This window comes from Lepisosteus platostomus, chromosome 5 (genome assembly GCF_059453375.1).
Source record: "Lepisosteus platostomus isolate fLepPlt1 chromosome 5, fLepPlt1.hap1, whole genome shotgun sequence".
NCBI classification, from domain to species: Eukaryota; Metazoa; Chordata; class Actinopteri; order Semionotiformes; family Lepisosteidae; genus Lepisosteus; species Lepisosteus platostomus.
The window spans coordinates 24,753,475-24,814,422 of record NC_142615.1 but is presented as its reverse complement, the minus strand read 5'-3'; the positions used below and the strand labels follow the sequence as shown (position 1 = coordinate 24,814,422).

Sequence of the window (60,948 nt, the reverse complement as noted above, 5' to 3'; positions counted from 1 at the left end):
TTATGGATAGTATACTCAGGGTTAGCCGTTGAAAAGGAAGTGAATGAAGATACTTCCACAGTAATAAAACAAATTTACTTGAGTGGGTTAAAACCTGATGTTGCCAAGAATGTACAACTATGCTTTCCTGATATTACGGACAGCGGAGACAGATTTGATTTAATAACTCGCGAAGCATGCATGCAGAAGTGCGAGCACTGCAAATGGGAGGTAAAAAGACACCCAAGGAGGAGAAAAGGGAGCCGCCAGTTTTTAGAAATTATTGTGTGACTTTAATGTTATACCGAGATATAAAACCTCAAAGACAAAACTACTAATAAGCTGGTGTGCAGTTACTAAAAAAAAATGTGTTTTTTGGAGAAATTGGAAGAAAGAGGCTTGATTTCACAATTAAAGACCATGTCAGAAGCTGAAACGAGAGCCGTGTGTGAACTAACAGTTTTAATCTAGTAAACACCTCTGTAGCCTTCCTAAATTTATCTCAGGATTGAAATAATCTTACAGTGTGCAGTAACTGGGGGACACAGGAGCACAGCTGTCCTGTTTTTAGACTAAAACAGCATAAAGATGTGATATAAAGTTTTCTAACGGGTAACAGGAGGCTACAGGAGAAGGGGTGCAAGGGTTGTGTTTAAAGCAAATATAAGCTGTCACAGTCTGCTTGGGAAAATATGTACAGTTTCAACTACTGATGTGGGTGGGGGACACCCCAGACCTATTTTAGGCCCAGACTGCAGCATTTTATAAGGAATTACTGCATGAAATAGCATTTATGTAAACTAACTCAATAGAGTTATGTGATATTGTGATTGTTTTACCTAATGAGGGAATCCATAAGGCCGGGCTACTCCAAGTATTGGATCTTGAGAGGAAGAAAAAGGAGTATAAAACCAACTACATGATAAAGCCAGGGTGAATGCCTTCTCAGAACGAGCTTGTCTAGTGACGTATTGGTTTAAGGGGGGTAGTGCAGTCTAAAGACAAAATTGCCTTGACCCCTGCAGCAGAAACCGTTTTTGATGTTTTGAAACAAGCTTTCTTGCAGGCACTGGCCCTGGACTGGATTCCCTCAGACTGATCATCTGTATGTAATCTGTATGTAAGTGAAAGAAATGGGTTGTGAGCCGTTGTGCTGGTGCAGGAGCATGGAGATAGGCATCGTCTAGTGGGTTATTATTATTCAGGACCCCTTGATGCGGTGGCCAAGGGGCCGTGTTTATGTGTTGTGCAGGCTACCTGCCTGGCTGTATAAACTGTGAATAATCTGGTGTAGAACTAGCAGACCGAATGAAAAGATTTAATTGAAACTTGTAAATATGCTAAATGGAAAACTGTAGCAATTTATATAGACTGTATATATACATTTGGTGTATGCCACAATTTTGGATGGCAGTGAAGGAATAGGGATTTCCCCAACATGGCAGGGACTCCAGTTAAGAATGCTGGGTTTGTCTCTGAACTGTTAGAAGCTTTGCAGCTGCTGACTGAAGTAGCTGTGGTAAAGTGTAAATCACATAATAAAGAAATGTTTCCAGTAACTCGAGGGAACAACTTTGCAGATGTAGCTGTCAGGTGCGCAGTCCTGGTAGAACAGGAGTCTGAGACCCCTGTGAGACCTCTGTTGGTGAAAAGGGGACAGCTACAGGATATTCAGGCTGAGGCCTCTAAAGCAGAGAAAAGGACATGGTTAGAAAAGTGTGTGGTGCTGCCAGCACACTGGACGCCCTGCATGCCCTCACAGCCTAATGCCCTTTGTAGCTCGACAAATGCACTCAGTTGGACACCTGGGTGCGAGTCAAATGGTGTGCTGGTTACCCAAACCTGGGTGGGGACCGTGTTTGAAGCAGTAGCCACTTATGTGGTATCTCAATGTGATGCTTATCAAAGGAACTTAACTACAGTTCAGGTGCAGGTGCTACAGCTCAAACGGCCTGCTCCTGAGAAACCTTTCATGCAGTAGCAAATGTTTACAATTTACATTTGTAAAGGGAAACCTTGGCTCTTATAATCTGTTTTCCCAGTGGGTTGCTGTCACTGCCTCTGTGTCTACCAAACACTTGATGATGGAGATAAGCCCTCGGTGGGCACTGACCTACCGCTTGTATTATGATCAAGGGACAGGCTGTGGCTGGATTATTCGGGGTGAGATGGACTGAGATCACCCTCAGTCTGCTGGAACAGTGGAATGAAGGAACAGAACTCTAAAAGATCGACTAGACATCAGACTGAAGGAGCGCCATGGGATGCGGGCTGGATCAAACAGAACTGTGTAATAGAGCCTGTTTGATATCATCACAGGCCAATCAACGAAACTTCCTGGAGGGATGAATTTGGCTAATGGATTGTTGAATTTGCTAATTCTCTATTGTAGTATTGTAGGTTGTTAATTGAAGTGGTGCACGGGGCTGGTGAACAGGTGCTGGACACTTGGAGACCTCCAGTAGAGGGAAGACACGACCTGATACCTGGCGAGTGGGTGTGGTGAGGGAGATATACCCTGCCAGATGTTGCAACCCTGCTGGGAAGGACCATATCAAGTGCAACTGACTACCGACTCTGCCATCTGAGTGACAGGATGAGATCGCTGGATCTACGCATTGCGCCGACACCGATTCACTGCACCAGAGACTGAGTGAACATTAATTATTATATTGTCACTGTTTCTGTGTTTGTTGAGCTTCCTGAGGGGGGGCGACAGTGTACCTGTTAAGTGTAAGGAGCTTTACTTTACATAAAATGGGGATATGGAATCAATACTTTATCAGTCAGCCACAAATAATAACCAGAGCTCATGTTGGGATTGTAATGCTATAAAAGATGCTCATGGGAGTAATCCCCTTTGATAGAGGTGATTATTTAGGTTTATTGGCATGGGTAAATAGCCCTGCTTTCAGTCTGAGTGTAACTCAGATGTATTAGAATGGAAATAACTGTATGCTCCTCGCTATAATCACAGTTTTAGGCCATTCTCTATTAGGGTGATAGACAGCTGTTTAGGTGACCCAGCTGTTGACCAATCTTGTAAAAAAACCCTAAGAAAAATGCTGGGCTCCAGCCCACAGGGATTTACCTGTGCTGTAGGAACTAATGCATGAATAAGGAGACTGGATTCTGGTGAAAGACAGGAAAAAGAGGTGGTGTTCGCTCAGGTGGAGGGGGTGCCAGGTGTCCTGAATTCATGCTTCCCACTGTAAAAAGGTCACAAACGAACTGAGCAAAGAGCAGGAGTGATGTCTCCACAGGGCTCCCAATATTGCAATATTGAAATAAAGACCTTACTCAGGTGAGAACTCTCTTTTGTGTCTTCCTTGATAGTTATATTTCCATGACAGAACACACAGCTTCATTACCGAATACATATGCAGGACAACTAGAGAAGACGTTTTACAGAGGAAGGATTTTTAGAAACATCCCATCAGTGACATCACTGAAGTCAACTCCTAGGTACTGTAACTGTCGTGTGGATAGTTTCACAAGAATCAGACAAAGGTTTAAGCATAGCTTGTTCTAGATAAAACTGCAAAAAAAAAACAACAACCCATAATGTACTTCTTTGCGGCTCTGTTTGCCCAAATCATATATTCACAACGTGAAATTTAGAAAATCATATTACGTAACCAAAATCCGCAATATGGAAACAGAACCTGTGTAATTGTTGATAGATGATGTACTCGTAACATTTTTTCAAGACGAACTACAACATTTAAAAAATTACTTGTATGTACTTGATATCTCTAATCAATCCACGGCGACATTGTTAAAGCAGAGTTCCAGTAAAAATAAACTAAAACGCCCTGGGCATACCGTTTCGCGCTTCTTATTAGTTTCTCAAAAGTAATTTGACCGTATGAAATGCATAATATAAACCTAGAAACATACGTGAGCAGTATTTACGTACTGTAGAATCGGTGTTAAGACATACCTCTCAAATACTGTAAATCAAGTTAAAAATATCTCAAGACCGATTCTGGTCATAATGAAACCATCTTTCGTGTATGTTTTCTTTAAAGTACCGAGACCAGCCATATACTGTATGTTTATGTTCCAAAATTAATATCGTTTATGGCCTTCACACGCGTTGCAGTATGCTCCTATTCTTTTTATGCTCAGCTACTAAGATTTCCCTTCAGTGGTAAAATTAGATATGAATATTCAATACTTAAACGGGCACAGTTAAGACATTAAATATACATATACATACTGTATACAGTACAGTTTTCATACAGTAATATGTTTATGTTCCTAAATCAATCTCTTTTATGAGCATGTGAAAGGCATGGTGAATCGATTCTCAAAAATTACTGTACTTTGCATGATTGGAAACAAATGCGTGATTGCGAAATGCTGTGGTGTTACTTTTACAAAGACGGTCAATGAAAAAAAGAATGTTGACCAGGGCAATACTTTGAGTTTACACTTACAGCTTGTCCAAGGTCATTCATTATTAATACTTTTAGTAATACCTTCGTTAAAGACTTTGATGGCCACAGCTCAAACATGAGAGGTTGAGTTTATTAGCTCCACCTTGCCGAAATTCCGGATACTATTATTTTGCTTGTCATATTATAGGAGAATTTACGGTAACTAGCGGTATTTACCAGTAACTCGCGGTATTTAATGGTAACTTGCGGTAGACTGCGTACAGCGTACCGGAAAATAATGCGGTATCGCCCACGCATTTTGAATGGCTGCATCTGTATGTCCCCCAGCTCTGAGCCCATTGGGCCTGCTGGTGTAACCAGAGCTGCAGCGTCGCCATGCTGGTGGGGGTCAGTTCGGCTTTCCTGTTGGAATGAACAGGGGGGTTACATGATGGTGCTGTCTGTGGTATGGCTGTCCTGCTGGTCTGGATGAGGGGTGCGTAGTGTGGTGCAGGTACTTGTCCCATCCTGCTCTTGGTCCAGGTTGGAGGGTTGCACCGATTCTGAGTCTTGTTAGCTGGTATGGATGGGTTTTGGAGTGTTGATACCAGAGTGGTCCGGGGGGGGTGCAGGTGTCTCGGGGGCATTCTTGTTTTTCTGTGAGTTCAGGTTGATTCTGTTGGTTTTGCCACGAATCTCCCTCACGCAGGCAAGCGCTCCCGCATTCCCTCGAGCTCTCTCCGTACCAAACGTCCATGCGTCAATCAGTCCTCTACTTAAACCCTCATCTGTCCCCCGGTCATTGCTCACGATTGAGATTCTCTCCCGGAGCTTATGTACTAACTACACCTTTGACTTACTACGACTTCTCCCCTGGACCTCGACCCCGCTTTTCCGACTACCGCTTTAGACACTCGATTTTGTACCTTCGCCTGTTTTACGCTTTCTCAGATCCTGACCCAAGCCTGTCTCTTCGTTTACACCTCTGTCTACCAACGCAACTTCTACGCCTTCCCGGACTCCGACCCCTGCCAGTACCTCGACTACGCCTTCGCCTGTCGATTCTGTGCCTATGCCTGTACTACGCCTTCCCGGACTCGGACCCCTGCCTGTTTACTCCGATTATGCCTGTGTCTCACGCCAACCCTACCAAGGGCACCGCATTGGATCCCTATCCTCAGCAGTCAGCCCCTGCGTGACAGGTTCTGAGTGTCTTGGTTACATCCATTTGTGTGTATAGATGAAAAAGCTATTGAAGAGCACCCCAACACCCCCCACCCATCTCGGTGGAAGTTGCCATGTTCAAAAAATCCTAAAAAGATAATTAAAGTTGCACACAACAAAGCATGACTGTGAAAGGTCAGGAGGCCTGACTAGTGAGCACAACACTTGATTACAGTAAAAAAAAATAAAGAAATGTTCTACAACTCAAAGCGAGGTTGTATAAGGTTAGGTGAAATGTCTGGTGTAAAACACCTGGTTGCAGCACTGTGGCTGTTGTGCTTGAAGAGCTATTGACTCGTGAATAGCACCCCCCTATCCCCATGTACCGCTTGTCTAATGGTGCCATATTGAAAACTTCATAAAAAAATAAAGAAAGGGGCCACAGCCACAGCAAGGTTGCATAAGGTTAGGGGGCCTGTGTGGTGTGTAAAACACTTAGTTTCAGCAGTGTGGCTGTTGTATTTCAAATTCTATTGAGCCATGAAGACGACCCACCTGTCCCAGTGTATTACCTGTAGTGTTATCTTCAAAAAATCATAAAAAAATAAAGAAAGGTGCCACAGCCACAGCAAGGTTGTATAAGGTTAGGGGGCTAGACTGGTGTGTAAAACACTTGGTTTCAGCAGTGTGGCTGTTGTATTTGAAATGCTATTGAGCCATGAAGACGACCCCCCTATCCCAGTGTCTTACCTGTACTGTTATCTTAAAAAAACCAAAACAAAGCTGGGAAAAGTCAGAGGACCTGCTTAGTGTGCAAAACACTTACTTGCAGCATTGTGGGTGCTGTGGTTTAAATGCTATTGGTTTATAATAATAATAATAATAAACTTTATTTTATATAGCGCCTTTAAAGGTGGCTTCTCAAAGCGCTTTACAGGATGACAATAACAATAAATAAGAAGACTACAACAATAAATAAGAAAATTTCACAAGACAGGACACAATTATAATTACAACAATACAACAATAACAATAGAGGAGACCGTGGAAGATGGTATTAAGAAGAGCAGAGGGGTGAAGAATGGAACCAGTTAAGTAAAGGCTTTTCTGAAAAGGAGGGTTTTGAGTCTGGATTTGAAGGAGTTTAGAGAAGGTGACTCTCTAATATCCTTGGGCAAGGAGTTCCAGAGCTTGGGGGCATAGCAGGAGAAGGCCCTGTCGCCCATACAATGTAGACGGGCTTGGGGGACAGTAAGGAGGGCAGAATTTGAAGAGCGGAGGTTGCGAGGTGGGGAGTAGGGCGATAAAAGTTCAGACAGGTATTGAGGTGCCAAGCCATGTAAAGCCTTGTAGGTGAGCATGAGGATTTTAAAGTCTACGCGGAATTTGACCGGAAGCCAGTGCAAGGACTCCAGGATAGGAGTAATGTGAACACTTGCACTAGATCTGGTCAGGATTCTGGCTGCTGAATTTTGGACATACTGCAGCTTGTTCAGAGTAGATTTAGATACCCCAGGGAGCAGAGCATTGCAGTAGTTTGTTTGTTTGTTAACAAAATACCCCTATACCAGTGCATTGTGCCACATTAAATAAAAGCACGAGAAAAAAAGATTCAGAACACAAAGCTGTGTCAGTGTTCTGTGTAAAAAGTCGGTTTGAACATCATGGGAGCTGTTTTTAATAAGCTGCTGAGAAAAGAATATTTTAAACTTCCTGCTGTCAGTAGTATTGTCAATATAGTTGAACCACACCTGAATGAAAATAGAACGTAAAGGAAGGGTTTCAGAAATCAAACAAAGCTTTATTCCCGTGCTTACAGTCTGGCTAATTGGAGACTGCGCTGTTCTGCTTCCTATGGTCATATATGGGTTTTTCGCACAAAGCCGTATTGAACAGTATTTCTCGCGTTGTGAACGTGTGCACACAGCAGTCCCCGGGTTCCAGTTAGTGTGTAATTACGCATCGATGAAAAACTGGAGGTTTTAAAAAAGATGATTAGCTCACTGATAGTTTGGTGTAGAGGCTGTTGAAATATCCACAAGTTGTGGTCTTTAAAATGCATTTGGTTTGAAGCCGTTCTGTGCTTCTATTGCAAAGATATGGACAAGAGAAAATGTGAGCATGGTCAAAAAAATGTCATAAAAATGACAAAGTGAAGGCTGAGAAAGCATTCACAATGTATTTTATACACAAAGCATGTGTTTTTGTAACTCTAAGAGATTTCGCGAAAGCGCTACAGGCATGCCAAAATCGTTTTCGAACTTCAAGCTAACTTTACCCCGGTACAGGCGTACTGGTCTCTGGAGAGAGAGCACGGTCCATCAGCGCACTCCAATAAAGGCAATGGAAGCAGCTGAATCGCATTGGCGAAGCTCAGCACTGGGCCGCTGGGCATGGTTTACAACCGTTTCCGTAGTGTAGTGGTTATCACGTTCGCCTCACATGCGAATGGTCCCCAGTTCGAGACCTGGCGGAAACAGCTGCTTCTTGCAAGCTCCTGTACTTCACAGAGGTCTTGAGCGACCGGTCATTTGTTCCCAATGTATTTCCGGTGCCTTCATGCACTCTTGTACCAAATGCATGTTCCTTCTGTATGCGGAGCTGATCATTTGCAATTGGGCTGTGCCGACAGACCAGGACGAGCTCTGTCGGCTCAAAAGCAGCGCAGGACCTGCAAGAACAACAGAAAGAATAGCATCCAAAGGGGGCCTCTTAGTGAGCCCAAGATCTCATCAAGAATCGGCTCCAGCAACAGGGCTGGGCGCATTGTTCCATTCTCCACCCACTCTCAGTGTAAACAAGTCCCTCCTGGTCTCTGCTTGAAATGCACTTGCGTTTGCTTTGGTGTAACTGGCTTCCCCTGCATGGGCGAATGTGAAGAAGATCATTAGTAAGTCATTGAAGAAAACCAAGAAGGGGTCGGAGTGGCCTCTGTCGCTCATCAACGATCCAGTCAGGCAGTACTCCTCTGTAAAGCGCCGTTCGTTCACATCGATTGGCTTTTTTTTGCCTTCATTCGTGCAAGTAGTAAAAGCAGACGCCCCTATTCTGCCGTGACCTGGATTCGAACCGGGGTTGTTGCGGCCACAACGCAAAGTACTGACCACTATACGATCACGGGGAGTTACCGATACACGCATGGCAGGGTGGAAAAGGCTGTGCTCTCTTCGTGTGACATAATTTGGAAAAGTCCTGACGTTGCATTTCAACTGACCCCCAGTATACATCGACCCTTCGACACTCTGAGTGACAACTCTCTTGCGTGTTTTCTCATATTTACGTAGTTTGCTCCGATGATGCCGGGAACAGCATGGCTGTTCGCTGCCATATGGTCTAGCGGTTAGGGTTCCTGGTTTTTACCCAGGCGGCCCGGGTTCGACTCGGTTTTGCCTCCTGCTTTCCAAAAGATCAGCACCGTGTACGAAAGAGCCGCATTAAAACTACTCGAACGTGCAAAACGTGCGAGAAGAGGGGGCGCTTGTTTCCAACCGAAACTTCTCGCGTGTGAGACGAGCTGATCATCGCTGTGGGAGCGTTACTCTGGTAGACAGGGCTGACCTTCGGCAATAGGATTTATAGTCTCCAAGATGATATTTGCACTTTCTGGAGAGGCGATTTTCTCCACTTCAGTAGCCCGATTTCATCGATTGCGTGGAGAGGGCTGTAGAATGTGGCGCCGCCTTACCTGCTCCGTCCATGACAGGCGTGCTGGTCTCTGGAGAGAGAGCACGGTCCATCAGCGCACTCCAATAAAGGCACTGGAAGCAGCTGAATCACATTGGCGAAGCTCAGTGCTGGGCCGCTGCACCACAGAGATGAACAGAGATGGGGCCTCATTTGGGAAGGCTCAGAACACTTAATTCTTTCTTATTAATAAGCCTCGCTGCTACAACAGATATGCAGTTTGAGCACACATAAGACGATAACCAAGTACCACAAACTACCAGGCATCTAGTATCATTAGCAGTTCAGTTGGGGAGCTGCATCACCATGTGTAGGCTGCAAAGGAACAAGTAATAGGTCTATTCCATGCTTAAAAGAAAAGAAAGAAAATACAACATTTCAGCCGTGGAGCCCTCACACCTGAAGAAGCCTCCACGGCTGAAACGTTGTGTTTTCTTTTATCTCTTTTCATCTAGTGTCATTAGCCTTTTAACAGTTCCTGTCAAAATAAAATCGAAATGGATAACATTCTAGAGAGAGTTTGAAATACCAAGGTACAATTTAAAACATATCTTTTCCACTACAACCACAATATTTTGGAGAGATCGTTGAACCTCACTGTTCTGACATGTCCGTTAGCCTTCGTCCTGCTTCAGCAATGAATGTGGCGGGGCACATTCTGAGGGAGATGAGGTCAATCAGGTGGCAGGAAAACCAAGCTAAGCTTTTTTTTGAGATCCTGAAAACGAAAGAAGGGCCATGTATATGTGTGCAGCTGGATATGTAATTGCAGGTGGCGTAGCAAATTCTGCTGAAGCCCCACTGCCTGGTGTGGACGGTAGCTTAGCATGTTGCAGCACGTGAGATCAAGGGGGCATGTCATGTGTTTCAGCACTTCACTCCATTCAGTAGCACATGATTCCCTGAGTTCTTTGGATGACCTGTGGACCGATCTTTCACGATGAAGAATTCCTTAAGAAGAATAGATCTCGGCCCACCATCCCAATGCCTCCGTCTCAAAACAGCAACCTCCAACTGCCCTTAGTCTGCAAGGCAGTCCTTTCAAATGCGATGACAACGCCGGGACCTTCGTTGCCTATTGTACGAGCTGAACTTTTGTGCTCATCAATTCAACGCTCTTTCCATCAACTCATCTTGTCTTTTGACGCTTCGTGTTTTGCGCTCCTTTGACTATCGGCATATCGGGTGACTGCAAACACTGAAGTTCTTGCTTACGGAGTGTGGAACATTGTTTTCAAGTGATCGCTGTTCTGTCATGTTGACGCCGAGTGAATCTTTCTTTGGCAACATGGGCAGGCTGACAGCAGTGCGAGCGAAAGTAATGGCAAATTTCTTGACTTATTTCTGAATGTGAATGTTCTTTAGAAAAGGGATGCGGCGTTGCTTCTCGCCCGTGTAAAGGTCACGCATTCCAGACGTGGTTATGAGCGAACAGTAGCCGCAAGTGTTTGAAAAGAGCAAGAGAGGAAGCAGCCCTGCCCCGTGTGAGGATCAAACTCAGGCCTTTCAGATGACGAGACTGACGCACTACCAATTACGCCAACAAGCCCAGCTGCAGTACACACACCGGAAAGTTTCAGTCGCCCGTTCCCTAATCTTTAGACGCCCTCTGCTGAATGTTGCATTTGCCTTTTGATCTCACCGATACATTTTTGGTCTGTTTCTGTTGCGAGTCCGTCTTTCAGATCTCACCTAGCACAAGTCTCTGTAGCTGAAGTGGCCTCTCTGCTTCAGCATCGTGCCCTCACTCAGCCATTAAAAATGTCACTCGGACTTCTGACATGCTGACATGAAATGTCAAGAGAGAGGGGCGGAGTGACGCTTAAGCCAGAGAGAAGATGAAAAGGGGGCGTGGCTGCGAAACGCTTGACAGCTGCACGATGCTCTCCATGTAAGGCGGGACCACAGGCTAAAGGACACCTTTCGGCACATCAAGCTCTAAGCACACACCTGGAGGATGCAGGAATTGATCCTGCTATCTCCCACATGCAAAGCAAGCGCTGTACCATACAAGCCAACCCCCCTCGCTGGGACTTATGCCTCGGCGTCACCTAGTGCCGCTTGTTCCCCTCTTACCGGGCACAGTTCACTGCCCTTCGTCTGCAAGGCAGTCGTGTAATTGCAGCTTTCTTGACTTATTGATGAAGGTCTGACTGGACGAGCGAATGGCGCCTCTCCCCATCCTCAAGCTCGCTGACAGATTGAAATGGAAAGTGCTGCTGTGGCTCGTTGGTCTAGTGGTATGATTCTCGCTTAGGGTGTGAGAGGTCCCGGGTTCAACTCCCGGACGAGCCCTCATGTGCTCTTTTCCTCCTCTTCCACAAGACTGGGAACTGATATCCACATCACTTCGCAGCGTCTGCTTATGGCAAACGATGGAATGTGACTAATGACTGAACGAGCCTGGTGAATTCTCATCACGTGGCACAATGAGAGCGTGCAGTCAGCTGTCCAAGGCTGCAACCTCATTGCTCGTTCAAAAGAACACGTACTGAAAACTCATCACCACTGTGTCGTAGATGAGCACCGCGATCGCTTGTTGTCATGCGTCCTTACTTGGGAAATGCAGAAGCAAAAACTGCCCTCTCTCAGCCACCGAAACGTGTGCGGCTCGCCTTGCGCTCTCTGCGCCTCACATATTTGTCGAGCTGTCTGCTCTTCTTTCTGTTGAAGTAATCAAGTTACGGGGCGTCCTGCAGCCTATGATGTTCTCACTGAGAGCTTTCAAGATTTGAAGGAAAACTACGAGCTTGATTGCTCAAGTCGAACGAATGTGATTGTTAAGCAATCGATGATCAAAAGCACGTCTTCTAACAATTCGTGAGAGTATTATCAGCACTGTTTTCACTCGGATATACTTTTCACTTGCTAAGCTGACAAATTGGACGAGAAAATGCCGGAGACGCACTCAGTGCAGACTGAGGTTGGGAAGGAGGTGTGGCCCTTCAACGCTTGACAACTGAAGGACATTCTCTCCGCAACGGAGGAGCACCTGTCAGAAGTCGCAGAAGCCAAACAAGAGCACCGGGCTTCCGGAGATCCAAACTCAGACCTGGAGGATGCGGGCATCGATCCCGCTACCTCTCGCATGCTAAGCGAGCGCTCTACCATTTGAGCTAATCCCCCTTGCTTCAGGCTTCTCGGCATCATGTCTTACCGCCTCTGCCCCTCTTACCGGGTACCGCCCACTGCCCTTGGTCTGCAAGGCAGTCCTTTCAAGTGCGATGACGACGCTGAGACCTTCGTTGCCTATTGTACGAGCTGAACTTTTGTGCTCATCAATTCAACGCTCTTTCCATCAACTCATCTTGTCTTTTGACGCTTCGTGTTTTGCGCTCCTTTGACTATCGGCATATCGGGTGACTGCAAACACTGAAGTTCTTGCTTACGGAGTGTGGAACATTGTTTTCAAGTGATCGCTGTTCTGTCATGTTGACGCCGAGTGAATCTTTCTTTGGCAACATGGGCAGGCTGACAGCAGTGCGAGCGAAAGTAATGGCAAATTTCTTGACTTATTTCTGAATGTGAATGTTCTTTAGAAAAGGGATGCGGCGTTGCTTCTCGCCCGTGTAAAGGTCACGCATTCCAGACGTGGTTATGAGTGAACAGTTGCCGCAAGTGTTTGAAAAGAGCAAGAGAGGAAGCAGCCCTGCCCCGTGTGAGGATCAAACTCAGGCCCTTCAGATGACGAGACTGACGCACTACCAATTACGCCAACAAGCCCAGCTGCAGTACACACACCGGAAAGTTTGCCTCACATGGATTTCAGTCGCCCGTTCCCTAATCTTTAGACGCCCTCTGCTGAATGTTGCATTTGCCTTTTGATCTCACCGATACATTTTTGGTCTGTTTCTGTTGCGAGTCCGTCTTTAAGATCTCACCTAGCACAAGTCTCTGTGGCTGAAGTGGCCTCTCTGCTTCAGCATCGTGCCCTCACTCAGCCATTAAAAATGTCACTCGGACTTCTGACATGCTGACATGAAATGTCAAGAGAGAGGGGCGGAGTGACGCTTAAGCCAGAGAGAAGATGAAAAGGGGGCGTGGCTGCGAAACGCTTGACAGCTGCACGATGCTCTCCATGTAAGGCGGGACCACAGGCTAAAGGACACCTTTCGGCACATCAAGCTCTAAGCACACACCTGGAGGATGCGGGAATTGATCCTGCTATCTCATACATGCAAAGCAAGCGCTGTACCATACAAGCCAACCCCCCTCGCTGGGACTTATGCCTCGGCGTCACCTAGTGCCGCTTGTTCCCCTCTTACCGGGCACAGTTCACTGCCCTTCGTCTGCAAGGCAGTCGTGTAATTGCAGCTTTCTTGACTTATTGATGAAGGTCTGACTGGACGAGCGAATGGCGCCTCTCCCCATCCTCAAGCTCGCTGACAGATTGAAATGGAAAGTGCTGCTGTGGCTCGTTGGTCTAGTGGTATGATTCTCGCTTAGGGTGCGAGAGGTCCCGGGTTCAACTCCCGGACGAGCCCTCGTGTGCTCTTTTCCTCCTCTTCCACAAGACTGGGAACTGATATCCACATCACTTCGCAGCGTCTGCTTATGGCAAACGATGGAATGTGACTAATGACTGAACGAGCCTGGTGAATTCTCATCACGTGGCACAATGAGAGCGTGCAGTCAGCTGTCCAAGGCGGCAACCTCATTGCTCGTTCAAAAGAACACGTACTGAAAACTCATCACCACTGTCGTAGATGAGCACCGCGATCGCTTGTTGTCATGCGTCCTTACTTGGGAAATGCAGAAGCAAAAACTGCCCTCTCTCAGCCACCGAAACGTGTGCGGCTCGCCTTGCGCTCTCTGCGCCTCACATATTTGTCGAGCTGTCTGCTCTTCTTTCTGTTGAAGTAATCAAGTTACGGGGCGTCCTGCAGGCTATGATGTTCTCACTGAGAGCTTTCAAGATTTGAAGGAAAACTACGAGCTTGATGGCTCAAGTCGAACGAATGTGATTGTTAAGCAATCGATGATCAAAAGCACGTCTTCTAACAATTCGTGAGAGTATTATCAGCACTGTTTTCACTCGGATATACTTTTCACTTGCTAAGCTGACAAATTGGACGAGAAAATGCCGGAGACGCACTCAGTGCAGACTGAGGTTGGGAAGGAGGTGTGGCCCTTCAACGCTTGACAACTGAAGGACATTCTCTCCGCAACGGAGGAGCACCTGTCAGAAGTCGCAGAAGCTAAACAAGAGCACCGGGCTTCTGGAGATCCAAACTCAGACCTGGAGGATGTGGGCATCGATCCCGCTACCTCTTGCATGCTAAGCGAGCGCTCTACCATTTGAGCTAATCCCCCTCGGTTCATGCGTCTCGGCATCATGTCTTACCGCCTCTGCCCCTCTTACCGGGCACCGCCCACTGCCCTTGGTCTGCAAGGCAGTCCTTTCAAGTGCGATGACGACGCTGAAACCTTCGTTGCCTATTGTACGAGCTGAACTTTTGTGCTCATCAATTCAACGCTCTTTCCATCAACTCATCTTGTCTTTTGACGCTTCGTGTTTTGCGCTCCTTTGACTATCGGCATATCGGGTGACTGCAAACACTGAAGTTCTTGCTTACGGAGTGTGGAACATTGTTTTCAAGTGATCGCTGTTCTGTCATGTTGACGCCGAGTGAATCTTTCTTTGGCAACATGGGCAGGCTGACAGCAGTGCGAGCGAAAGTAATGGCAAATTTCTTGACTTATTTCTGAATGTGAATGTTCTTTAGAAAAGGGATGCGGCGTTGCTTCTCGCCCGTGTAAAGGTCACGCATTCCAGACGTGGTTATGAGCGAACAGTTGCCGCAAGTGTTTGAAAAGAGCAAGAGAGGAAGCAGCCCTGCCCCGTGTGAGGATCAAACTCAGGCCCTTCAGATGACGAGACTGACGCACTACCAATTACGCCAACAAGCCCAGCTGCAGTACACACACCGGAAAGTTTGCCTCACATGGATTTCAGTCGCCCGTTCCCTAATCTTTAGACGCCCTCTGCTGAATGTTGCATTTGCCTTTTGATCTCACCGATACATTTTTGGTCTGTTTCTGTTGCGAGTCCGTCTTTCAGATCTCACCTAGCACAAGTCTCTGTGGCTGAAGTGGCCTCTCTGCTTCAGCATCGTGCCCTCACTCAGCCATTAAAAATGTCACTCGGACTTCTGACATTCTGACATGAAATGTCAAGAGAGAGGGGCGGAGTGACGCTTAAGCCAGAGAGAAGATGAAAAGGGGGCGTGGCTGCGAAACGCTTGACAGCTGCACGATGCTCTCCATGTAAGGCGGGACCACAGGCTAAAGGTCACCTTTCGGCACATCAAGCTCTAAGCACACACCTGGAGGATGCGGGAATTGATCCTGCTATCTCCCACATCCAAAGCAAGCGCTGTACCATACAAGCCAACCCCCCTCGCTGGGACTTATGCCTCGGCGTCACCTAGTGCCGCTTGTTCCCCTCTTACCGGGCACAGTTCACTGCCCTTCGTCTGCAAGGCAGTCGTGTAATTGCAGCTTTCTTGACTTATTGATGAAGTTCTGACTGGACGAGCGAATGGCGCCTCTCCCCATCCTCAAGCTCGCTGACAGATTGAAATGGAAAGTGCTGCTGTGGCTCGTTGGTCTAGTGGTATGATTCTCGCTTAGGGTGCGAGAGGTCCCGGGTTCAACTCCCGGATGAGCCCTCGTGTGCTCTTTTCCTCCTCTTCCACAAGACTGGGAACTGATATCCACATCACTTCGCAGCGTCTGCTTATGGCAAACGATGGAATGTGACTAATGACTGAACGAGCCTGGTGAATTCTCATCACATGGCACAATGAGAGCGTGCAGTCAGCTGTCCAAGGCGGCAACCTCATTGCTCGTTCAAAAGAACACGTACTGAAAACTCATCACCACTGTGTCGTAGATGAGCACCGCGATCGCTTGTTGTCATGCGTCCTTACTTGGGAAATGCAGAAGCAAAAACTGCCCTCTCTCAGCCACCGAAACGTGTGCGGCACCTCTTACCGGGCACAGTTCACTGCCCTTCGTCTGCAAGGCAGTCGTGTAATTGCAGCTTTCTTGACTTATTGATGAAGGTCTGACTGGACAAGCGAATGGCGCCTCTCCCCATCCTCAAGCTCGCTGACAGATTGAAATGGAAAGTCCTGCTGTGGCTCGTTGGTCTAGTGGTATGATTCTCGCTTAGGGTGCGAGAGGTCCCGGGTTCAACTCCCGGATGAGCCCTCGTGTGCTCTTTTCCTCCTCTTCCACAAGACTGGGAACTGATATCCACATCACTTCGCAGCGTCTGCTTATGGCAAACGATGGAATGTGACTAATGACTGAACGAGCCTGGTGAATTCTCATCACGTGGCACAATGAGAGCGTGCAGTCAGCTGTCCAAGGCGGCAACCTCATTGCTCGTTCAAAAGAACACGTACTGAAAACTCATCACCACTGTGTCGTAGATGAGCACCGCGATCGCTTGTTGTCATGCGTCCTTACTTGGGAAATGCAGAAGCAAAAACTGCCCTCTCTCAGCCACCGAAACGTGTGCGGCACCTCTTACCGGGCACAGTTCACTGCCCTTCGTCTGCAAGGCAGTCGTGTAATTGCAGCTTTCTTGACTTATTGATGAAGGTCTGACTGGACAAGCGAATGGCGCCTCTCCCCATCCTCAAGCTCGCTGACAGATTGAAATGGAAAGTGCTGCTGTGGCTCGTTGGTCTAGTGGTATGATTCTCGCTTAGGGTGCGAGAGGTCCCGGGTTCAACTCCCGGATGAGCCCTCGTGTGCTCTTTTCCTCCTCTTCCACAAGACTGGGAACTGATATCCACATCACTTCGCAGCGTCTGCTTATGGCAAACGATGGAATGTGACTAATGACTGAACGAGCCTGGTGAATTCTCATCACGTGGCACAATGAGAGCGTGCAGTCAGCTGTCCAAGGCGGCAACCTCATTGCTCGTTCAAAAGAACACGTACTGAAAACTCATCACCACTGTGTCGTAGATGAGCACCGCGATCGCTTGTTGTCATGCGTCCTTACTTGGGAAATGCAGAAGCAAAAACTGCCCTCTCTCAGCCACCGAAACGTGTGCGGCTTGCCTTGCTCTCTCTGCGCCTCACATATTTGTCGAGCTGTCTGCTCTTCTTTCTGTTGAAGTAATCAAGTTACGGGGCGTCCTGCAGCCTATGATGTTCTCACTGAGAGCTTTCAAGATTTGAAGGAAAACTACGAGCTTGATGGCTCAAGTCGAACGAATGTGATTGTTAAGCAATCGATGATCAAAAGCACGTCTTCTAACAATTCGTGAGAGTATTATCAGCACTGTTTTCACTCGGATATACTTTTCACTTGCTAAGCTGACAAATTGGACGAGAAAATGCCGGAGAAGCACTCAGTGCAGACTGAGGTTGGGAAGGAGGTGTGGCCCTTCAACGCTTGACAACTGAAGGACATTCTCTCCGCAACGGAGGAGCACCTGTCAGAAGTCGCAGAAGCTAAACAAGAGCACCGGGCTTCCAGAGATCCGAACTCAGACCTGGAGGATGTGGGCATCGATCCCGCTACCTCTTGCATGCTAAGCGAGCGCTCTACCATTTGAGCTAATCCCCCTCGCTTCATGCGTCTCGGCATCATGTCTTACCGCCTCTGCCCCTCTTACCGGGCACCGCCCACTGCCCTTGGTCTGCAAGGCAGTCCTTTCAAGTGCGATGACGACGCTGAGACCTTCGTTGCCTATTGTACGAGCTGAACTTTTGTGCTCATCAATTCAACGCTCTTTCCATCAACTCATCTTGTCTTTTGACGCTTCGTGTTTTGCGCTCCTTTGACTATCGGCATATCGGGTGACTGCAAACACTGAAGTTCTTGCTTACGGAGTGTGGAACATTGTTTTCAAGTGATCGCTGTTCTGTCATGTTGACGCCGAGTGAATCTTTCTTTGGCAACATGGGCAGGCTGACAGCACTGCGAGCGAAAGTAATGGCAAATTTCTTGACTTATTTCTGAATGTGAATGTTCTTTAGAAAAGGGATTCGGCGTTGCTTCTCGCCCGTGTAAAGGTCACGCATTCCAGACGTGGTTATGAGCGAACAGTTGCCGCAAGTGTTTGAAAAGAGCAAGAGAGGAAGCAGCCCTGCCCCGTGTGAGGATCAAACTCAGGCCCTTCAGATGACGAGACTGACGCACTACCAATTACGCCCACAAGCCCAGCTGCAGTACACACACCGGAAAGTTTGCCTCACATGGATTTCAGTCGCCCGTTCCCTAATCTTTAGACGCCCTCTGCTGAATGTTGCATTTGCCTTTTGATCTCACCGATACATTTTTGGTCTGTTTCTGTTGCGAGTCCGTCTTTCAGATCTCACCTAGCACAAGTCTCTGTGGCTGAAGTGGCCTCTCTGCTTCAGCATCGTGCCCTCACTCAGCCATTAAAAATGTCACTCGGACTTCTGACATGCTGACATGAAATGTCAAGAGAGAGGGGCGGAGTGACGCTTAAGCCAGAGAGAAGATGAAAAGGGGGCGTGGCTGCGAAACGCTTGACAGCTGCACGATGCTCTCCATGTAAGGCGGGACCACAGGCTAAAGGACACCTTTTGGCACATCAAGCTCTAAGCACACACCTGGAGGATGCGGGAATTGATCTTGCTATCTCCCACATCCAAAGCAAGCGCTGTACCATACAAGCCAACCCCCCTCGCTGGGACTTATGCCTCGGAGTCACCTAGTGCCGCTTGTTCCCCTCTTACCGGGCACAGTTCACTGCCCTTCGTCTGCAAGGCAGTCGTGTAATTGCAGCTTTCTTGACTTATTGATGAAGGTCTGACTGGACGAGCGAATGGCGCCTTTCCCCATCCTCAAGCTCGCTGACAGATTGAAATGGAAAGTGCTGCTGTGGCTCGTTGGTCTAGTGGTATGATTCTCGCTTAGGGTGCGAGAGGTCCCGGGTTCAACTCCCGGATGAGCCCTCGTGTGCTCTTTTCCTCCTCTTCCACAAGACTGGGAACTGATATCCACATCACTTCGCAGCGTCTGCTTATGGCAAACGATGGAATGTGACTAATGACTGAACGAGCCTGGTGAATTCTCATCACGTGGCACAATGAGAGCGTGCAGTCAGCTGTCCAAGGCGGCAACCTCATTGCTCGTTCAAAAGAACACGTACTGAAAACTCATCACCACTGTGTCGTAGATGAGCACCGCGATCGCTTGTTGTCATGCGTCCTTACTTGGGAAATGCAGAAGCAAAAACTGCCCTCTCTCAGCCACCGAAACGTGTGCGGCTCGCCTTGCGCTCTCTGCGCCTCACATATTTGTCGAGCTGTCTGCTCTTCTTTCTGTTGAAGTAATCAAGTTACGGGGCGTCCTGCAGCCTATGATGTTCTCACTGAGAGCTTTCAAGATTTGAAGGAAAACTACGAGCTTGATGGCTCAAGTCGAACGAATGTGATTGTTAAGCAATCGATGATCAAAAGCACGTCTTCTAACAATTCGTGAGAGTATTATCAGCACTGTTTTCACTCGGATATACTTTTCACTTGCTAAGCTGACAAATTGGACGAGAAAATGCCGGAGACGCACTCAGTGCAGACTGAGGTTGGGAAGGAGGTGTGGCCCTTCAACGCTTGACAACTGAAGGACATTCTCTCCGCAACGGAGGAGCACCTGTCAGAAGTCGCAGAAGCTAAACAAGAGCACCGGGCTTCCAGAGATCCAAACTCAGACCTGGAGGATGCGGGCATCGATCCCGCTACCTCTTGCATGCTAAGCGAGCGCTCTACCATTTGAGCTAATCCCCCTCGCTTCATGCTTCTTCACATCATGTCTTACAGTATTTGTCGCATTTTGAACATGTGCACACAGCGGTCCCCCGGGTTCCAGTTAGTGCGTAATTACGCATCGATGAAAAACGAAATTAGCTCACTGAAAGTTTGATGTAGAGAATTTGGAAATTTCCACAAGTTGTGGTCTTTAAAATGCATTTGGTTTGAAGACGTTCTGTGCTTCCATTGTGAAGATATGGACAAAACAATATTTGAGCGTGGTAAAAAAAAGTCATAAAAATGACAAAGTGAATGCTGAGAAAGCATTCACAATGCATTTTATACACAAATCAAGTGTTTTTGTAACTCGCGGAATTTCGCGGAAGCACTACAGGCGTGCCAAAATCGTTTTCGAACTTCAAGCTAATTTTACCCCGGTCTTAGAGAAAGGACTGCCTTTCACTTCTCTGTGTTTTCTTTCACAGCGCTGTGCACTTTTTCATTGCTCTCACTTTCAGAGCCTCTGCACAGCACACGACTCGACATCAGGAAGCACATTGAAGTGAAAGCAGAAAGCACTGCGACATGCACTGTGCAGATCCCGCCACACTAAGAGGTGAGTGGGTCTGTTCGATCACAGCGCTAGGCGAATCCCCAAACAGTGTGCGTGGTAACAAAAAAAGCTGCTTTGTTTTGAACTGGGGACATTCCACGTGTGAAGCTAACGTGATAACCACTACACTATGGAAACGGTGGGAAATTGTGCCCAGTGGCCCAGTGCTGAGCTTCACCAATGCTATTCAGGGGCTATTCAGGGGCCAATGCTATTCGATGTGAATTGAATGCTATTCAACTCGCCAATGCTATTCAGGGGTGGAAAAGGGTGGAGCCGTGTGTGTCTTTTGTTCAAAGACACCCCCATCTCAGAGCCGGAAGTACAGGCCTTCCTCCCGCAGGTCCACAAAGATGTTATTTTTTAAGAAGATCCTGCGAAAGTCGGCCATCTGCCTCTCAGCCCTGCAGTAGGCCAGGCTGAGAGAAAAGCAGTCCTTCACCCTGGCAATGTACAGCCTGACAAGGTCTGGCTTCAGGCCATTGTACATCATGAGGTTCCTCCTCTCCCAGACAGCTGTCCTCGCTAGGCTGAGGAGGAGGTTCACTAAAATGGCGTTAACCCCAACCCTCAGACCCGCGGTACCCAAAGAGGAACAGCTCTTTCCAGGGCACCCCGTCAAGAACAGCTCCTCGAACAGAGCGAAACAGGCCATCCAGCAGATACGTCAAGTACGCCCTGGCTCGAGCTGGGGGAAGATCTTACCCCAGAACACCTCTGAGACCGGCACTCTGAAGCGTTTCGCCACCATCAGCCTGTAGAACATGCTGGTGGTGCACCCCAGGAGGTCCACCCCATGGTCCCCCCACTTCACCCTCAGCTCTGGCCAGGCCGGGCCTGCTGCCCCGTCTTGTAGATGGAGCTTCTCCAGCCAACTGTCCGGGAGACCGAGTTTGAGCTGCTCATAATCCTGACGGATCTTACTGACAGGCAGCTCGTCGTCGACCTCTCGCACAGCGTCGACAATAGCCTGGGTGGGACAGAAATCCGTCCTTTACTTCATAAAAAGATCCTTGACCTTGGATATGCCAGCCTCGTAGAGCTGCCAATTTAATTGGCCCTCATCTTAATGAGCTTCTCCTTCCACAGGAGAAGCCCAGTGGCCTGCTCATCAGCGTTAATGTAGATGCCAAGGACCTTCAGGTGACCCGTCTCAACCCTGAAAGGGTAGCCGAAGAGCGGGGCAAGGTCTGCCCTCCCCACCGGCATGACCTCAGACTTCTCCAAGTTTACCTTGGCGCCCGAGGCAGCGCAGTAGGCCTGCACCACCTCCAAAATGGCTGAGATCTCCGCCACCTCTGCCAACGTCAGTGTGGTGTCGTCAGCATATTGGTATATCAACGAGGTGCCGGTGCCCCCAGGCAAGGTCACTGGAAAGAAGCTCGTGAGGGAACCATTCACCTTGACACAGCTCACGATCCCCTTGTACACGAGCCTCACCCTGGAGATGAAGGCCTCGCCAAAGCCAAAGCTCTTCAAGACCTCAAACAGGAAGGAATGCTCCACCCTGTCGAAGGCCTTCTCCTGGTCCAGTTTCAGGACGTATCCACCCCTCGGCTGCTCCCGCATAAGGTCCACAACATCTCTGATGGAGCACACCGTGTCCGCAATGTCTCTCCACTTGAGGCAGTAGGTCTGCGAAGGCGACAGGATCCTGGGCAGAACCTTCCCGAGCCTGAGGGAGAGAACACGAGTTAGGATCTTATAGTCCGTGTTCAACAGGCTGATCGGGCGAAAGTTTTTCAAAAGGGAGGGATCCCCCTGCTTTTTGTAGACAAGAGAGATCACCCCCCTTCTCATAGATGGGGTCAGAGCGCCGGTCCTGGCAATCTCCTGGAACAACTCCAGAAGGAGGGGCCCCAGGGACTGCTGGAAGTGTCTGTAGAGCTTGGAGGAGAGCCCGTCCCACCCAGGGCTCTTGTTAGGAGACGAGCCCCGAAGTGCTTCAAGCACTTCCTCCAAGCTCAGTGCACTGTCACAGAGCTCACGATCGCTCTGTGACAGGCGGGTACTCACCTCAGCCAGCATGGCCCGGGTCTGCTGCTCATCCACCCCTTCGGACCAGAACAAGGCACTATAAAAAGAAAACACCTCATTCCTAACGGCCTCGGGGGCAGGGAGCCGCACACCGTCCTCTCCCACCAGCTCCTCAATGAAGGAGCTGCGCTGCCTCTCCTGCTCCAGGCCGAAAAAGAACCTCGTGCTCTTCTCGCCCTCGGCCAGATACTGGGCTCTGCTGCGCACCCTGGCTCCTCTCCACTTCTCCTCCTCCAGGGCTTGCAGCTCACCCCTCAGCTCCAGCAAGAGCTCGCAGCCCCCGCCGTGATCTGCCAGGAGCCCGAGCTCTGAGGTGATCCGAGCCCGAAGCTCTCTCTCCCGCCTGGCCTTCTCCCGCCCCTGGGACAGGCCATACGAGATACTGAACTCTTTGATCCCGTACTTGAGATTATCCCACCTGACCAGCTTTTCTGACCTATACAGGGGACACTGCAGCTGCTGCCGGATTAGGTCTTCTATGCCCTGACAGAATGAAGCCTCCCCCAGGAGCGCGTTATTAAAGCACCAGGGGCAGGGGCCCCGGTCCTCCTGTGCCCCTGCTACAGAGAAGTGAAGCACAGCATGGTCGCTCAGGGTCGTGAACACATAGCGCATACGGCTCAGGCACGGGAAGAGACTCATGTGCCCCAGCAACAGGTCGATCCGGCTCTGTCTCAAGACACCTTCAACGACCTGCCGCCGAAAAAAGTCCCTCCGCGCACCATAAGCCTGACACCACGCATCCACGAACCCGTGAGCCTCCGCACTGTGCTCCAGGAAGCTGCGAGCAGCGCTGCTCTTAAAGGTCACCCCAACCGCGACATTGAGCGCACTCAGTGCACAGTTAAAATCTCCGACGACCAGCCCTGGCTGCTTGAAGAAGGCGAGCCGCTCAGCTTCCCCATTGGGGGCGTAGATGTTGCTCAGCAGCACGGACTGTCCCAGAAACCCGAGACAGACCTGCAGGAGCCGGCCGTCCGTGTCGCGGTGCAGGAGCCTTACGCTCTCGTACACTCCCCTCCTCACCAGCACGGCCACCCCCCTCCTGCACAGGCTGGAGGCGTTGCTGTAAAACAGCTCCCAGTCCCACTGTGCTCGCACCTCTTGGACACACTCCTCGTCCCAGAAGGTCTCCTGGAGGCAGACAACATCCGTCCGCCCCAGCAGAGCTAACACTGCCCCGAGCTTCGCTCTGTCCCTCAGCCCGTTGGCATTTAAAGAGGCGAAAGATGCCATCACGTATATGGCCAGGAAAGAGTGAAGTTAATTCTCCGGCCCGCACAACAGTTTCCCCGCCCTTTCTGCCACATTCTCATTGCCAACACTTGCTGCTTCCTCCCCACCTCCTGTCTCCGCCACCGCAGAGACATCAAGGATGGGTCTGCGGACAACTCTTGAACTGGGATTGAGGTTGGGCTGAGGCCTGACGTGGTGCCACTGGATCCCGGCCTTCGAGGGCCCAGGCGGTTGTATCCCGGCTCGCCAACTCCTCTCCCCCTCCTCCCTGTCCTCCCTCTCCACCCCATCCATCTCCACCACCTCTCCTTCCCCCTCCATTTCATGCCCTGTAATTCCCCCTCCTCTGTCCCTGCCCCATCCATCTCCAGACACCCATCCTCCATTCCTTCTTCCACCACTTCCCCTACCTTTCCTCCCACAACCATATCCAACTCCCCTTCCTCAGTGTCTGCCAACGGTACCTGACCGAGTATTGAAGAGGCTCCCTCACCAGGCAGGGCGGTGTCTTGTGGCTGCTGCAGGGCAACCAGGCGCTTCCCCTCAGGCTCCTCTGGGTCCTCGAGCGTCTCTTCGTTTGGGCCTACGTCCACCTTGCCAGGATCTTGTCGCCGTTGCCGCTGCCGCTTGGTCACACGCCTCGCAGCAGCGCCTTTGCTGACCCCAGCAGGCTTCTCATGCCTGGACCCAGAAGAGGGCCCTGCTGGCTCACTGGTAAGCTGGGGAACCGCTGACAGTGATGGTGGTGGTGGTGCTGGTGCCGTCGCCTCCTCCCTCTGCCTCTCTCCCTGCACAGGCTGGGGTGTCATAAGCCCACTGGTACGCTGAGGGGCCGCCTCTGGTGGTGGTGGTGCCCGTAGGATCTCAGCTGCACCACGCTGCACCGCCGCCTGTTGTGGAGCAACCTCCCTCCACTTCTCTTGCGGCACAGAGTGGGACGCAACAGGTTTGTTAGGGCAACGGGGCGCCCCCGCTGGTGGAGATGCTGGCTGGTCCCCGGCTCCTTTCTGCTGCACTGTACCCAAGATTGGAGGGGCCTCCCTCTGCCTCTCCCCCATCACCGGCTGGGGCGTTGCTGGCTCACTGGGGTCCTGGGGCGCCGCTGCTGGCAACTCTCCATGCTCAGCCACTTGTAGTCCATCTTCAACCCCCTCGGCGTTGCGGGAAGCTGCTCCTGTGGCGGCTGGATCTTCCGGTTCCGGCTCGCAGTTGCAGCTCATGAGCGCATGGAGGCAGTCCGGGCACTTGGCAGCGGTGCAGTTCCTGGCGCGGTGGCCGGGCTTTCTGCACTCATAGCAGAGGAACTCAGGGCAGTCCTTGGCGATGTGCCCCGAGTCCAGGCAGACATGACACACCCTTTGTTGCTGGTCGTGGAGGACCCTGAAGTACTGCCCCCCCTCTGCCGTGGCGAAGCGGGTGCTGTATGGCAACGAGGCTACATGATCGGGAAAGCGAATCCGAACAAACCTCGTGCCATCAGCAATGGTGGTCCTGGGGTAGTGGCGCATCCTGATGTCCGAAATCACTCTCACCCCCCAGCTACTCAGCTTCTCCTTGATGCAGGGAGGTGGAGGAAGGAAACCACTACCTTCTTCCGCTCCAGCCAGCGGCAGTAGCAGGGTGTGCCCTGCACATCCAGCCCCACAGCCACAGCGTCCGCATGTTCTTTTGAGTCCAGAGTCAGTTCAAACTCTTCTAGCAGCAGTTTGAGCTTGTATTATCAGTCCACCTGGAGTCCTGATTTCTGTATCTGAGCTCTATTAACACAAACCACAGCAGGTGTGTTATGGGAGCCAGATTGGTCTCCCATGTAGAGGTCAGTTAAACCTGACGGTTTTTCTGGAGAAGACACTAGACAGACTTCAGGGAAAGACACACTAGGTTTATTTGTGAGGACAGTTTGTGATCCAGTTCACAGGGGAACAGCCAAAGGCAACCGAGCCCAGGCAGATCCAGGTTGGTACTCAGGGAACAGTCCGTAATCCATAACAAGGTAATCCATCCGAGACGAGCACATGATAAACTGCTTGGCACAGAGCACTGACCCTCCCCAACTACTGCTGGACACAGAGCACTTACCCTCCCCAACTAATGCTGGACACAGAAGATGGACACTCTCCAGCTACTACTGGACACAGAGCACTGACCCTCCCCAACTACAGCTGGACACAGAGCACTGACCCTCCCCAACTACTACTGGACACAGAGCACTGACCCTCCCCAGCTACTGCTTGGCACAGAGCACTGACCCTCCCCAACTACTGCTGGACACAGAGCACTGACCCTCCCCAACTACTGCTGGACACAGAGCACTGACCCACCCCCAGCTACTGCTGAACACAGAGCACTGTCCCTCCCCAACTACTGCTGAACACAGAGCACTGACCCTCCCCAACTACTGCTGGACACAGAAGACGGACCCTCTCCAGCTACTACTGGACACAGAGCACTGACCCTCCCCAACTACTGCTGGACACAGAGCACTGACCTTCTCCAGCTACTACTGGACACAGAGCACTGGCCCTCCTAACTGCTCCTGGACACAGAGCACTGACCTTCTCCAGCTACTACTGGACACAGAGCCCCGTAGCTTTACAGCTGGAGCCCTGGGGGTGATCCCAGCGAAGAGCCTTTTCACTTCATTGAGCCCAACGTCTCCGATTTTTCAATCCATTAGGTACTAGATAAGATATATAAGATCATTTATTGGCCATGAGACACACATACAGGGAGAGAAGCTGGGGGTCAGAGCGCAGGGTCAGCCATTTACAAGGCGCCCCTGGAGCAGTTGGGGTTAAGGGCCTTGCTCAGGGGCCCAACGGAGTAGGATTCCTCTGCCGGCTGTGCGATTCCAACCGGGAACCTTCCAGACATAGGCGCAGATCCTGAGCCACAGAGCCAGCGCTCTGCCTGATGCCCAGTGGGGCCAGATGGGCTAAATGGCTCCCTGGTGTCTGCAAGCTGTCTGATTGTCTTACTCTCGTGATTGAGGCCAGTCTGGTGTCTCCCTCACTGACCAGCTGGCCCAGTTTCTTATTCAGTTATAAAGTGTTTCCTGTGGGGCTGTAGCAGAGTGGAAGTACAGGAGTATTGCAGTATTGGAGAGCAGGAGTATGGGAGTATTGAAGTATAGAGTGTGGGAGAACAGAAGCATGAGATTATATGAACATGGGATTATAGGAGTATGGGAATACTGGAGTCTAGGATTCAAAGAGAATAGGAATGTTAGAGTACAGGAGCAAAGATGTCTGGGACAATGATGAGGTTAATTAGAGTAAAAAATAAACCCACAGGAGCTCAGCAGGTGTGAGCCTGGTCAGTACCTGGATGGGAGACCTCCTGGGAAAAACTTAGGTTGCTGCTGGAAGAGGTGTTAGTGGGACGAGCAGGGGGCGCTCACCCTGCGGTCTATGTGGGTCCTAATGCCCCAGTACAGTGACGGGGACACTATACTGTAAACAGGCGCCGTCCTTCGGATGAGACATAAAAGGATGAGAGGTCCTGACTCTCTGTGGTCATTAAAAATCCCAGGCTGTTTCTTGAAAAGAGTAGGGGTGTTACCCCGCCATCCTGGCCAAATTTCCCATTGGCTCTTACCAGTCATGGCCTCCTAACAATCCCCCTCTATGAATGGGCTTCATTACTCTGCTCTCCTCCCCACTGATAGCTGATGTGTTGAGAGTGTACTGGCGCACTATGGTTGCTGTCGTATCATCCAGGTGGGGCTGCACACTGGTGGTGGAGGAGAGTCCCCATTACCTGTAAAGCACTTTGAGTGTCCAGAAAAACCCTATATAAATGCAAGCAATTATTAATTATTATTAATTCTAAAGAATTATAGGAGTATAGAAGTAATGGAGTAATTGGAGGACAGGAATATTGGAGTATAGGTGTAGGGCAGTGTGGAAGTACACAATTATAGGAGTTTGGGAATATAGGAGTACTGGAGAATGAGAGTATGAGAGTTTGGGATTAAAGCAGTATGGGAGTCTGATAGTATGGGAATTCAGGAGTATGAGAGTATAGGCACACTCCCAGGTGCCTATACTCTCATATTCCTTTCATATTGTAGGAATATGAGAGTATTGGAGTCTGAGAGTATCAGAGTATGGCATTTCCAGAGTATAGGAGTATACTCAACAGCTTTCTTCTCGGCCTCCCCATGATCACAGCCTGGGTCACTTCACACTGTGAAGGTATCGAATTTAAAATTGATAAATTTCTCTTTAATTAGAAAAATCCCAACAGAGGCTGGAAGCGAAAGCACAGTAAATATCTTTGGAGCAGCGATCAGACATGGTCAACGTGCGCTGGAGAAGCACAGACCTTTGTACAGTTTCTGCTGCTTATTGCTATTGTTAACATTTACAAGTTCATCGCTGATTCAATGATGATCAAATCAATCCTCTAACCGAACATCTAGTTGAAGGTGGAGTGCGGGGTTTGTGAACAACTCGTACAACTCAGACGTGATCAAGAAGAATTCCCCTCTCCAGCCCTCTGGTGTGGCCTCACTGCCCGCTGGGGGAGTGAGTTCGTTAGTGACTGGGCTCGTTTCCGTCCTTAAACCTGAAACCACACGTCTGGTCATCTTGCACAAGCCGCTCTGCAGCAGCCCCTTCTCTTCATAAATCAGAAATGGGAAGACTGGGGGTGGTGGTGGTGCTGAATGTCTTCCTCACAGAGCTGGGGTTGTGGACTCAGGTTCTGGGGTGCTGTGTGTGTGGAGGTCTTCTTGTGTTTGCTTGAGTTATCTCCTGGAGTTCCACTTTCCTCCAGCAGCCCAGAGATATCCCGGGAGACTAAGTGACTTAGCAAAGCTGAGCAAACTAGCCCCCTGTTCTCGTGTCTGTGTCTGTGTGCTGCCCCGTGATGGACTGGACTCTCCTCGAGGCTGGACCCTGCCCTGAGCCCACTGCCTGATGGGATAGGCTCTGCCCTCCCGCAACCCTGAAGCAGATGCCGAGGTTAGAGAGTAGATGGATGGATAATTCCCATTATTTCTGGAATCCTGACACTAAAGACACTCTCCCCAAATTTGCTGATGTACTTGTAGAGTAGGGAGATTGATTTCCATTATCTTTTGGGCAGCCAATTCATACAAGAAGGGAGATCATTAGTATTGTCAGTATGAAAGGTATCATCAGTGTTAGTATCAGTAGTATCAGTTTCAGTATTATTTTCTCTATTAGTGTTAATATCAGTATTAGTATCATCATTAGTACTAATTTCAGTATCATTATTAATATCAGTATTTGTGTCAAGATTAGCATTAGTATTGTCATCCATCTATGTTTCTATAGTGTTACCAGCTGTAGATTCTTGCATCTATAGTGAAATCCTATACCAACACCTTTACCCTTAATGAGCATCAATATTATTTATTGGTGTTTCAGTATTATCATTGGGATTGTTAGTATCAACAGCAGTAGCGATATTTAAAAGAAGTGCATCCTGACTCATGATTTCACAAATTTAAGATTTTGTTATTCTTGGAAGTTGCAAGAGGTTTGCACAAGCTGTGCTGAAGAAACCAAGCCGTTATTAACCCCGAATCATGTGGTGTTTCGCAAGGGTGCGAGCCTGCTAACGGCCCGCGGTTGAGAAAGAAGACCTCAGCCCTGATTCAGCAGGATTCCTCTCCATCTGCTTCTCGCTGTGTTTCCTACAGCTGTTGATTCACAGAGACTGAATTCCTGGACGGGCAGCTAGAGCTGAAGACTACAAGCCAGGACTACAAATACCAGGAAGCTGTGTGACACCAGAGAGCCAACTGACAGTTTCACGGGGTTCCATTGGCCCTAGAGCTGGTTTCTACAGTACAGTACACAGGGCTTGGCAAAGACAGCTCTAGTGCCTTTGTTTGGAGATTGGAATTTGGGATACATTGAAGGAAGTAAGTTGAAAGGGAAGGGACTTTTGGGGGCTTAAAAAGAATTCTGTAGGTGAGGTTTTGTAGTTCAAGGGTCAGAGAATAATATGTTCTTTAAGAAAGTAATGAGGTTCAAGTTAATTGTTTGAACATGGAATAAAACCGCAGTTACTTACTTTACATCTAGTGTGTAAGAACTTTACTGTAGTGACAAGAGGTCATTAAAACCAGAAACTCTCTTGAACGTCTGCATTGCTTGGATACTCTTCCACTTTGAGGACTTTTGGGAGTTCCAGCAGTGAACCAGAAATGACTAAAGTTTCAGAAAACTTTTGGGAGCTGCAGTGTCTTTAAACCAGAAAGGATTAAAGACAGTTTGAGTCTCAGATGGTCGTTCATGAAACAACAGGAACACAGAGGACCATCTTCCCTGTTAATCTCTGCATTCACACCTTCTCCAGGGGCTTTCATACTCCCAGTAAAGCCTCAGTCTGTCTCATGTGTCAGCACAGACACCGTTCTGAGGGGTGAGAGAATTTCAAACCTGACATGACTTGACCTAGGTTCACTTCTGATCTGGGCTGATTAATTGTCTTTTCAGAATTCCTGAAAGAGGAGGTTCACCTAATCAGAAATAGCCACTGTGCCACGTGTGGAAGCGTTCTATAGTTCTGAAGCACATGCCATGGTCACTCATACCCTTTCATGATAATACCACAGGGGGAGCCCTCTGGGCACAGTTTGAACTGCTCTTCCCCAACGTTTCCTCTGCTGTCCTCTGGCTTGTGTCTTACTGTTTATTATGAAGAATTCAGCTGTGTTGATCAGTGTGGGACACTCCCTTCAGACTAAAGAGACTCACTTCCTCCAGCCTGTCAGTGTGGGACCATCCCTTCACACTAAAGATGCTCAGTTCCTTCAGCCTGTTAGTGTGGGACACTCCCTTTAGACTAAAGAGACTCTGTTCCTTCAGCCTGTCAGTGTGGGACACTCCCTTCAGACTGAAGAGACTCAGTTCCTCCAGCCTCTCAGTGTGGGACACTTCCTTCAGACTAAGGAGACTCAGTTCCTTCAGCCTGTCAATGTGGGACACTCCCTTCAGACTAAAGATGCTCAGTTCCTTCAGCCTGTCAGTGTGGGACACTCCCTTCAGACTAAAGAGACTCAGTTCCTACAGCCTGTCAGTGTGGGACACTCCCTTCAGACTTAAGAGACTCAGTTCCTTCAGCTTGTCAGTATGGTATACATCTCTGGAATTATTCCAGTGCAGCAGCATCTTTTGTTTTGTAACATGCTGACCACAACAGTACACTATACTCTAAAACAGGACTTTGTCCTTGTTCTACAGCTGGGGAGGATTGTCAACTCAAGGCTCACAATTTTATTCATCCTTCCGTTGTCGCACCACTTCTTCCAGCTCAGGGTCGTGAGGGAGCAGGAGTCTATTCCAGCAAGCAATGGGCCCAGGGCAAGGTACGCCCTTGACAGGACGCCAGTCCATCACAAGGCACACACACACGCTGACACCAGGGCCAATATTCCCAGAGGCCAATATCCTACCAGTGTGTCTTTGAACTGTGGGAGGAAACCCATATGAACATGGGGAGACCATGCAAACTCCACACACACAGCACCCCAGGAGCTAAACCCCAGGACCTCAGTGCTACAAGGCGCACATGCTCACCCCTGCTCAGTGCCTGAGGTCTAGCTGCTTTTTCGTCTGTTCAATTCCAGCTTTGTCCTGCTGTCTCCCCACAGGGTGATTGGAAATCAGATTCGGGGAATCTGCAGAGCTATCAGGTGCGCCTGAGTTATCTGGAAAGTCTGGGAGCGCTTATCAGGGTCGAATCACACAAGCGCCAGTGCAGCAGCTCATCAAGATGAGAACAACACACAGCTGCAGAGATGGAATCAGAAAAGACAGGAGACCGATCCCTGACAAACCTTGGGACAGGAGGATCTTCTGGTGGGAGTGTGGAACAAGGTGCCCAGCCATGCTACTGAAGCTGGGCGGCACTTTCAGATCAGTTATGTAAAATCAAGCGGGCGAGAGGGGCTGAACAGCTCTGTGTGTGATTGGCTGTCTGCAGGGTTTAAGAGCAGCACAGCCCACAGATGGGCTCACACCGAGAGCTGAATGAGTGGGCACATCGACACCACAGTGACTCCCAGAGTAAGTGTGTCTCCTTTGATCTGCTGTCTCATCTACCACACTCTCACTGGGCTTTACTGCACTCTACTGTGCTTTTACCACAATCTCACTGGGCTGTACTGCACTGTACTGTGTTTCTACCCTGATTTCACTGGGCTTTACTGCACTGTACTGTGTTTTTACAACAATCTCACTGGGCTTTTCTGCACTGTACTGTATTTTTACCACAATCTCACAGGGCTTTACTGCACTGTAGTGTATTTTTACCTTGATCTCACTGGGCTTTACTACACTGTACTGTGTTTTTACCTCGATCTCACTGGGATGTACTCCACTGTTCTGTGTTTTACCACAAACATACTGGGGTGTATTGCACTGGACTATGTTTTTACCACAATCTCACTGAACTTTACCTGTAATGGACTGTTTTACCACAATCTCACTGGACTTTACCTGTAATCAACTCTTTTACAATCTCACTGGGTTTTACTGCACTGTACTGTGCTTTCACCACACAATAACAAAGTATATCTTACTACAGTACTTGACAGAAAGTCTCAGTGCTGTGTGTGGCTGTGTAGGTTGCTGTATTGCCCTGATTGGACTGGGGTTCGTCTGTGTTCAGTGACCAGCTGTGTGTTAAAGACGCAGGTGTGCTCAGGGATACAGACTCATCTCTGTCTGGTTTTCTCTAACAGATGGATGTGTTTCTCCTCCTGCTGTGTCTGGGGCTGCTGTCCTCAGTGAGAGCCAGTGAGTATTATTCTCACTCCTCCTGCTCCTTAGATCCTGAGCTGGAAATGAAGCTCTGGTGTGGTTCAGAGTGATATACATTTCTATTGAGTATTCAATCAGCAATCTAATTAGACACAATCTCAGAGCAGTTTCAGTTTAATTTATTTGCCACAGGCGCAAGCGCAATGAGATGCTTATTTGCATGTAGGCTCCAATACAAAGACATTGAGGAAACATCACCTTCAACACACAACAACAGCAGCAGCAACAACGAAGCTGAATAACACACAGATAAAAGGCAGCAGAAGCAGTGTGCAGTTGTAGAGTCACTGTAGAATTAGACAAGCTGACATCCTGAGGGAATAAGCTGTTTCTGAGTCTGGAGATCTGTGTCTTTGTGCTCCTATAATGCTTACCAGAGGGTAATGGACTGGGCCAAACTGATCAACCTTGTGACATATTCCAGTCAGACATCGAGCTGCTGCCAAACCACACTGTGATCCCACAGGTGATACCACACTCTCAACAGAGCACCTGCAGACTGGAGTAAGAATACCTGAAGACAGAGAGATCACAGAGAATCTCTCAGTAATACACAACAGGACAGGAGACACGGTGAGAGAGAGGAGATCACTGAGAATCCCTCAGTGATAAACACACACAACAGGACAGGAGACACAATAAGAGAGGAGATCACAGAGAATCTCTCAGTGATAAACACACACAACAGGACAGGAGACACAGTGAGAGAGAGGAGATCACAGAGAATCCCTCAGTAATAAACACATATAGTACAACAGGACAGGAGACACAGTGAGAGAGAGGAGATCACAGAGAATCCCTCAGTGATAAACACACACAACAGGACAGGAGACACAGCGAGAGAGAAGAGATCACAGAGAATATCTCAGTGATAAACACACACAACAGGACAGGAGACACAGTGAGAGAGGCGATCACTGCAAACCTCAGTAACAGGATGGGAGGTGTAATTCTGAGTGTCGTAAGAAAGCAGGAAACCGGTTGTCCTGAGAATTTGCCTCTTGTAACACTCTGTCTTTCAGAGTCTCATCAGTGTGACTGGTGCTACCATCGCGGGCAGTGTGGTAAGACACCGGAGTGAATCATCTAATCAATAAAATCCTGATCAGTGATTGATTAAGGAATGCTCTGATTAATGACCCTGAATGATGATTGGTTAAGGAATGGCCTGACTGAGGTCCAGTCTCTTGTCTACACAACCAATCAGTGTACACAGGCACTGTGTCTCTGTTACAGGCCCTTCTGCCTGGGTATCCAGGCCTTTTGGTCACTGCAATGGGCAACGTCAGTCTCCTGTGGACATCAGGACCTCTGGAGTGACCACTGACCCCAATCTGACTGAGCTGACCTTCACTGGGTACAGAGAGAAGAACATCATGAGAGAGCTGACCAACAACGGACACACAGGTAACACTGACACACACATTGACTGACTGAGACAGCGAGAGACTGATCGAGACAGTGAGAGACTGACCGAGACACTGACTGACTGAGACAGATGTGGACTGACTGAGACAGTGACTGACCGAGACACTGACTGACTGAGACAGGGACTGACTGACTGAGACAGTGACTGACAGAGACAGTGAGAGACTGACCAAGACAGAGACCGACTGAGACAGTGAGAGACTGACCGAGACAGAGACTGACCGAAACAGTGACTGACTGAGACAGTGAGAGACTGACCGAGACAGAGACTGACCGAAACAGTAACTGACCGAGACAGAGACTGACTGACTGAGACAGTAACTGACCGAGACAGTGAGAGACTGACCAAGACAGAGACTGACCGAGACAGAGACTGACTGAGACAGTGACTGAGCGAGACAGTGACTGAGCGAGACCTTGACTGACCGAGACACTGACAGAGAGACTGACCGAGACAGTGTGTGACTGGGACAGAGACTGACTGAGACAGAGACTGACTGACTGAGACAGTGACTGACCGAGACAGTGTGTGACTGGGACACAGACTGACTGAGACAGAGACTGACCGAGAAAGTAAGAGACTGACTGAGACAGAGACTGACTGAGACAGAGACTGGCTGAGACAGCGAGAGACTGACCGAGACAGAGACTGACTGAGACAGTGTGTGACTGAGACAGAGACTGACTGAGACAGAGACTGACCGAGACAGTAAGATACTGACCGAGACAGAGACTGACTGAGACAGTGTGTGACTGAGACAGAGACTGGCTGAGACAGAGACTGACTGAGACACTGACTGACCGAGACAGAGACTGACTTAGACAGAGACTGACTACGACAGTGACTGCCTGAGACAGTGACTGACTGAAACAGAGACTGACTGACTGAGACAGTGACTGACCGAGACAGTTAGAGACTGACCGAAACAATGTGTGACTGGGACAAAGACTGACTGAGACAGAGACTGGCTGAGACAGTAAGAGACTGACCGAGACAGAGACTGACTGAGACAGTGACTGACTGAGACAGAGACTGACTGAGACACTGACTGACCGAGACAGTGTGTGACTAGGACAGTGACATAAGCAGTGAGTGACTGGGAGAGTGATGGGAGCACTGAGTCACTGGGACAGTGACTGGCACAGTGACGGGAGCAGTGAGAGACTGGGACAGTGACGGGAGCAGTGAGTGACTGGGACAGTGACGGGAGCAGTGTGTGACTGGGACAGTGACGAGAGCAGTGTGACTGGGACAGTGATGGGAGCAGTGTGTGACTGGGACATTGACAGGAGTAGTGAGTGACTGGGACAGTGACGGGAGCAGTGAGTGACTGGGACAGTTAGAGGATCAGTGTGTGATTAGGACAATGACAGGAGCAGGGTGTGACTGGGACAGTGACAGGAGCAGTGTGTGACTGGGACAGTGATGGGAGCAGTGTGTTACTGGGACAGTGACAGGAGCAGTGTGTGACTGGGATAGTGACGGGATCAGTGAGTGATTGGGACAGTGACAGAAGCAGTGAGTGACTGTTTCAGTGACGGGAGCAGTGTGTGACTGGGACAGTTAGAGGAGCAGTGTGTTACTGGGACAGTGACGGGATCAGTGAGTGATTGGGACAGTGGCAGGAGCAGTAAGTGACTGGGACAGTGGCAGGAGCAGGGTGTGACTGGGTGACGGGAGCAGTGTGTGACTGGGACAGTGACTGGGACAGTAATGGGAGCAGTGTGTGACTGGCACAGTGACGGGAGCAGTGATGGGAGACACCCTGGCTCTCTCTGGCTGTGTGTCTCAGTGCAGGTGACCCTAAGGCCAGGGGCGGGGGTCAGTGGCGGGGGGCTCTCTGGCTGGTACTCCGCTGTCCAGTTCCACTTCCACTGGGGAAACTCCGCAGACTTCCCCGGCTCCGAGCACCTGCTGGACGGACGGCGCTTCCCCATGGAGGTGAGGGGACAGTGCGGGGCTGTGTGACTGTGTCCAGGGCTGTGTGACTGTGTCCAGGGTTGTGCGACTGTGTCCAGGGCTGTGTTACTGTTTCCAGGCTTGTGTCACTGTTTCCAGGGCTGTGTGACAGTGTTTTCAATGCTGTGTCACAGTGTTGTGTAACTGCTGTGTTGTGTTACTGTTGTGTTATCAGCTGCACATCGTCCATGTGAAGAAGGGGAAGAGTTTGCCTGCAGCTCTGGCTGATCCTGAGGGCATTGCTGTCCTGGGCTTCTTCATAGAGGTCAGTACTGAGAGAGAGAGAGAGAGACCACAACCACAACCCAGACTCAACCACATCACAGCACAGATCAAACAGCAATATCTCACACACTGGGACACACACACACAAACACAACATAAACTGGAATGCTACAGAACCTTAAACAGACAATACACACTAGCTGAATATTTGACCAAAATAAAAAATAACAAACAGAAACAGACCCTGACGAAGTACAGGCTCAGTGACCACAACCTGGCCATAGAAACTGGGCGACACAGGCAGACCTGGCTGCCCAGAGAGGACAGGCTGTGCTCCCACTGCCAGCAGGGAGAAATAGAGACAGAGGTGCACTTCCTACTGCACTGTGACAGATACTCTGGGATTAGAGAAACATTCTTCCCGAAATTCAGAAATCTAATCCCAGAGTTCCCACACCTGCCAAAACCACAACAGGTCTCAATCCTACTGGGAGAGGGAGGAGGGAACTCAGTTGATCTGGCAGCCCAGTATGTGATCTCCTGTCACAGCCTGAGGAACAGTGAGTCCGTCTCCCAATAATGCTCCAGCCGCCTACAATATATGTCGATATTATATAATATGTCTTTGTTGTAAATGTCTGTAACATGTCTGTAGATTTTATTTTACTTCTATTTTTTGTTTTGTTCTATGTTAATTTTATTATTTTTATTTGCTTTGGCAACACTGATTGTACCCATCGGTCATGCTAATAAAGCACCTTGAATTGAATTGAATTGAATTGAGACAGGACACTGAGAGAGAGACAGGACACAGAGAGAGAGAGACAGGACACACACACACAGAGACAGGACACACAGAGAGAGAGAATACACAGAGAGAGAAATGACACACAGAGAGAGACAGGACACAGAAAGAAGGAGAACACATTGACAGAGAGACACAGAAAGACAGAACAAAGTGAGAGAGGACAGAGAGAGGACAGGCATGATAACAGAGAAGTGATATGTGATAGTGAACGTCTGAAATGACATGGGGTTCATCTGTCAAGCCAGCAAAGCTGTCTGGTTGAGCCCCAGTGTCCAGCAGAGGGCAGTGTTCCTGCAGGAAGATGAGTGTGCAGGCTCTCAGCTCCTGCGGTTCCCTGGGGTCACTGTGTGTGTCCAGTGGCGCTGTCCAGTCCAGAGACCAGCTGATCTCAGACATGTGGAGATGAAGACCACAGACTGGGACACAGACAGCCTCTCTTTGGGTTGCTAGGCGACAGAGGCAGGTGGCACTCCTGAGGGCTGGAAGACACTGACGTCACTCCTGAAGGAGGTCGCTGGGACAGGTGAGGTGACAGGAGAGGAGTGTCCAGCCAGTGAGGGTCCATCAGCGAGCGCTCTCGGTTAAGGATGCGTCTCTCTCTCGTTCCCCAATAGGCTACACTAAGACTCTGGCTCTGTCCCTCTCCCTGGACGAGCTGCTGAGGGGGGTGGACCGCTCCAAGTTCTTTCGCTACAGGGGGTCCTTGACCACCCCTGACTGTAATGAGGCTGTGGTATGGACCGTGTTCCAGGAGCCTGTGAGGGTCAGCAGAGATCTGGTGAGAGACAGGCGGACGTGTGTGTGCGTCTTAAACATGTTTGTATTGATCTGTTAGTGTCCAGTCAGTGTGTCTGTATTAACCCCTCTCTCTCAGTGCAGTGTTAATGTACTGGAGTGTCCAGTCAGTGTGTCTGTATTAACCCCTCTCTCTCTCGGTGCAGTGTTAATGTACCAGAGTGTCCAGTCAGTGTGTCTGTGTTAACCAGAAGATCCATCAGAACTCGGAATTAAAACCACGAAGGCCGGGTCGGAACCGGCGGACGGGGAACGGGAACGGGAACGGAGGTTAAAACCTTAATGGGACCAGGCGCTTCCAGGTCCCGGACTGGCACGATATGGAAATCAGATGCAGAGCCCGGATGAGCGTCAGCGCCTGGCTTTTAAGGTGGGCTGGGAATGGGAAACAGGTGCACAGAATAAAGTCTTGAGTGAAAGGGCTGGAGCACCCTTAAGGAGGGGGAACTAATATCGTGTCACAATCTAGTGAAGATCAAAGAGATTCTTTTCAGTTCTTATTGTTTTATTCCTGGAGAATATAAAGGCTGTAAAAAAAGCCTATCCAGTACAAATAGTAGAAATATATTGGACATGGAAAAATAGGTATCTACATGTGCTACATTTTGAAAAATCACTTTCGAAGATTTTTTTTTTTGGGGGGGGTGGATATTTCTTCCTAGTGTGTGTACTGAGTAATATATATATATAAATCTGATGTTTTAGACTTGATGTCCAGGTGGTTCCTTGAATTCAGACCACAAACTAGGCCTGTACTCTCTATCCCGTCCAAGATATTGCAAGATGTTCAGGACACAAACACTCCAGGTGGAAATGACCTTTGAGGGGCTGGAGGTTAAAGAGGTTCAGCTCTGAAAACTGGAATATTAACACAGACAGAGGAAAGAGGGAAACAGAAGAAGAAAAGGTGATTTTATAATGTTTCTTCCTGCTGACCCATCAGCCTGGTTGACATGTGAAGAGAAGCAGCCATTTCCCAGACAAGAGAGAGGCCTACAGGCTCCAGAGGAGCCCCTGTACCAGAGTCCCACTGCTGCCTCTCACAGTTTACATACTGACCATCTCACACTAAAGAGACCTTCTGGACTCAAGAACACAATAACCCCAGACACTAGGGCTTAAAACAGCATCTCTACCATCAAGAAGAGACAGACCTACCTGCAGCACTGCACAGCCACTGCCATTCAGAAACACAGCGATAAAGAGACACTGTTAATCACAGACACACACTGGAACACAGAGATACAGATACTGTTAATCACAGACACACACTGGAACACAGAGATACGGACACTGTTAATCACAGTCACACACTGGAACACAGAGATACAGACACTGTTAATCACAGTCACACACTGGATCACAGAGACACAGACACTGTTAATCACAGACAAACACTGGAACACAGAGATACAGACACTGTTAATCACAGTCACACACTGGATCACAGAGACACAGACACTGTTAATCACAGACACACACTGGGCTCCATATTGAAACAAAGATGTCACTACAGTTTTCATTATAAATCTCATAGTACAAAAAGTAAGGGGTCAGGGGTAATGAAATTCACTGGAGACCAGTAATGCTTTCTTGAACTGGTTTCTTTCAAGAGACTAAACGTTAAAATTACAAGACAACTTCAGACATACAGTATCAGTATTAAAAAAAAATCTGGAGCTCAGCTTCATTCACACTGAAACCGGTGTGAAACCTCCTCTTTATTGCTCATGTTCTAAGAATTGAAAAAATACATTAGTAATATAGAAATATTTAAGAATGGACTTCTGTGATGTGTTATTTTTCTAATTTATTGTTAGTGTTGCCCAGGCTTTTCTGATCCAACAGAATTGCCCTTTTGGGAGCTCTCTGCCCCCCAGTTTAAATACCGCTCTGTCCTCCACACACACTCTTCCCAAGCACACTGACAGGGAGAGAACTTGAGCCCAGCAGGAGCTGTGATTTTACACACAGTGGACTTACGCAGGTCAGGGATGGGGCTGCCTTCACCTGTACAGAAGAAAGGAGATGGTATATACTGAGCTTATACCCCAGACAGGTGAACGGCGCAAAGGTAATGTAAAGATATAGTTTATAGTGTGACAGTGCGTGGGTTATCAGGCTGTGCTGCTCGCTGGCTTTATGTCTAATATCTCTGAAGGAGATCAAGCACCAGCGTGAAAACTGCTCACAACCAGCTGCCCACTGAGACCCAGCAGTGTGGGCCTGGCCAGTACCTGGAGGGGAGACTCCTGGGAGGAGAGCTGAGGCTGCTGCTGGAAGAGGTGTTAGTGGGGCCAGTAGGGGGCGCTCACCCTGAATGCTCCAGTACAGTGACGGGGACACATATCCTTATTATGTAGGATCACGAGGTCAGCAGTGAAATAGTGTTCTTACCGTCAGTTGTGTAAATATTGTAATAATGGATTTTGTCATCTCCACTATGTTTATTAAAATGCTCCACTGTGTAGGATTCATGATTTGTACCCATGACATGTAGTCTGCTACAGGCTGTGAACTTTTCATAGTAAAAAGGTTTTGATTTAGGTTGTGTGATTTTATAGCTCAGTCAGTCCAGCACAGACATGACTCTACTGGCTGAATGACAACATGATCACTGTGAAAGGAGATGAGGTTTTCCAAAGGAATATGATGTGAACCTGCAGGGAATCTCACTTTACACTGATTCTCATTCTCCTTAACCTTTTATCAGTGCATTTCTCACCAGGAATCAATACTCTTTAATATTGGTGCTCAATAGCAGTACTGTGTCTGAATCTTCAACAGGGAACAGACCTACCTGCAGCACTGTACAGCCACTGCCATTTTGAAACAGAGATGCGGACACTGTTAATCCCAGTCACCCACTGGACCACAGAGATACAGACACTGTGAATCACAGTCACACACTGGTAAGAAAATGTCAGTACAGTCAGTGCTGTCAGTCAGCAGAGTTTCACACATTGTACATACAGCATCTGCAGAAAGAGAGTCTTTATTGTATTAAAGACCTTTATTGCTTCTTACCTGTTATTATACCAGAGTTTATACTACAGTCTGCAGTCAGTTCATTTCAGGATCCCCAGTCTCCACTGCAGTGTGGATCAGAGTGTCAGTGAGTGTGAGCAGCAGTGGCTGTAAGACTGGAGTCTCACTCAATAAGACTGAGCAGCATAATGCAATAAGACACACAGACACATCACAGGACACCCTGGAGTCTGGTGCTTGAGCCACTGAGAGAGATAAGAAATAAATACAGTCTGCAGTCTCCAGCACTGAGGGATATTTCATATTTAAATAACCATCCATTAATACTGAATTCTGTTCACTGTTCAGTCAGCTGAGTGAAAGTGTGGGCTGCTCTCACACAGACTAAGGGTCCGGTACCAAGAGTGACCAGTATCACTGACTGAGATACAGAGATGTCCTTCTCACTGGTCACACTGCCTGATCTCTGGACATCAGCTGGACAGTGAGAGATGACCAGTCACACACCATGGTGAGCACATCTCCACACCAGGCCTGATCCAGGAAGACTGACAGAGACAGTATCAGTCTGACACAGACAGGGGCCCAGCTGGCTGAACACAAGCAGTCAGAGCAGTTGTATTGTTCCAGCACTACAGACACTGTGTGTGACAGCAAGACACAGGCAGGACCCCCACAGTGTCAAGATACAGACTGTTCACTCAGGACAGGGGGCTGATGGGCTGTTGTCAGTCTTTGTCTTTTCAGACAAGAGTGAAGAAAATGTGTCTTTGACACATTAGAAGAGAGCAAAGAGTACTGATATTCATACAAGCAGCATTTCTTACTTTATAGTTTGTGCTGCCAGTTAGTTTCTTTCACCCATGCAAATGGTCTAAAACTAAAGTTTTCATTAAAATATTAACTTTGAAAATGTGCATTGGGACCAAACAGAGTCAAAACTGAGTAAGATCTCCTTATTTACATTGTGGTACAGGAATGTCTCTATTTCTCTGTAGCTTCTATTGCTTTTTAAATCTTCACAACTGATCAAACACCTGTGTGTATTTGTTACGACCCCAAGTGTCTAGGGGAAAAGGGGTGTAACATTTAGGATAATTCTTTTGAAAGCAGGGGGGGTTTTGGTGAGGGACTAGGAAGCGTGATAAGGGTAAGGAACTAGAGTGGTGCCAAAGAAAAAAACAAAAAACAAAATAGAGCTGGCTAGGACAGTGAGGGAAAGCTAATCTGACTACAAAAGAAAACCCGAAACACACAGTCTTCGGCGTCTTCAACACCCTAGCTAACCTGCACTGACTACCCAAAACCATACAAGACAAACGGCACTCACCCGTACTAAACTAGTGTACTAATACAAAATCAACTAAGTGTGTAAGTGTACCCAACAACCTAAACTAACCTTATATACAAAAGTTCACACAAAAACACAAGTGAACCAGGAATACAAATAAGGGAAAACAAGAGTAATCAACAGGAGCAGGGTACAAAAGAACACAAAAGTTGAACATGTACCACTGGGGCAAGGTAATGACAAAACAAGGATGAACACACAAACAAACGAAAGTACAAAGAAACTAAAACGAAAGGCCTATTTTTCCTGAAAGCCTCCATGTTATATAGTGAATAAAATGTGTTCTGATTGGCTGAGAGTTAATTAATGATGACGTCATACTGAAAATGTGGTGTGATGGTGGGCCAATGGGGAAGGGAGAACAATCAAGGGTCAGCAGTGTGGACATAACAGAAAAAACACACACACTGGGACGTAACAGTATTACTGACGGATAATACACTAGAAGGATACACTTCAGTGCAATATAGTTCATTACAGTAGAGTACAGTAAACTGCAGAACAACAGTGCACTCAAATATAATTCATTAGTGTTTAAATTGGTGGATCTGTGATCTCAGAGACACAGAAGATCACTTAGACAGTTCTGTGAGGATGACAGGGATGGCTGGAAATAATAAGACATGATTTAGACCATCAGAGCTCCGGTGTCTGATGACACTCAACTTGGTTTAAGTTTTCAATTTCAAATTGGCAGTTAATAGCTCCTTCCATAAATAAACTGTCAATTATAAGAAAAGTGTTAATAAACAAGTTGTTCTACGTGGACCTTTTATCATAATAACAGACAATTCAGTTAGAAAACTGGTGCAGGATCATTTACAGAGGAGCTCCTGCTGAAATCACTACAGGACACAGCACAGAGAGTCTGACTGATTTACTCACCATTGAGTTTCTCCTGCCCTGTAAAGAAACAGACAGGACAGTGAGTGACACAGCATCAGGGCTGCAGAAGCTGAAAAAATACATCAGCCATGTTTTCTATTACAAATATTCTATATTTCACTGCACAAAATAACATAAGAGAGAGAATCCTTGCAGGTCGTTCTGCTCCTCTAGCCATACGTTTGACAGTAATTGATCCACAGATCTTATTCAACCCTTTCTGCTGTGAACTTCCAAAGAACTGACCCCTCTTATCCCTGTTCTCTCTGATAGATGAGAAGGTCTGTCTCTCTCCAGGTCACCTGTGATTTCTGTGATAGATTAGCAGGTCTGACACTCTCTACCATTCATCTGTGGTTTCCCCTTTAAAGGTCCCCACCCCCTCCTGTCACGTGATCATGTTTGACCAATGAACACAGAGCTCATGAATACACTGTTCCAGACTGAGGGAAAGTCACTGCCATCAGGGGCTGAAATAGACAGGAAGGGTTAGGGGGTCTTTGAATGGGCTTGACTATGGTGACAAAGATAGATACTCCGGAATCAGAGGACTGCACTACTCTGAAGTGAATCCTTAAACTACTGCAGCTGTGTGTGGTTGTCAAATCTTATTCTAATATTGAAATGTAAAAATGTATATACCTGTTTGTGCCTTTCTGCATTAATCATACTGTACAGTAGCGATAAACAATCTAATGAAATACAATGATTACACACAACTCTGCACAAATATTGTATTGTACAATATTGTGTAACACAAACAGAAATATTTTTATTTCATATAGTACACAGAAATATTAGAAATTGTGTATAAATAATAATTAGAGAAAAGTTAATTTCATTTTACTTTTGGTTATTAAAAATATACTATACACAGAGGCTTTAAGAACATATTGTACTGTAATTTATATCAATTGTAACAATCCTGAGCCCTGAACACCTGACCTTCATCATCCAGCTTGCCCTCTCCTCTCTCTATAAACAGAGTCCAGTTTCCTTTCTCTGTCTCTCTGGCCATCACTCTCTCCCTCTACCTTCTTCCTTCCTGTCCTCTCTGAGTGACCAGCACGCCTGTGTCCCAAACAAGGACAAGAAGCCAGTTCACTGCACTCCCAGTCTCTTGCCTCTCTCGTCCTCCTGTGCAGAGGGAAACTACAGAGAATCACTACAACATTTTTTTTTTCAAGACATGTGATCATTAGGCTAAGGAGAAAGAACAGATTAAATGAATCTTCTTTCACAAGTGTCACCTGTTGATCTGTTTTGAGCAACGAAGGGCTGATTGTGGCTCACTTGTATAATGCAGTGAGTTTATCTCAGGTTTTGATGTGTATTATAGATGTTTGTATTATAGATAGCTGCATCAGTAGCTCTGCTGGGGTGTAGTTCTCTATAAAGACTAGAACATGCTCTGGCTCTTGAGCTAAATGTTTTAGTTTTTTAGTTCCCACTGGCAGTCAGTTGTTATCAAAAGGAATGTCCTGATCTGCTCATATACAGAGGAATTTTAAATCCTTCCTGACACAGACATTCAAACACACACACGTGTCTATATATAATGAGCACATACTGTCCATTATTCTCCACTGGATCACCAGAAGTACTGATGCTGCTACAGTAACAGCTGCTGTTAGGAAGAGAGCCACCATCCATCCAGAGGAGCAGGGAAATTGTCTCCTGGAAAACAGGACAGGAGTATTATCCCACAGGCACTGACACACAACTAGTAGGGCTTGTTACTGACAGTGTGAAGTAAGATTTATGTTCTATTTCTAATATAATGTACACATACTGTAGAATTCATGTTTAGCTGTGCACTGATTCAACCCTAAATAGACCCCATGCAATACCATACTCTTCTGGGAAATATTGTTTTAGAATCACTCACTTTTTTGTGTTTCTACTGCCCAGAGTAGAATTGTACATTTTGTATGGGTATGAGTGATAATCCATTGCTCCTCTATTCATACTGTCATGCTGGTGTGATTCTCTTTATTTGTATGGATGTGGTATCACTCTGCACTGTGAAGTATTATTCTGTTAGGGTCCATGTGTATCAGGTCTCAAGCCTCTGTAGACATGTCAATCAGGAAGCCTGTGTCATTATGTCTTGTAAAAGAATTTAAAGCCTACAAACAGCATCAAACAATATCACAATCTGATGAACTAATGCATATACATTTTTTTAGATAGATACTTTATGGATCCCATGAGGGAAATTGCAGTGCAACAGCAGCTTAACACAGACAACACAGCCACAGTGTAACGAATGATACAATAAAAATAGTACAATACATACAGATGCAGCCATTCAAAGTGCGCGGCACAGACACGTACCGGAGGTTATTGGCTACGGCCTCGCGCATTGTGACGCGCGATGACGCAAAATACCGCGGTACGTGATTGGTTGACGGACAGGGCACTCGTGGTGCGTTGGTAGGTTGTAGAAAGATTTAAATGTCTTTACTGTGCCCGTTTTAGTATTGAATATTTATATGGCTGGTCTCATTACTTTAATGAAAAAATACACACCAGTATTCCATTTCTCCCTAAACATTTTAAGCATCGAAGTCTTTAACTAACGTGATACCGGAGTCAACAAGCATACTTTTAGAATTTGATTAAAAGGGAATATAATATAGAATCACGTATCTAAAGAAATTAATAACGATATAATTATATTCATGTATCGCAACACAAGCCGGAATCCAGCCGGAGCCATGACTTTATTTTTTAACAAACATTTCTTTGAAAAAATAAAACGTTTCCCTGGGTCAGATAAATAAAAAAAACTTCACTTGCAAACAAATTTATATTTCTAAATATCACAACATGATTGAATTAAGTTATTTTAATAACAATGAATAGTCACCTATGCGTTACAATATAAACATTTATATTGATTTAAATCTCGTTTTGAATTAAATCGCAAACGCTTAGATTTCCCCGTTTAGATTTATTTTTCTTGGGATCTTGGGATCAAACGTGGAAAGATTAGATTGTAATCGTTTTTATTTTTTAAATACATTTTATAAAAGTGTAATCTATACTAAAAAGCTGTACACCACCTGCTATAAAGATACATATTGTAATACTTTCGGGCTCAGACAGGACGGACACAAGAACTCAGAATTGCGAAGTTAAAGCCTTGATTTTATATATCACCTTTAAAAGTGGCATCTCAAAGCAATACAGATTACAAAGTAAATACCCAACACTGATTGTACCCATCCGTCATGCTAATAAAGCACCTTGAATTGAATTGAATTGAGAGAGAGAGGGAGGGGAGGGCGAGCGAGAGAGCATAGTCAGGACAGACAGGCAAATAAGATACACTCCACAGACATTCACAACAGTGACATATCACAAAACATTTGTACATATTGTTAAATTATTACTTGTTTTTCAGGAAGTTAAAAAAACAGTTGAATTACTTATCCAGTCTCTCGAAAAAAAAATATTTTTCAAGCAATGCAACTAATGTCGGGCAACGTGTTTTTTTTAATCCAACATTGACAGGCACATCTTAAATCTTGTCAGTCAGCTCTATTTTCTCTATTTGAATTGTGGCGATTCAAACAACCTGGGATAACAAGTGGTCCCAAAGTCACCGAGCTCACAGAGCTTTAACAACAGATGACAATTTCCTTAGTCCTTCCTTAGTCTTCCTGAAATTGTCAGATTATGAGTGAATAAAAGCATTTTATTAAAAACACGTTTGTGTTTGTTTGGGAGCTATATTATGTATTTTTCATATGTAAGATATAATGATGTGTTCCTGATTACACATTGCACGACTTTAAAAGCTAGAAAAACAGGTTTCGATTCACATTATCTGGCGAGCCTTGTTTTGTCAAAGGAAAATTCTATTCTACTCTGAGAATGTAGGGGGAGGAAGAATGCCCCTGGTCTTTTCACTTACTCCAATACACCAATGCATTAGCATGTTAAAGCGATTTCATTGAGGAGCCTAGCTTTCTTAACTAGTAAGTACTGTACTTACTGGGTTTTGAAGGGGGGGGGGTGTCTTTCACTGGAAATCTCGCCCCCTTCTACTTTGAAAATACCTGTGAAACCGGTTTAATTCATCACAGCCAGCACTCCCGCAAAGAGGGGGGTTGTACTTGCAGTGCATCGGTATAGATGGGAAAGCCAGAGCCGAGTCAAGTCTAGCCATGTCTGAGTCTAGTCTCACAGAGCTTCAACAGCAGATGACAACTTGTGAGTTTGATTAAGAATGAATAAAAGTATTTCATTAATAACGCGTTTGCGTTTGTCTGGGTGCTGACAAAGTAAAAAACAATTACTTTTTGACAATGAAAAACTGTGTGTGTGTCTCTCTCTCTGCTGGCGTTTGTAATCGTTTTTATTTTTAAATACATTTTACCAAAGTAATGTACCATAAAAGTATTGTGAGACATATTTGGGTTAACATGTTCAGTGTTCAGTGTGTGGTAATTTGTTTGGTGCGAGTGAAGTTTTATTTAAAATCTGACCCAGGAAAAAGGGAGGTGTGGATGGCTGAGGAAAGAATGCAGGCTCGCGCTGTGTCAGTTATTCTTTTTGTCTTTTTGAGCCAGTGAAAGCTCTGTTGTCCTTCACATGAATGCCTGAATCATTGTACCGAACCCAGGATTATACAGTATATTTTCTTTAAAATACCAATAACAGCAACAATAACAGTTTACATAATATGTTGATGTTCCAAAATTAATATAGTTTATGACCTTTATGACCTTCGTTATGCTCTTCGTTAATGTCTAAGCCGGAACACATCATTATATCTCAGTATTGTTGTTATTGTTTTTATCCTGTAAAGCGCTTTGAGGAGCCACCTTTAAAGGCGCCATTTACAATAAAGTTCATTATTATTACTATTGTTAATTTGCTGGACAGAGAGGTGAACATTATTACGCAGAAGACAAAGATAGCGATTTACGTTGCATTGTGCATTGTGCTGCTATAATACAGTTTTAAATAATTAAAAGTCTAAACAGTATCAGCTTTATTTATGTGTTTTAAATAAAGGCGATTTAAACGTGATTTAAATCAATATAAATGTTTATATTGCAACGCATAGGTGACTATTCATTGTTATTAAAATGACTTAAATTCGATCATGTTGTGATATTTAGAAATATAAATTTGTTTGGTGCGAGTGAAGTTTTATTTAATCTCTGACCCAGGGAAATGTTTTATTTTTTCAAAGAAAAGTTTGTTAAAAAAAAAGTCATGGCTTCGAACATGCCATGTGATATAGGAGTCAAGAACCTAACCCACAGCACCACCATCAAGGTTGCATGAGGAGTGTTGAAAAAGCCCTACAAACATTATCAACAGACATCGTACAGCGTGTACTATTCATGTGTTACGGTACATGAATATAATTATATCGTTATTAATTTCTTTAGATACACGATTCCATATAATATTCCGTTTTAATCAAATTCTAAAAGTATGCTTGTTGACTCCGGTATCACGTTAGCTAAAGACTTCGATGCTTAAAATGTAAAAGTACCGAGACCAACCATATACTGTATGTTTTTGTTCCAAAATTAAGATCGTTTATGGCTTTCACACACGTTACAGTATGCTCCTATTCTTTTTATGCTCAGCTACTATTTCTTGCAAGATTTCCCTTCAGTGGTAAAATTCCATCTAAATATTCAATACTAAAACGGGCACAGTAAAGACATTTAAATCTTTCTACGACCAACCAACGCACCACGAGTGCCCCTGTCGGTCAACCAATCACGTACCGCGGTATTTTGCGTCATGATGCGCGAGGCCGTAGCCAATTACCCGCGGTATGTGTCTGTGCCGCGTACTTTGAGTGACTGCATCTGTATACGTATAGCCGTATTTTCGCCGTGATATATACGTATATTCAATGAATCACTGCCCACTGGGTGTGCGGACCTTTTCTTATTTACCTTGTGCAATCGTTTTTCATAAAATGTAATTGTATTATAGCATGAACCCCTGGCGATTTTCTTGATACATTATATGTGCTCTTGTTTGTATTGTATGTATTTTTGTTGTTCAAATGAAAAGTAAGAAGCATAATTTTCCGGATGCAACTGCTGTAAAAAAAATGAGATCAAGGGTGCTGTACGCAGAGGTCTGAAGCCTGCTCCACAGGAAAACTTTATCCAGAAACTTTATGTTAAAGAAGTCAAGATCTCGCCATGAGAGGGGAAGCATCTCAGAAAAAGAAGTGCAGTCGGTTCCACAGTCATAACGCCACTAAGTTGGATGACAAGAGCAAGAGCCACCCGGCTTCCTCCAGGCAAGTAATGAGACAAAGAGACAAGGCACAGCGGGTAGTGTGGCTGAGCAGTCTAAGGTGCTGGCTTAAGGCTCCAGGTTCTTTGGGGGCATGGGTTCAACATTTGTCTTTCATCTTTCGCAAGCCGTATAGATTTCTTTAAAAACAAGTTGTTGCAGAAAGGAAACCAACACTTGCATTCACGTAAATTAAAAGGCATGGGATTTGACTATAACGATAAACTCTGTACAGTAAGACATGAAGAAAGGCACCGCTGGGAATCGGACGCAGGATCTCCTGTTTACTAGCCAGCTAAGCCAATTAAGCTAAATCTGTTCCACAGATGTACAATGTGCCTTTCCTCTTGTCGTATTCAAGAGTACTGACTGCGTGAGCTCCTCACTATGTGTCCTGTACTCTACTGTGATTTCATTTAGATCATCTACGTGGAGTACAGTGATACGATCGCCTTGAATATTTTCACTTTGAGTAAGTCATTGAAGAAAACAGAAGATGTCAGAGTGGCCTCATCAACAATCCACTCAGGCAGAACTCCTCTGTAAAGTGCTGTTTGTTCACATCGATTGGCTTTTTTTTGCCTTCATTCATGCAAGTAGTACAGGCAGACGCCCCTATTCTGCCGTGACCCAGATTCGAACCGAGGTTGTTGCGACCACAATGCAAAGTACTGACCACTATACAATCATGGCAAGTTACCAAAACACACGCTGGGGGAGGAAAAGGCTGTGCTCTCTCGTGTGACAGGAGTCACCTGCTCCTGCTTTCCGAAAGATCAGCACCATGTACGAAAGAGACGCATTAAAACCACTCAAACATGTGCAAAACTTGCGAGAAGAGGGGGCTCTTGTTTCCACCTGAAGACTTCTCGCATGTGAGACGAACTGATCATTGCTGCAGCTCGGAAACCTGCAGGAGGTGGGAGGGGTACTCTCGTAGACAGTGCTGATCTGAAACCCCAGAGATTGGATGAGTATTCAACTTCAATGCATTACAGCTCGAGAATTCAATTGTTATCCCAACCAGCTGATATCAATTTAATTCCTAAGAGTTATGTTCTTGTTTTGAGTATCTAATGTAGAAGTTGGAACCAAGTTCAATTACGAAACGGTCTAAATGAATGATATACTGAACATATGTCCTCTTGATATATGTGTAACACTTTGTAACTGACTGAATATATACCTTTTGTATTCTGATAACCCTCTCGATAAGATCTGTTAGTTTTACATGCATATTCTATGTATTAATAAATGTATCCTCGTGTATTAGTACCTGTCTGTGTGCGTTGTTTGAGTTATATCGCATGGTTGGATCCTAAAGCCATCAAAAGAATCCTTTTGTGATTTACCGCTACAATTAATAATTGTCCCAGTAAATGCCCAAACCCTACAGAACTGGTGCCTTCAGAGAGCACACTACAACTGCATCCAGGATGGCCCAGAAAGTGAATCTTAGAAGCGTGAAAAACGCATTTCTCGAGCTTGGCGTAGAGCTGGTTGTCGATGAGTCTGGACAAGAACTCCTGGATGTGATGGACATGTTCCTGAGGGTTGGCGGAAAAAATTAGGATGTCGTCCAAGTATACCAAAACAAACTTTCCAATAATGTCCCTAAAGGTCATTCATGAAGGACTGGAAGACTGCCGGGGCATTAGTGAGTCCAAAAGGCATAACCGGATATTCATAGTGGTCATAAAGGCCGTCTTCCACTCATCCCCTTCACAGATCCTGATTAAATTATAAGCCCCTTGTAGATCTAGTTTTGAGAAGATGGACGCTCCACGTACGGACTCCAGAGCGGCCGGGATTAAAGGCAAGGGGTAGTGATCTTTGACTGTAATGGAGTTCAGCCCTCTGTAGTCAATACAGGGCCTCAAGAAGCCGTCCTTCTTCCCTATGAAGAAAAACCCTGCACAGGCTGGGGACGAGGAGGGATGAAACCGGAATCCAGGGTCTCCATGATATAGTCTTGCAGGACTTCATTCTCTGCCTGTGAGGGGGTAGATCCGTCCTTTGGGTGGGAGGGTTCCCGGAAGCAAATCTATTGCACAGTCGCAGGTGCAGTGAGGGGGGAGCGATAGAGCTTTCTGTTTGTCAAAGGCTTGTTTCAGATGTGCATATTGGGGGGGTGGGTGGGGGGGTAATAGACTGCTCTTCCAAGGGGATTACTGCAGCAGCAACGTTGAGCGGTGGGTTACAACAGTTGTCACGACAGGCCTGGCTCCAGGCAATGATCTCATTCTTGGCCCAGGAGATGTGGGGATCATGCTTCTTGAGCCAGGGAAAGCCCTGGATCACAGGGTAAGCAGAGGAATCCAGGAGAAGGAGTGAAATGTTCTCCACGTGAGTGGCACCAACAGTAAGGGATAGAAAAAATAGCCTGCCAGGTAATGTGTCCAGGAGAAATCGGTGACTCATCCAAAGTTTGAATGCAGACAGGGGGTGAAACAGGAGCAAGAGGAATATCCCACTTCTTAGCAAAAGAGGCATCCACAAAGTTCCAGGCTGCCCCTGAATCCACCAAAACCGAAAGGGGAAGGGCCGTGTCCATCCATGAAATCTCAGCTGGGAATAAAGGCCCCGAAGAGGATTGTGAAAAAACAGCACTACTGACTCTAAGAGTAGGCAGTGGGAGAGCTCGAGATGGATGTGGGAGTCTCGAAGGACAAGTAGGCGAGCAGGTGACCCAACGCAGAGCAGTACAGACACAGCCCCTCCTGACGGTGCCTTTCCTTTTCCTCCAAGGATAGGGGTGCATGTAGCAGGGTGGGTGCCAAAAGGGGAGGATCCATGGGGTGCACAGGTCTGCTTCCTGGGTGTCTCTCTGCTCTCTGAAGCCGAATGCGGGTGTCCAATTCAACCACCTGAGCGATAGGTGGGTAGAGGCCTGAGCATCAGGTGGTCCTTTAAATCCTCCGAGAGACCCTTAGAGAAGAGGCAAACCAAAGCTTCAGGGTTCCAGGCAGACTCTGTGGCGAGGGCTTGGAATTCAGCCACATAATCTTGCAGTGGTCTGTCGTCCTGGCGAAGAGAGGAAAGCCGAAGGCAAGTCAAATCCGGGTTGCTTTGAGAAAAACGTGCCTGGAGACGGTCAGCAAAAAGCTGAAAGTCAGAGAACAGCTGATCTCCCCTAGCAAGCAATACTGCTGCCCAATCCAATGCTTTGCCTGTGAGCAAGGAAAGGGCGAATCCAATCTGCTCCCGAAGAGTAGAAAAATGCTCATGCTGCAGCTGAAAAGCCAGGGAGCACTGAGCAATAAAGCCCATGCAGCCTGCAAGGCTGCCATCATACTTCTCCTGGAGGACAAATGGTAAGGTTGAGGGAGTGGTGGACGGGGCCGCGGGGGTCGGAGCAGGTGCTTGTGCAAAATGCGTTACAGGAATCGGTGCAGGAGCCGGCGAAACAGGGGAAGAAAAAAGCCAGGTGACCTGGTTAGTGAGCTGTTGGAGTGAAGATTGCAGCTGGGTGATAGTTTGGGAATGCTGCGGGAGAAGGGAACGAAGAGTCTGTGCGTCCGCGTGATCCATAATAAGGCTCGGTATTCTATAATGCTGCTCTGAAGAGGTGAAACGGATCCAATGCAGATGCCAGAGTCGTAGGGAGGTAATTAGGCGAACAAACCGAAACTAGGAGCTGAATCGTAGTCAGAAGCTGTAAGGTAGGTCGAAATCCGGTAAAGACACTGGTGGCGAACAATCCAAAACCTGAGACAGAATTGAGGTCAAAAAGAGAGCGGTAGTAAATCTGGCATAGACACTGATAGCAAACAATCCGAGGGGCAAGGCGAGATCCGTAGTCCGAAGGCAAAAAGGTGTAGTCCAAAATTCCAGGAAGGCAAAAAGGTAGAGAAACGCTAGGTAGAGTTTACGAGAAGTTAACTCAATACCGAGCAACGGGAAGCGGGTTAGAATGGTATAAATAACCTGGCGTGCCGCACGGTAGAGCAATTGCAGATGTGTTAACTCGTGAGGCGGCTCTTGTTAATAATAACCCGATGCTGGTGCTGATTAGCTTGCTTACGAGTTGATCTCTGCTGGCTGGCGGTCGTGACAGGAACGAATCTTCTCAACTCAGGACAGAGGAACAGCAGCTGTCCGGATCTGAAGGGACAGATTCTGAACTGCTGACTATGACCAAGTCCTGCCAGAGAACTGTTCTTTTTCTTCCCAATCACATTCTTCCTGAGAGTAACACGTTGATGAGTAAAGAGACTCAGTCACAAGGCTTGTGTCTCTGTCGAGCAGGACTCTCAGCCTGAGGGTAAGGAGTTCAAGTCCTGGCTGTGTCCTCATGTTAACTTTCAATTTCGTTCCTAGTGACAGTAAGATGGTGATTAGTACAGAGATTGGCTTGTCAGGAGCTCTAATGTAGAGGTGAAGTATGGAGTCATGGCTCAGTCTCAGTCCATGAGATTTATGATTTGTTTTTAGTTTAATTCCTCCTGGAATGTCAACACACTGATCAGTAAAGAGACTGGTCCTGTGAGTGTGTGCTTCTGTACCTCACCGGTTACAACTGTAGGCTCACAGTCACCTGGTTGTGGGCTCAAGTCCTGGCAGTGATTGCATGTTGTTTTTCAGTATAATTCATAGCAACAGTAACACATTGCTAAGTCAACAGTTAGGGGTTGAGCTTTATGGTCCAGAGGTTAAGAGTCTGGGCTTGTGGCTGACTGGTGGTGGGCTCAAATCCTCCATGAGACCTGTGGTTTTTCAGTGTAATTCTTCCTGAAATGTCAACACACTGATAAGTGTGAAGAGAGGGAGTCTGGGAGTGTGTGCTTCTGTAGTGTGGAGGTTAAGACTGTGGGCTCAGTGTCAGAGGCTGGGGGGATCACATCCTGCTCCTGAGTGCAAGCTGGTTTTCACCTTAGTGACAGTCGCACATTGATAAGTAAAGAAATTGGGGCTGGACTTTGTGGCTCTGTTGAGTAGGGGCTAAGACTCTGGGCTGTAAGGGTCTTGGCAGGGCTGTGCGGTTCAGTAGGGATAATAAATATAATAATAATAATAATTGCTTACACTTATATAGTACTTTTCTGGACACTCAACTCAAAGCACTTCACAGGTAATAGGAATCCCCTCCACCACCACCAATGTGCAGCATCCACCTGGATGATGCGATTGCAGCCATAGTGCTCCAGAACGCTCACCCCACACCAGCTCTCAGTGGGGAGGAGAGCAGAGTGATAAAGCCAATTCATAGATGGGGACTATTAGGAGGCCATGATTGGTAAGGGCCATAGTGTCCCCCATCACTATACTGGGGCATTAGGACCCACATAGACTGCAGGGTGAGCACCCTCTGCTTGCCCCACTAAGACCTCTTCCAGCAGCAGCCTTAGTTTTTCCCAGGAGGTCTCCCATCCAGGTACTGACCAGGCTCACACCTGCTGAGCTTCAGTGGGGCTGCCAGCTAGGAGTTATATGGCTGTTGCCCAAAATAGGGAAAACTACTAGGGCACCTGATACTAGTATTTCATGCGACGAACAGCCAACTCAAGGGATGTCATCACAATTACTTCTCAATACTAGTACGGTATGTATGAATACTCGTGATGTATTCACAATGTCAGCGGATTTCATCAGAGCAGCCGGTACCATCTGACCTTCTCATGGGAGCTGAAATGTTCTCTGTGAAAGGTTACAGCATGCCATGTTCTTTTAATATGTGTGATCTACTGAATTATTAATGTGATGGCTGCTTATTTCCGTAAACAGACTGGACCCCGATCCCAATCTCCAAATCCAGTCAAACCCCCCATGAATCACTTCAGACGAAAGAGAACCAGCCTCTTTCCTCCTCCTGTGTTTAACACGCAGCTGGGGGGGGGGAGTCATGGTCATGCCCTGAGCATCGGGATGGTGGGGTGTCTAATTAGCAGACAGAGGTCTGAATTAAAGCCGATCGTAAGAATTAACTTCATGGTTTCTACCACTACTGTGCAGGCAGGAAAACACTGTGAGATTTAGAAATGTAGAAAAAGAAAATGTAAAAAAAGGTGACACACCTGGGCCAATTTTGCTAGATGCCAATGAACCCACTAGCATGTCTCTGGACTGTGGGAGGAAACCCACATGGACACAGAGAGAACATACATATTCTACACAGATAGAGCACTCCAGGAGTCAGAACTGGGGCCGCAGCGCTGTAAGGCACTGTGCTGTGCTATATAACTGAAGTACAGCCAGTGGGAAGAAAGCAGACCTAGAGTCCTCAGCTTCCTGTCTTGAAGCAGTCACCTGACCAATGGTCTGCTTCCAAATCAGTCAGGTGACGGAGGATGGCACAGGTCAAACCCCCCCACACACACACCCAATGCATTCTGGGAAATGTAGTTTCAGACAAGAGCTGCCATCTTTGTCAGACCTTCGTCCCCTCTTTCGCCACACGATCGAGACAGCAGAGGACCCGCTGATGGGCAGGGGATTGAAAGCAGGGGCCCCTCGAGGCCCATCTGCCTTCACCATACAGAGGTTCGACGAAAGGCACATCATTCCTCGCCCCCCCAGAAATAAGGGGTCAAGCCTCTGGTACAGATAATCACTGCAAAAAAAGCCACTACGCAAGAGGTGCTGATCGACTTTTTATTGCGTGTGAAGAGCATCGCCGGAGCCCCAAGAACCCCACAATGGGGGCGAAGGGAGGAGTCGACCCCTTCAGAGCGGTCGATATCCCAGCAGCCCCCCGACTTGAAGCACCGCCCTACTTCGGCCCCTCAACAGCCTTCCCAGCATCTTGGTCCGGCAGCTCCCGGAGGGTGGGGGGGTTCAGCTTGTCCAGCTGCGCCACCACGCTGTCGTACTCATGCTGCCACTGCTCCTTGCTCAGGGCCGAGGGGCTGACCTCCAGGAACCTGTAGGCCTCCTTGGACTGCAGGATGAACATCCCGCGGACGTGCATGCAGACATTGCAGAAGTTCTTCCAGATCTGCGGGGAAGGGGAGGAGAAGCACAGACGTGAGGCCGACCCGAGTGGTGCGGGGAAACGTGAGATCTCACTGCCACGGGGCAGAGAAGAAACGCTCCTGTTGCTGGCAATCCTTCTGCTGTGGGAAAAGGGGGCGCTGTTGTCTGAATCACGTGACTCCATTTCCCCAATCAGACCCACGCGGTCTTATATAACACTTTCCTGGACACCCCACTTAAAGTGCTTTACAGGTAATGGGGAATCCCACTACCACCACTAATGTGCAGCCCTCACCTGGATGACGCGATGGCAGCCATAGTGCGCCAGAACGCTCACCACACATCAGCTCTCAGTGAGGAGGAGAACAGAGTGATGAAATCAGTTCAGAGATGGGGATTATTAGGAGGCCATGATTGGTAAGGGACAATGGGAAATTTGGCCAGGACGCCGGGGTTACACCCCTACTCTTTTCGAGAAACATCCTGGAACTGTTAATGAGCACAGAGAGTAAGGACCTCGGTTTTATGTCTCATCAGAAGGACGGCACCTGTTTACAGTCCAGTGTCCCCGTCACTATACTGGGGCATTAGGACCCACACAAACTGGTGGCCCCACTACCACTTCTTCCAGCAGCAGAATTAGTTTTTCCCAGAAGTCTCCCCTCCAGGTACTGACCAGGCTCACACATGTGTAGCTTCAGTGGGTTGCCAGTTGCCATCTTGGGTGCGAGAGGGGGTTTGAGTCCGTTCAGTGAAGCGCAGTTGAGAGCAACAGGATTTATCCCTGCCGCACCGAGGCCTGGAGATAACGTGGACCAATCGGAATCAAAACGCACCCATCAGCCCGCCAGGAATCATCTGCTCGCTCGGGGGGGGGTGCACACCTCTATCCCAGAAGGCATTGGGGTGCGGTCCACATGTCTCGCAAACCCTTGCAGTGATAATCCACCCGCAGGATTATCCCTGACCAGTGAAAGGATCTGACCGAATTCTAGCCCAGAAGGGGGCCGTCTGGATGTTTAGCACATGACTACTCTCTGATCCACAGCTACAGCTCATGATCCCCTGCGTCCCCTGTGAAACCTCCCACCTTGCTCTTCAATCTCGTAGCCTTTGGTCTCCATCGCCTTAGGCTACACTTTTGACTCTCGCTTTTCTTATTCCACTTGACAGGGTGATGACAGAACAGCCTCCCCACGACACCACCCGCTCCTATACAGGACAAGCACTGCACCCATCAGAAGCCACAGTAACCACTGCATCGGCAGCTCAGGGGCTGCCTGTAGGATTGTTGGTGCTGCAGCTCAATCAGAGTGTCTGGGGTGTGCAGGCAAAGATCTGGGCCAACAGGTACCAGATCAGAGAAGCTCAACCCGCCAGGCAGGACAGCTCTGTCCACCCCCGCTCTGAGATTGATCTACCAGAATCGCTCTGGGAAAAAAAAACAACACTGACCGGCTCGGCCTTATCCAGGCTGGACAGGAAGTCCATCTCACAGTCCTCCAGGAAGTCCAGCATGTCCTCTCCGGCGAAGGTCCTCTGCTTGAGGTTGTCCAGCGCCACGCCGGTGTAGCGGCGAGGCTTAATAATAAGGCAGAATTAAGTGTTTCTGAGCTTTCCCAAATTAGGCCTCATTTCTCTGTTCATCTCTGTGGTGCAGCCACAGAGAAACCATTCATGCAAGGTGATTTAAGGTCCAAGGACAGCTCCCAAAGGGGGATGCACTTAGCTAAGCCTGGCTATCATGATCAATGGTCACCCATTGGCGCCTATCTGTCTAGGGAGTGCGAGTTGGACATCTGGATTGCATTCCTAAGTGTCAGGACTAAGTGACTCATATCTCACCTTGATCAACCAATCAGGGACCGGTAGGGCCGAGTAACCCACGTGGGACTCTGATGCCCATGGAACTTTCAGCCAATCAATGAGCTGAAGTTCCTCCAGGTAAAAACAGGCAACACAGAGAGCCTGGGAGATTCAGATTCAGATTCAGATTCAACAAGATTCAGACAAGATTCAGAAGGAATTCAAAGGAGAATCCCAAGGGCAGGACATTCTCGCAGCGCGCCTCCTGACCATCCTGAGACTCAGCCCGGACAACCACGGAACGGCCAGTGTGTCCGAGTGCCAGAACTTTCCTTTGTTCTAAGAGTCTAGAGTTGAGGTTGCCAGAGAGTAACCAGCAGCAGGCCTCGTGAACAGGTCGGAACTGTGGACAGCTGAATTACTATTCAGAACTAGCTCTTCATCAGGAACGAACCAGTCCTCTTCCTGACTTGCTGGGACCCACAGTCATCTTTTCTCCTGTGCACAAACTTTGCTAGTTAAAGCCAACAATGAGCATCAGCAGCGCACCGTCGCAAGCCGCACAGCACAGCCTGGCACCGAGCCAGAGAGCGCGGATTGGACAGCAACAGCCTGCAACTGTTCCTTTGTGCCCGCAGGAGATCTGAATCCCCAAAGATTGGATGAGTATTCAACTTCAATGCATTACAGCTCGAGAATTCAATTGTTATCCCAACCAGTTGATATCAATTTAATTCCTAAGAGTTATGTACTTGTTTGAGTATCTAATGTAGAAGTTGTAACCAAGTTCACTTTACGAAACGGTCTTAATGAATGATATACTGAACGTATGTCCTCTTGATATGTGTAACACTTTGTAACTGATTGAATATATATCTTTTGTATTCTGATAACCCTCTCGATAAGATCTGTTAGGTTTATATGCATATTCTATGTATTAATAAATGTATCCCCGTGTATTAGTACCTGTGTGTGCGCGTTGTTTGAGTTATGTCGCATGGTTGGATTCTAAAGCCATCAAAAGAATCAACTTTGTGATTTACTGCTACAATTAATAATTGTCTCAGTAAATGCCCAAACCCTACAGAACTGGTGCCTTCAGAGAGCCACTATGATTACATATTTGGCGTCCCTGAACCGGCATAATCTACACCGGTCGTCTCCCAGAACTTCTTCATCTGCAGCAGGATCTCCTGGATCTTGGTCAGGCACTTCTGGACCTCCGCCAGCATCTTGGGATCTCCAATGGATCCTGGGAGGCAGAGGAGGAAAACAGGAATTGCTGGAGGGGCTGGATCAAGAGGCAGATGTCATTTTTAGATGGAAACATACCCTGGCTTCTCTCAAGACACAGCTGGATGAGCTCCTCCAGTCAGGACAGGAGGGTCTCCTTTACACAAAGGGTGGGGGAGTGGGGAACAAGCTGCCCAGCCATGTTGCTGAAGCCAACACCCAGAATTCGGTTAAGACGCAGCTGGCTGAAATCTGCTTCTCAGTCAGTTACCGATCTGCCAGCCGAGCCTGGAGGTTACAAACAGGACGTTTTCGTGCACCGAGCTGCCGGACCGGGACAGGCCTGTCCTGAGCTGCCGGTGGGAATCGGGGTCACCGAGGCCGTGACCTCACCCCGGCAGACAAGCCTCATCCCAGCGGCCCCCCACGGTTCGGCAACCCACCCGCCTACTGGTTTCAACTCTGGCAACAGCTCAGGTCTGTTACAAGCAAGCAATCACATAGAAAAACAAAACACATTTCCCTAAATCCTGACTTTGCTATGGGCTTGAAGCCGAGAGCGGGACTTCAGTCAGGACAGGAGCGGCTCCTTCACACAAAGGGTGGTAGGGGTGTGGAGCAAGCCGTCCAGCCACGTTGTTGAGGCCAACACCCCGCACAAAACACGTTCCAGCGGCCCCCACGATCCGGCAACCCGCCCGTCTACCCATGTCGATCTGGACCTTGGCGTAGTCCAGCTGCAGCCGGATCAGCTCCTTCTCCTTCTGCCACAGCTCCGACACCTTGGCGTCCTTGCGGCTGCGCAGCTCCTCCAGCTGGACCTTGAGGGACTCCACGGCCGCCTTGTCCTTGGGGTCGTTGGTGGCCTTCTGGATGGTGTTGATCATGGCGCCCAGGATGGGCACCACAGCCGCCACGATGCCGAACTTGCGGTCCCGCTCCCCGATGCTGTTGATGAGGCACTGCAGCTTCTTGTTCTTGTCCTGGATGTCCGTCTCCAGCTGGTTCCTCTCCCCCTGTAGCTGTTTGACCGAGGTGTCTAGCTTGCTGCACTGTCCCTCCAGGGCCTTGGCCTCCGCCGTCTTCTCCTTCTTCTGCTGCTCCTTGTCCGCCTTGGTCTTGACCACGTCGCTGCAGGTGTCACCCACGCCTTTGCTCAGATTCTCATACCTGGAGGAGGAGATGGGGTGGGGAACTGTGACCCCTCTTGTGTGGAAGCCCGCAGCCCCCCACCACCGAGACCGTATGGGACAGGAGAATCCGAGCCAGCGAGCCAAGAGACAGGGGGGGAGATGTCCACCTGCTGAAAAACTAAGGTTGCTGCTGGGAGAGGTGTTAGTGGGGCCAGCAGGGGGCGCTCACCCTGCGGTCTGTATGGGTCCTGATGCTCCAGTATAGTGACAGGGACCCTATACTGTAAACAGGCGCCGTCCTTCGTGTGAGACGTAAAACTGAGGTCCTGACTCTCTGTGGTCATTAAAAATCCCAGGGTGTTTCTCGAAAAGAGTAGGAGTGTAACCCCGGTGTCCTGGCCAAATTTCCTCCTAATAGTCCCCCTCTCTGAACTGGCTTCATCCCTCTGCTCTCCTCCTCACTGAAAGCTGATGTGTGGTGAGCGTTCTGGTGCACTATG

The 60,948-nt window shown here is 47.8% G+C and overlaps 2 protein-coding genes, 1 long non-coding RNA gene and 7 other non-coding genes across 10 annotated transcripts in view; 7 read left to right on the top strand and 3 right to left on the bottom strand.

Annotated features, from left to right (window-relative positions):
* Nucleotides 1-11,432: 11,432 nt before the first annotated feature.
* Nucleotides 11,433-11,504, top strand: trnap-agg (transfer RNA proline (anticodon AGG)). Its single transcript has one exon. It is a non-coding gene; the product is annotated as a tRNA-Pro (tRNA).
* Nucleotides 11,505-12,262: 758 nt separating this feature from the next.
* Nucleotides 12,263-12,335, bottom strand: trnaa-agc (transfer RNA alanine (anticodon AGC)). The gene has a single exon. It is a non-coding gene; the product is annotated as a tRNA-Ala (tRNA).
* Nucleotides 12,336-13,621: 1,286 nt separating this feature from the next.
* trnap-agg (transfer RNA proline (anticodon AGG)) lies at nt 13,622-13,693 on the top strand. Its single transcript has one exon. It is a non-coding gene; the product is annotated as a tRNA-Pro (tRNA).
* Nucleotides 13,694-15,808: 2,115 nt separating this feature from the next.
* trnap-agg (transfer RNA proline (anticodon AGG)) lies at nt 15,809-15,880 on the top strand. Its single transcript has one exon. It is a non-coding gene; the product is annotated as a tRNA-Pro (tRNA).
* Nucleotides 15,881-16,352: 472 nt separating this feature from the next.
* Nucleotides 16,353-16,424, top strand: trnap-agg (transfer RNA proline (anticodon AGG)). Its single transcript has one exon. It is a non-coding gene; the product is annotated as a tRNA-Pro (tRNA).
* Nucleotides 16,425-16,896: 472 nt separating this feature from the next.
* Nucleotides 16,897-16,968, top strand: trnap-agg (transfer RNA proline (anticodon AGG)). Its single transcript has one exon. It is a non-coding gene; the product is annotated as a tRNA-Pro (tRNA).
* A 2,117-nt stretch (nt 16,969-19,085) lies between these two features.
* On the top strand, nt 19,086-19,157 carry trnap-agg (transfer RNA proline (anticodon AGG)). The gene has a single exon. It is a non-coding gene; the product is annotated as a tRNA-Pro (tRNA).
* Nucleotides 19,158-31,854: 12,697 nt separating this feature from the next.
* On the top strand, nt 31,855-40,064 carry LOC148665325 (carbonic anhydrase 4-like). Its single transcript, XM_088630934.1, has 9 exons — nt 31,855-31,883; nt 32,561-32,615; nt 33,662-33,703; nt 33,876-34,046; nt 35,861-36,009; nt 36,203-36,292; nt 37,511-37,583; nt 37,675-37,838; nt 40,017-40,064. The coding sequence occupies exons 2-9, from the start codon at nt 32,561-32,563 to the stop codon at nt 40,062-40,064; spliced, it is 792 nt and encodes a 263-aa protein (XP_088487060.1). The 5' UTR covers nt 31,855-31,883.
* A 2,611-nt stretch (nt 40,065-42,675) lies between these two features.
* LOC148665324 (uncharacterized) lies at nt 42,676-44,749 on the bottom strand. Its single transcript, XR_015936551.1, has 3 exons — nt 44,650-44,749; nt 43,080-43,097; nt 42,676-42,801 (listed from the first exon to the last, which is right to left on the bottom strand). It is a non-coding gene; the product is annotated as an uncharacterized LOC148665324 (long non-coding RNA).
* An 11,192-nt stretch (nt 44,750-55,941) lies between these two features.
* Nucleotides 55,942-60,948, bottom strand: part of LOC148665323 (uncharacterized) — a 7,760-nt gene continuing 2,753 nt past the window's right edge. Inside the window, exons 4-7 of the mRNA XM_088631590.1 lie at nt 60,022-60,485; nt 59,234-59,334; nt 57,732-57,857; nt 55,942-56,298 (exon numbers count right to left, since the gene is read on the bottom strand). Of these exons, the coding sequence (XP_088487716.1) occupies nt 56,074-56,298; nt 57,732-57,857; nt 59,234-59,334; nt 60,022-60,485 (916 nt within the window). The 3' untranslated portion in view covers nt 55,942-56,073. The remainder of the gene's footprint in view (nt 56,299-57,731; nt 57,858-59,233; nt 59,335-60,021; nt 60,486-60,948) is intronic.

Excerpts from the sequence above, each read along its gene's own strand:
- LOC148665325 (XM_088630934.1), top strand. The coding sequence starts at position 32,561 with ATGGATGTGTTTCTCCTCCTGCTGTGTCTGGGGCTGCTGTCCTCAGTG. Across the intron at positions 34,047-35,860 it reads GACCAACAACGGACACACAG|TGCAGGTGACCCTAAGGCCA; the intron begins GTAACACTGACA and ends TGTGTGTCTCAG. Across the intron at positions 36,293-37,510 it reads TCCTGGGCTTCTTCATAGAG|GCGACAGAGGCAGGTGGCAC; the intron begins GTCAGTACTGAG and ends TTGGGTTGCTAG.